The sequence below is a fragment of the Diceros bicornis genome, chromosome 13 (genome assembly GCF_020826845.1).
Source record: "Diceros bicornis minor isolate mBicDic1 chromosome 13, mDicBic1.mat.cur, whole genome shotgun sequence".
In the NCBI taxonomy this organism is placed as follows: Eukaryota; Metazoa; Chordata; class Mammalia; order Perissodactyla; family Rhinocerotidae; genus Diceros; species Diceros bicornis.
In genome coordinates this window covers 50,134,941-50,187,454 of record NC_080752.1, presented here as the reverse complement: position 1 = coordinate 50,187,454, position 52,514 = coordinate 50,134,941, and the positions used below count along the sequence as shown (strand labels likewise).

At 43.8% G+C, this 52,514-nt stretch overlaps 1 protein-coding gene across 4 annotated transcripts; it reads right to left on the bottom strand.

Annotated features, from left to right (window-relative positions):
* Positions 1-1,112: 1,112 nt before the first annotated feature.
* AGO1 (argonaute RISC component 1) lies at positions 1,113-36,686 on the bottom strand. 4 transcript variants are annotated; one of them, XM_058553663.1, is made up of 19 exons: positions 36,507-36,686; positions 31,301-31,484; positions 27,929-28,049; positions 27,300-27,481; positions 26,764-26,900; positions 26,406-26,540; positions 26,168-26,255; positions 25,359-25,506; positions 21,445-21,564; positions 20,951-21,082; positions 20,692-20,825; positions 16,428-16,612; positions 10,754-10,913; positions 10,507-10,597; positions 9,213-9,407; positions 7,356-7,490; positions 6,641-6,742; positions 6,121-6,320; positions 1,113-5,879 (listed from the first exon to the last, which is right to left on the bottom strand). In XM_058553663.1, the coding sequence occupies exons 1-19, from the start codon at positions 36,529-36,531 to the stop codon at positions 5,771-5,773; spliced, it is 2,583 nt and encodes an 860-aa protein (XP_058409646.1). In that variant the 5' UTR covers positions 36,532-36,686; the 3' UTR covers positions 1,113-5,770. The 4 variants fall into 4 exon arrangements, with proteins under 4 accessions (XP_058409646.1, XP_058409647.1, XP_058409648.1 ...); XM_058553664.1 differs by having other exon boundaries at positions 20,960-21,082; positions 36,507-36,685; XM_058553665.1 differs by lacking the exon at positions 6,641-6,742.
* Between the last annotated feature and the right edge of the window lie 15,828 nt (positions 36,687-52,514).

Here is a 52,514-nt window from a genome sequence, read left to right as displayed (position 1 = left end):
GCCATGCTGAGGCCGCATCCCACATACAGCAACTAGAAGGATGTGCAACTATGACATACAACTATCTACTGGGGCTTTGGGGAAAAAAAAGGAGGATTGGCAATAGATGTTAGCTCAGAGCCGGTCTTCCTCATCAAAAAGAGAAGGATTAGCATGGATGTTAGCTCAGGGCTGATCTTCCTCACACAAAAAAATATATATATACAAGGTCTCTACTAGTTATTTGACAGTCATCTTAGGCTCTGCTTCCCCCCCCTCATCCCTTAAATTGTGTTTCCTAGAGCTGTACACTATGTTTCTCTTGCTCTACTCTTTTTCTAAGCCATCTTGTGCATGTCCGTGGATTCCTATGGCTGTAACTACCATCCAAATGAGTAATTCCATATCTATAACTGCAGTTTTGTAGACTTCCTTGAGCACCAAAACGTAAGTGTTTACTGGAAACCTTAACCTCGTTGCCCCATGGGAAGCTCAAAATTCAGTTTATACAAGGCTAATTGTCTTTATTCACAAAATTCATCACCTTCCTTCTAGTTTCCCCTTTCCCTCAATCTTGGTTAGAGGAACATCCCAATATACTCACTTGTTCAAGCAGAAACCTGGGCATTAGCCTCTACTTCTCTCTTCTCCTTCCATCATCCATTGAGTCCTATTAATTTTACCGCCTGAGTGTCTCTCAAATCTGCCCTTTCCTCTCTATCTTCACTGCTATAGCCCTATAGCCTTGTTTCAGTCCCTCATCATCTCTCTCCTATACCAGGGGACCATTTGGCTACTCATATCCCCCACCAAACTTTAAGCTCCTTAAAGAGAGAGACACTGTTTTCCTCGTTTTTGAACCGTGCCTGACCTCTTTCCCCAAATGCTGCTGGACACAGCGCTTTGCATGTTTGTTGAATGAAGAATAAATGGAGGCCCTGTGAGGTTATGATTACATAAAATCCACAGTTTCAACTCTCTGGAATTTGTTTTATCCACTTTCCTTCTTTAGAAGTGATGGTTCTGCTCTTGTAACAATCTACTATTCTAACCTAAAATTTATCAGAGATATAATTAATCCCAACAGTTTGCTTTGCTAATGGGAAAAAAAAAGAGAGAGAGACAGACCGCACTTTAGAAATAGAAGCCACTGTTGTCTTTATAAAACACAGAATTGTGCTGCTGTTGTTGCTTGCTTCAGAAGGAACTGTACATTACAGCTGCTGGGATAATTTTACAATGGACTGGACAAGGTACAGCTCAAAGCAGGACACAAACACAAGTCTCAAAGGGAAACAAATGCAAACAAGTACACAGCTGTGGGGCTCCAGGGACATTTCCCCATCCATGCTGGACTTGAGAGGGATAAAAAGTTTAGAAACTAATGTGAAACCCAGAGTAGTCACACACGCCCACCAGACGGCTGCTAAGTGCCAACATCACACACCAATCAGGTTGGACTGTGTGCACAGGAAAGTCATTTCATTTTTCCTTATTGCTACTACACCAGGGGACTCAGTGCATTCGACACATTGTCTTTACTTGCACAATCCTTGGAGGGTTTCCTATTTTCCTTTTTAAAGAAGGAAATCTGCCTTCCCCACCTTATTCTGGTTTTTTTGTTTTGTTTTTAGCCCATTCCCTCCACTCCCTTTCATGGGCTCCCAAACAGCAGCCAGAGGTTCTAAGTCAGTAGGAGTAGAGTAAGAGGAGAGCACCAACCTAGCCTCCCTCCCTGCCCAGGGAGAAGGCAAGTCCTAATAAATGGGGGGAAAGAGAAAACCAGAGAATCCCTTTACCCCAATCTGCTTAGAAGGCCAAATAGGAAAGAGTGCCCTGCATATCCCTGCCATGATCAGACTTTAAGAAGGAAGGCATCCCAGCTACCATCCTGAATTGGCCTAAGCCCAGTAAATATAAATAAAAATAACTCCCCCCGATGTAGTTTCCAAAACTGCATTTTGGCTAGTTTGAGATGACTTTCTACCCTGAAGGGGAAGGAACTTCCATCCTTCTTTGTTACACATGATGCCAGGTCTAAAACACTGTCCCACCAGCCTTGCAGACGTCCTGTGGGCCAGCTAAGAAGTCAAAGTGTCCCCTTGGCTGCCCATCTTGAGTGCTAGCCTCATTTACAGAATTCTGGATCAGAAAAAGAAGACTATCCAAGAACACTGTTGCTTGGCCAAAGAGGAGGCCACAGAGAAGCTATCTAGTAGGTAGGAACCAGGAGCTTTTTAGGGAGGTTTCACACTTTTAGGTACCTTCTTCTTCAGCATTATTCTAAGCCTAAGTTCCCAGCAACAACAGCCCCAGGCTTATCCCCAGAGGCCAGCAATAGCACCTCAACCCCCAATGGGTCAGGCTGGACTAGAAAAATGATCAATGAGCAGTGCTCTCCTTTCCCACCTTTTATCCAAATTCTCTCCATTTTCTTCCCATCACTCTCTTCTTCCCCCATGTCCATTCTCTAACCCTCCAACCCCGGATACCCAAGTAGCTTAACCCTAGGAAATTCTCAGAGAAGGGAAGCCCCAGGTAGAGAGAAATGGAAAAAGCAATGAGAGGAACCAACTCCAAGGAATGGACAGGTGTGGAAGTTGCCAGAAGCCCCCTGATTTCATGCCATTTGGGTAGGCCTGCTGCTCTACCCTCATGTAAGCTTGAGGGCAGTCCAGCCCAGAAAGGACATCACTGGGCTAGGAGAACAGATTCCTCGTCTTCTGCAGCCAACGAGCTAAGCCTGACCTTGCCAGCTAACAGTAGGATCATTGTAGCCATGCACAGAATTCATCATCATATAGGCAGACAGGCAGGCAGGCCAGCAAGCAAGCTGAGTGAATAGAAAAAAGGAAAAAGAAGCCAGGGAAAGAGAGAAGAGGAAAAGGAAGGCAAAGGAGTGGAATGAAGGGAACAAGAGACCTAAGAGGATGAGGCTGGGGTCTCCCCAGTGTTTCCTCAGAGCTTGGGTAAGAAGCACCAGTTAAACTAAATCCATAAAAGCCTAAGCTTGTTGCCAACACCAGTTATCAATCTGCATGCACCACCTTTCAAACAAGAATAATCCTCAAGGTCAAGGATATTTCTCAAGTCTCAAAGATTAAAAAAAAAAAAGCAGAGTAAGAAGTCATTTTCTTGCCATTGCCCAAGCTGCTTCTCTTGCTTTTATTTCTTGAACGCCATGTGCAATGCCAAAGGGCTAAAAAATGCATTTCAAGCCCCAGCTCAAAACCCAATTGGAGAGAGTGAGGCAAAGAGAGAAAAAGGAGAGAACACAAACTTGTTGCTGAGAGTAGGTGGCTACCACCAGCTCCCTATGGACATTTGCAAATGCTGGTGAATGACTGGACCCTCCAGAAACAGTGCCCTGATCCCAGCCCCAAAATGCACCCAAGAAGAGAGCATGCAGAGCCCACTGTTCCAAAAGAGCTCCCCTCCCCAAAGGGTGACTGAACACGAAGTAGACAGTATATGAAGGCGATGGACAGGGTAGATGGAGTGTTGGCATCACTCTCTTTAGGCACTTGTGTAAGGAATGTAGGCTCTCCAGTGAGCTGCCTCCTCCCAGAGCCCTCCATTCTGTTCTTCAGCTGGGCTGTGCCCATGGGGCACCCCATGCTGTAGCCAGTAGGAAAGAAGTAAAGGAGGAGTTACTCAACAGTCCTGATGCCTTCTCCATAATCAATGTTTGTGCTACGTTTTGTGAAGTCGCTGAACAAAGTAGCCAACCAGAACAGAACCTGGGATAGACTGTTTTGCATAGCAAATCTGGGTCTGTACAAGGGCTGCTGGGGAGGGGAAATGGTAGCTCTAACTGCACAGGCCCGGATTCAGACCGGCCTTCCTCCGGCTGGCCTCTAAGCCTGAGCTAGGTCTAAAGTGTCATGGCTTCATCACCAGACTAGGGCAAACCCAAGCCCAGGCTCCTCAAAAAGAGGAATTTCTGCACTGAAGCTGCAACTCCTCATCCCAAGCAGTGGGACAGGAAAAAATAAACAGTCAAGGAAAGAGGGGGCCTTGCCTCAAGGCCAGCAGACACCAAGCTAGAACCCCCTACTTTTCCAGTTCTGCAAGACAGCCAAACCCCATCTCTATCCAGGGAGACCAAAAAAAGAAAAGAAAAAAAAAGCCCATGCCACCCACTCACATGCCCTAGTGGGAAACCAGGAAAAATTCATTTGTGTAAACAGAAGCAATAGGGAGCAGCAAAATCCCCTAGCCTGTCCCAAGGACATACTGGAATCTGGGATGAGCCAAAGCATCAGAGGATAGTCCAGAAGGGAAGATGTACTTGCAGGAAACAGTGCAGGGAAGTGCAGAGGAGGGAGCCTGTAGCAAGAAAAAGGTATTATCTGCACAGAGGAAGGATGGAGCCTGAGCCCCACCTTGGGGAGATAACTACCCCCCCTACCTAGCCAGGCCAAAGAACAAGTCACGTACATAGTTCCTTCTGATGGCTCAATGTTTCTGGGATGTAAACTCATTGGGCATAGGAAGGATTTCCAGATTTTGGCAATAGACTCAAGTTATGGTATAAAAATAACATTTAGCTTTTGTTCTTTTTTCTTATTTTAGACCTAAGGATTGTTTGTTATAAGATGCCCCAGTTAAGAAATATTGAAACATAAGAGACTTGACCATCAGGGAAAAAAAGAAGCCAGAGTGAGAAATGTTATGAAAGTAACTCCAGACCCAGGTAGGTGGAGAGGTAGGGGGAACAGGGAGAAAAGGAGGCATAAGCGGAAAGGCCATGGGCCAGTCATCTCAGCAGCTCTGGGACTTGTCATGTCTGAAAGTGCAAATGTCAATGGATTTTAACCATCTTGAGGTTATCTTTTTAAAAGCTCAATGAATATGGAAGTCAATTCCTTCAAATGCAAAATAGCTGGCGCTCTGGCTGGAGGCTTGTTGGGTTGGGGATATTTCTTCCCCACCTACCTCCTCTCCCACCCCCACCCCATCCCCCCAAAGAAAGGTACAAAAGGTTGCAGTTCTGCAGCATTACCGTTACAGGGAAGGCACTGGTTACCCACCAGCAGGCGGAAGGAAGACAGGGTCATGTCACTTCAGAGCTAAGTGCCATAGTGCCTTAAGTCTTACTAGGGCTGGATGTCTGTCAAGGAGGAGGTGTAAAGTGGGGTAGAAAAGGTGGAGAGAGAGGAGTAAGGGAAAGGCGGGTGGCAGCTGGGGGAGGAGCAACCAAAACCATTAGCATTAAAAATCTTCCTACAAACTGGATTCTCAACCCATTAAAACACCTAGTATCCTAAAATATTGATCTGGGTCTGGTTTCGTTTTTCTTCTTAAACAAATCTAGACCTTTTCTGATTAAGGCTCCTAAAAAATCCTTCCCTCCTCCCACCCAATTTCTCAAGCCCCTCATTTTCCCATCTAAAGTATCATACCCAAACCTACCAGCTTTTGTCCGCAGGGCTGCAGAGCCGACCTTACCAAGCTGTGAGGCATGAGTCTTTAGCACTGTGAGTCACATGAGACACCTGTGTGTATGGTGGGCACCGGTGCTGCCCCTCTTGGTCCAGTGGGGTCAGGGCCAGATGTGACAAGATGGGGTGAGGAGTGGGGGGCATGAGGTGGATATCAGAGATTTCTGGCTGGTGGTCTGGCTTACTGGCCCTGTTCCCTACCCTTTTGCCCCCAATGTAGAAGGAAACAAGGCCTTCTGCACTCCTCTGTATCCCACCTCCCTCCCTGCTTCTTCTGGATTTGGGCAGCACAGCTCTTGGGGCTTGGAAAGCTTTCTTCTATCCAGTGAGGTAACAGCGTTCTGCCTTCAAGCGAAGTACATGGTGCGCAGAGTATCCTGGTGAACCTGCACGGCTTTGGCCAGGGCCTGGGGGTCCCGCCCATTGCTCTGCCCCGATATGTGGCTCCCCTCTCCACTGAAAAGGAAAAATGAAAGAAATCCTTCCTGGTGAACTGACCTGCTGCTAATCCTTCCCCCCATCCCTAGGGTACCAATTCCCATACCAACTTAAGAGAAAATCCCAACCCGGATTTGGGCAAGTGAGCCCAAGGACACCAAATTGGACAATACCCATTTCCTTCTACCTAAGGAAAGTTGAGAGGATCTGGTACCAGAGGCTGAAGCAAAAAGGAAGCCAGCCTCATTCCAGGCCTCACCTGTCATGTTCCTTGTCCACTAGGTGGTATCGTGCCCGGAAAGCCACCAGGCGGGCATAGTAGGCAGGTGCTGGGATAGAGACGGAGCGTGTGCATCGTACATAAGTGTGGCACAGCTGGTACGTCAAGATCTGGAGCTCATCCGCTGTGAAACGGTTGTCATCCCAAAGGACATAGTAATGGGATGGTCGGCTGGTGCCCTGGGAAGATAGGAAGGTGAGGGGCCCCAGGTTGGGCAGAGGGGATGGCTGATGATAAGGAACAGGATCACTGTTAAGAGTATGGCTGGGCTGGAAGACCCACCCATGAACAGGCAGGCACAAAGCCACCTAAGTCATAAAGCACCCTTCTTAGGGGCAACCTGCCTAAGATGCTCAAAGTACACTTCTGTTCAAGTGCACTAAGGGCTTATTAAGAGAATAATACTGATTTGAATGCCACTCAGCGATATATTCTAGAGGCAGTGGGAATAATCAACTAATCTGTGACCCATTGAAACCCCAGGACATAGCCCAGCTACCTGGATGCCTGCGTGGCTGCACAGATAGAAGTCAAACTCAAATGGGTGGGTGATGTTGGTGTCCACAGTGGTCCCAGCTGGGATGTTACCACTCTTCCCAATCTGTATAGAGACAAAGACAACCAAGATCCCAAGACCTGCCTGGCCCTAACTAAGGGCCCCAACTCAATTCTACTCTGACTCCACCAGAATCCCAAGAGTAAAGGAGAAGTTGCTGTTCCCAGAGGATACCAGGTCTTGAAATAATGGGCTTCTAAAGTCACACGGACCTGTGTTTAAGTGCTGGTTTCACCATTTATTAGTTGTGTGATCTTAGCAAGTCATTTAACCTTTCTGAGGTTAAACTGGAGATAATAATAGTACCTACCTCACAGGGCTGCTGTGAGGAAGACGCCTTGTACAGTGTCTGGCACATAGGAGAAGTTCAATAAATGGTAGTTCCCTTTCCCTTCTCTGGGAGCTGGTCTATATATGGGGTCTATAGGCCAGGGCACTAGGAGGAGGGAGAGGAAGTATAAGGGAAGGAGGGGAGAAGAGGGGAACAAAGGGAAGGAAGTGGTAGAGGAATGACCACAAGAGCTAGGGGGAAGAAAGGGGTCAGGGAGGATGGATAGGGCAAGGACTAAATCCCCTGATTTTATCTCAAGGGCTCCTTCCATATTAAGAGAAAGGAGACAGGATGAGGTATGGGTGGCTTCTTCAGTCCCTTACTCACTCGCTCATTCTTGTCAGCACAAAAAAGGCGGGTGTGATGACGTTTCTGCACCACAATATAAGTGATCCCAGGCTGGTAGTCCTTTTCCAGTTTGATGCAGGCATCACGAATGGCCAGCAGCTCATAGTGGAGGATCTAGGCACAGGGTGAGGAAGAAGACAAAGAGACATACAGCTCCTCCTGAGTTCACAAGTCTTTCTGAACTAAGGGGTTGCCACTTGTAATATGGCTTTTGTTCAGCATCCCTTTATAAGCTGACACCCAACCATTAGAGACGATAGGACCTTCCCACCAAAATCACCCTTATACTCAGTTCACCTGATATGTTCCTATAAAACCTTGTCTGGGAGCCTTGGCATCAGCAGAGAATACTCACCTAGTTCCTATGCATAAAGAGACCTAACATCAAGACACAGAACTAAGGTTCACAGAGAAATCACTAAAATCACAATGCCCAAAGTAAGGTCAATTAAAGGATCAGGAGGATAACGGGAGCTCCCCAGTGAGCTCTAAGAGCAGACAGGGGTGGGACCACCAGAGAAGAGCAGATACAGTTCAGAAACAGGTGCAGAGAAAGTATATGAATTCAGTCTTACAAAGAAGCAGAATTATAAAAAAAAATGGACCAGCTGAAGAAGCAGCCACAGGTAAATAACCATAGGCAATAGGTGCTTTGTGGCCTTGGATGTCAGATGCAGGGAGTCAAAACTGTATGACAGAAGTAGAAAGAATTTGAAATCAATTACAACTAGGTTTAAACCCAAATTTTATCTAGTTGTATTACCTTGAGCAAGTTACTTAACCCCTCTAAGTCTCATTTTCTCCACTTCTACTAAAGTTACTCATAAGACCAGCCTCACAAAGCTGTTGTGAAGACTAAAGCAGACAATTAAGTAAAAGCATAGAAAACCTAGCAGGGGCTTAATAACTGCTGATTGCTTTGCTAAGCAGTTTGAATTTTAACCCAAGGCTATGTGATGCCACTAGACATTTCTGAACAGAGAAGGGACAGGATAAATTTATCTGGTATTTTAGGAAACACTGGATGACTTGAAGAAAACTGAGCATAAAGGTTAAGAGCATGGACTTTGGAATCAGACCAATTTGTCTGAATCCCAGTTCCACCACTTATTAGCTTGGGTGACATTGAAGAAATCATTTAACATTTCCAAGCCTCCATTTCCTCACCCGTCAAATGGAATAAGAATAATTATTTCATAGGGCTATTGTAAGCATTAAATAGAACACATATGAAGTGCTTAGCACAGTTCATGGCACATAAGAGGTACCCAATAAATGGTAGTTTTATTACTATTAAATAGTAGTCAAGAAGACCAGTTTAGTACCCTAAACAACAGAATATGAAGGCTTGGGGCAGGGAGAAAGAGTACGAGAAACATCACGAATGAAGGTCAACAGCAGTGGTTCTCAAAGTGTGGCCTCCGCACCAACAGCATCACCTAGGAACTTGTCAGAATTACAAATTCTAGGGCCCCATCCTAGACTCACTGAATAAGATATTTTAAGGATAAAGCCCTACAAACTGTTTTAACAAGCCCTCCAGGAGATCTTGATGCATGTTGAAGTTTGAGAACCACTGGTCTAAAGAATCAGTCTTCAACACGAATCAACTAGTAAATAGGCACTGAGGGTTTTCTGTTACAAGAAGAAAGGTCTATAGATGCTTATACACGTTATCTCTCAGTTGTGATCTCTGCTCCCAAGCCATTTAGCAAAGCTCCCTAAGAAGTAGCACCTCCCAGTGCCAACAGCTTAGAAAAGGTAGCAGTACTCTCTGCTACCATTAGGCCCTCTGACCTCAATGTGAAGGTTTTCTCCAGCTACTGTGGGCCCTACCTGGGGGAGCTGGCCTTCAGGAACCCCATCTCGGTAGAAGATGATGCGGGTAGGCTTGAAGCGGGTGGACTTGTAGAACTGGATAAGCAGCTCACGCACCATGTAGGATAAATCTTCAATGATCTCTTGCCGTGGTCGCTGAACCCGCACAGTAGCACAGTAACGGCTGGGGTGTGCATCCATACTGCCTACCACCTGACAATCAAAGAGGCAGGATCAACCCCCAGAACCTCCATCCTCCCAACACTGTCCCAGGCTGTGGGTTTGGGGAAAGGCTTCTTAGCAAGAAAACTATGCAATCGAATGAGCAGGGTTTTAAATTCAATGAGCCCTAGTTTCAATCTCTGTTCTACCACTCATGCAAAAGTTACTTAATTCATCTGATCTTCTTTTTCTTCCTCTCAAATGGAAATACTACTACCTGTTTGCAGTGCTGTTGTGGTACACATAGAGCACCCTGCACAGGGCCTAGCCCACAGTAGGTACTCGATAAATTTGATTTTCCTATCCCTTGCAGAACGGCACGTGAAGGTTTAGCACTACTAGCTCAAAGAATGACCTCATCCAGCCACAAGTTTGTCCTTTTTTCAAGTAAAGTGCTAATCTACCCAGGAACTGTGGTGAAGAGCATTCTTGCAGGTGGTGGAAGTAACATCATTTTCAAAGAGGACAGTGGCCAGAGCCTAGGATGGATGGCCACAAGGAAAATAGGGATAGGCACAGTACATGGTTTCCTTGCATTTAGTGAGATAAGCCCGGTCTGCCTAGAGAAATGTGAGGGTTGGGTAAAGAGAAGTGGGAAGGAAGGCCTGATCCCTATAGCAATTTGGAAGCCTCTAGGGGACAGGGAGCAGAGAAGTCAGGAGAGGAACTGGAGACACATCTAATCTACTAGGTAGATCAGGGGTAGGGATGGGGAAGAGGAAAGGACAGTCCCAGCAATGAAGTAACTCCCTTATAAGGGATTTCAGAGAAGAGAGATAGTCACTCCCATATTCCGAAAGGGAGCATGCAGAGAGAAAGAGAGAAACTCCACCACAGAGCAAGAGTGATCAAGACTGGGCCAAGTCTCTGGCCACAGCCTACACTCTCAGTACTTTCTCTGGAAAAAAGACACCATACAGAGTTAGTTTTGTGAAGATACCAAGGGAGTGGCTAATGAGGATAATCAGCTAAAAGGAAAAGATCTTATGAGGGGTCAAGCACCAGAGTTGAGGGAAGGAAATCACACGTAGTCTTGGGGGCTCAGAGCTAAGAGGAGAACCTTATGAGGAAGTTGCAGAGTATCACTCACTGCTGTGATAGAAGGTTTTTTCCCGTCCCCTGCTGGGGGGTGTGTAACATCTGCTCCCAGGAATATTACTGGCTGCTGAAAGACGGCAGAGCTGAATAAGGAAGAGAAAACAAACGGTGAGGAGTTGGGTCTTCTCTTCCTGGCACCATCGAGCACCCACTTTGGTCCTGGTCAGGGTCCTATCTTCTCATCAATCCCCAGCATGGTACCTAGCTTGACAAGGCTAAGAGGGCAATAGAGTTCATACCGCTGGTGTGGGACTAGGATGTTGTTAATGCCACCAAGTTTAACATTGATCTTCAGGCAGAGGTTGGACAGAGTCTGAGGTGAGGTCTTGACCACGTTCTTCACTTGCACACACTGTGTAGCCATTCCCAAGAGTGTATCTCCAACACGTTTCACCTCAGCTACGAGCAGGGAGAAAACTGGTTAGTGCATTCAACAAATACTTACTGAATTCCTACTAGATGCCAGGTAGTATACGAGGTGCTAGGGAACACAATGGTGACCAGAAACACATAGGGTCCCTACTCTTGTAGTGTTTACTATCTAGCACTAATTTTAAAAATTATGAAAAGTACAACAATGATAAATGCTACAACAGAAAACTTCACAGAGCTATGAGAGCATATAACAGGGGGCAAGAACCTAGCCAGGAAAGGATTGAGTAAGTAATGATTGAACTGAAATCTAAAGGTAGAAAAGGACTTAGAAGAGAAGGAGTTTGGGAGAGAGCATTCCAGGCAGAGGGAACAGCATGCAAAAATGCACTCTGATAGGAGATAGCAGCATATATTTGAGAAACTGAAGGGCCAAAGTAACTAAAAACAAGAGCAAAGGAAGCATGGTGTGACAGAAAGAATGTGGTCATTAGACTGATTTAGGGAAGAAATCAGAGTAGCTTATATTAAGAAGGCAGTTGTCAAGATGGAGAGCAACAAACAGATTCAAAAAATATTTAAGAGACTCAGAGGCTATATATGTGAGTAAGGGAAAAGAACTTTTATGGATAACTTCTGAGTTTCTAACTTTCATAACAGAATTAGATAGATTACAAATCCTTTTTTTGAGACATTTTGAGTTTGAAGTGCTTTTTGGTCATCCCAGTGAGGATATCAACAAGGAAACTGGGTACAGTAGTTGGAAGCTCAAGAGTAGTCTGAAATGGAGATACACATTTGTGAGATATTTAAGTACAGGGAGTAACTAAAGGCGTGATCTTGATGAGATCACCAAGGAAAAGAACAGAGTGAAAAGAAAGAGAAGAGAGCTTAGACCTGAATCTTGAGGAACTCCCAATACTTGCAGAACAGGAAGATCAGTCTGCAAAGCAGAAAAATCCAAAGAACTAGGAGGAAGATCAAGACATTGTTGTATTATGAATGTCAAGAGAAGAATGAGAGTGTTTCAAGAAAATGCAAGTGTTCAACAAAGTCAAATGCTGCTAAGAAATCAGGTAAAATGAGAAATCAGAAATGTCCTTTGGATTTAGTGATATCAAGGCAAAAAATAAATGCATAGAGGCAAAAACTATTTTGATGATATAAAGTACCAAGAAGGAGATGTAGGATCAATGAAGGGTTTGGTATGTTTTCAATGGGAGAAGCTTGAGCATGTCTAAAAAGCTAACGGGATCACTTCCACCTCCAAGAAAGACAGAGTAATTAGTGGCAAATCAGTACTTCTGCAGAGAACATTCAGAAAAGCAAGATAAAATAGACAAATCATCTTTTTGAAGGCTGCAGAGAGGTGCTGAGACAACAGGAACTGGAGGGGCTAAAACTCCAGAGAGGGAGAGAATCTCACAGAGGTAAGCTATCTTCTGCAGCTGCTTTTACCCTGGGTACATCTGGTGATTCTAGGTGTGGGCAGGAGGCTGAGATTCTAGGCTTTGCACCAGCAGAGGAACTACTGCCAGGGAAGAGAAAAGAACAGAGTTTCTGGTAGAGCCAGACTAGTTCTAAATGTGAAAGGTTTAAAAAAAAAAAAACATTTAAAAGAAAACATAGACTGGTATCTTCATGACCTTGGGACTTCTTAAATAGGACACAGAAAGTACTAACCATAAAGGAAAAATATTGAGAGGCCAGCCCGGTGGCGTAGTGGTTAGGTTGGTGCGCTCCACTTTGGTGGCCCAGGGTTCGCAGGTTCAGATCCTGGGCATGGACCTACGCACCACTTATCAAGCCATGCTGTGGCAGGCATCCCACATTTAAAGTAGAGGAAGATGGGCATGGATGTTAGCCCAGGGCCAATCTTCCTCAGAAAAAGAGGAGGATTGCCAACAGATGTTAGCTCAGGGCTAATCTTCCTCAAAAAAAAAAAGAAAGAAAGAAAGAAAAGAAAAAAGAAAAAACAAAAGGAAAAATATTGATAAACTGGACTACATTAAAATTTAAAATTTCTGTTCAACAAAAGACCCCATTAAGAAAGCAAAAAGGCAGAGAGGATATGTGTAATACACATACATATTAAATGAAGGAATTATAAAGAACACCTATAAATCAATAAGAAATAAGTAGTTAAGTCAATAAAAAAAGGAAGAGACTTGATTAGGCACTTTATAAGAGGTTAGTGAAATAGCCAATAGACATAAAAAGATACTCAACTTTATCAATCATCAGAGAAATCAAATTAAAAACACAACACAATATCACTAAACACCCACAAGAATGACTAAAATGAAAGAGACAATACCAAGTTTGGTAAGGATGTAAAGTACCTAGAACTGTCATACACTGCTGGCGGAAGTGTAAATTTGTACACTTAAAATCCCTCCTAGATACACACCCAATAGAAATAGGTATATATGTTCAAAGGACATGTACAAGAATATTCACTGAAGCATTATTTATAGTACTAAAAACTGGAAACAACCCAAATATGTCCATTAACAGTAGAATGGATAAATACATATAAATTGTGTTATATTCATATAATGGAAAAACCATAACTACAACTACACAAATATGGATGAATCTCACAAACACAATGTTGAGTGAAAGAAGCCAGACACCAAAAAAAGTACATAATATATGATTCCATTCATACAAAGTTCAAAGACAGGTGAAACTAATCTATGGTGCTAGAAGCCAGAATAATAGTGATTACCATTAATGGGAAGTTGTAGTGACTGGTAGCCTGGGGCTATGGTAATGTTCTGCTACTAGAACTGGGTGCTGGTTACCCTGCTGTGACACTTTGTGAAAATTCATTGAACTGAATGCATAGGATTTCTATATGTACATTATACTTTAATAAAAAGTTTACACTAAAAAAAAGATGATAGTATTGATTTAGTATAGACAAAGGAGTTAAAAATACTAAAGACAGGACGAGGTATGGTACCAGATCACAACTGGGCAAATGTGACAATGTCCTTCTATACTCTCAGGGCAACCACAATGCATCTGGACCTTGCTTTAATCATCACTTGGCCTCCCAGGAGGGAGAGTGAAGTGTCTTTAGAAGAAAATGACTGCTCCTCTTTTCTGCTGGCTTAATTCCTAGGCAGATGGCCCCACTGTCCAAGTGGTATAATCAAGGAACGGCATGTAAGTCAAAGAAACCCAAGGTCTTAATCAAGGTATGAGACTGGAGAGAGGTATAACATTACTGAGTCCAGGGAACTAAAAATCCTCTGAGTAAGCACTGCCTTCTCCAAGCATGCTACATTATACTCCCAGGCAAGCCAAAACATTGGATTCTACCTTTAATGGAGGGAACCAGAAACATGGATAATTACTCAAGGCAGTTCTCCTAAAAAGCATCCTTATTTGGGGTTATCAATTTAAGGCCCAAGACAGACATGGAATGGAGGTCAACCAACCTCCCTCTGTAAGTTATTATTGAGTACCATGTTAGTGGAGGGCTCTCCCTTAGGTGTATATGTGCAGAGGGAAGAAGCTTTCAGAGCAGATTCAGATCTACTCCATGCTCCAAAAATATCAAGCAAGGTAGTAAGTGATCAGCAGCCTGATAAAATTTCTAGAGGAATCCAGAAAGAGACAAGTTCTTCCTCTAGGTGGGATGACAAGAGAAGGCTTCCAGGAATAAGTACACTTAAACTGGGACTTTAAAGGATGGCGAGAATTTTAAGGGCAAGGTGGGGGATGAGTACTTAGATATTCCAGGCAAAGGCAAACAATGTAAGCAAAACCAGAGACTGCAAAGCACAGACAAGGAATGAGGATTCAGAGTATCTACCATGTGCCAAGTGCTGTGTTAGATGCTGCTTTTTATATAATTAATTCATGAGGCTCAGAAAGGTTAGGTAATTTACCTAAACCAGTAAACTGGCATAGCCAGGATTAAAACCCAGTTCAATCTAATTCCAGAACAAGTGATCTTTCCATGTATAGCAAAGGGAACAATACAAGATAAAGCTGAAAAGGTTTAACTAAGATCAGGGCCCTTAAAAATTTTTATTTTGTGAATGGTGACCAATGAAGGTTTTTTGGGGAGTACAGACACAAAAGATCTCATCCAGTAACCTATTAAAAAAAGACTTAAAAAGAAATGTTAGAACTAAGTTGAGAAGTGTGCGTGGAGAGCCCAAAATATATCTTAAGACTATAAAAAAGAACACTGGAGGTAAAGCAAAGAGAAGACACACTGCCTCCAAAGTTTGGATGAAGGTATCCAAAAGCAACTGTGATGCCAAAGAAAGAAAGAAGTAAAGAAAAGGGCTTATGGTAGACAGAGGAGAAGATGACAAGTTACTAAAGAGATGGTCCACCAAAACACTTTATAAGGGCAGAGACTACATCTGTTTTATTCACCAATGTATTCAGGATCTAGCACAGTGTTTCACACATAGTAAGTAATCAGTAAACTCTTGTAGAAGTAAGGGAGAGAGGTCAAAGGGACAGACAGGAGCTGCAGAGAGGTCAAGGGTTGGATCAAGATTTTAATAATACGTTATAACACACGATAACAGTAGTTGATGACTAAAGCAACTGAAATGGATGAGAATTTCACTAGAACGTAAAGACAGAAAAAGGGCAGAGTACAGAAATATGGAAGATACCAGGCATTCTTGGTAATGACACAAATAATTAAGGAGACAGGAGAAAACAGCAAGAAGTCAAAAGAAGAGAACTGAGAAAGCTCGCTGGTAACCCTCTGCAGAGGAAGTTTAGGAGAAAGGTAGAGGTAAGACAGATGAAAGGGGCAAAGGAGTAAGCGGCTGGTAAGGAAGTGGATATGGAAAATGCAGAAAACTCACTCAAAAAGTCTGATCAAGAAAAACAAGAAAATAAGAAGACAAAAGCTAAAGGTGGTAATGTGCTCTAATGTGGGGAATCTGAAGATGTTTGAGGGTTAAAGGGTATGAAGACCCAAAGGTAGTAGGATGGGACAGGAACAAGAGCACACACAGGCTGAGCAAGGTAAGGGGAGGGACACCTCTTCCTTTGAAGCAGGAGAGGTGGAGAGGAAAAAGAGAGTAAGAGAAAAGTAGTGAGCCAGAGATGTATAGAATCATTCCTATTCTGAAAATAGAGGGAGAGAGAGAAAACTTCTTGAAAAGTCCAAGTCATTCCCAGGCGATAGAACACCAATAGAACCGCTACAAACTCTGCTTGGGTGTGCTGCATAATGTGCTGATAGACAACACAAACCTAAGCATAGGAATCTGGACTGACCCATCTCTGTATCTGGCCCAGCTCAGCCTGACATAAAGACTAGCACACAAAGGACTCCAGTAAATGTTACTGAGAGGGAGTGTGAGCAGGTAAGCAGGACCTGGCATGACTCAATGGCTCATACAGGCTGATATGTCTCCAGTAAGAGGAGCACTGACATTAAGAAACAGCTCTGGCTAAAACCAAGAATCCACACCGAGTCCTCCCTAGGAGCCTCCAGGGAGCTACCCTGAGACGAGTCCTATCATCATTATCACTGTCCCAAGAGAACTGTACCATACACTGGCGTCTTCCCTGGCAGGATGACGATAATGAGCTGCAGCCCTGAGTAGGTGTTCTTGAGATGCCGGAACATGGGCTCCACGCTGTCTGCCCCCTGTGCATATTTGCAGAAGCAAGGCTGGCCCTGGATGGGCATCCCTGCATCCTTGGAAATCTTCCGCAGCTGGTCTGTGAAGTTCCTGCAGCACAAGTATGGTCATGACAGGAGGCAGTAAGTCCCACAATAACACCTCTGACCAAATGCCTCCATCTTAGGTGCCTAGCACTATGACAGGCAATGAGAGATTCTAAGATGAATAAGATATGATCAAAGCTAGTGAAAAAAACACATTTATAGTTGAATAGGACAAGACAGAGCTTGCTAAGGTCCAATGGTACAAGCAGAGAGCTGAGGGAGCCCAAAGAAGTTGGACCTGTGGGAAGCTCAGAGTTCCCACCTTGTCCCACTCAAGCAGCTGATTCCTGTGCTTTAAGTCCATAGCAATAGGCAGATGCCCAAGAGGAAGGGCTCTTTGCTCAGATTAAAATAAATAAGGTTCTAACAGTGATAGGAGCACAGGAGATGCTCAGTAAAAATGAGCTCCCTCCTCCCCTACTAGTTCTTTGAGGCCTGAGAGCAAATAATTAAACAAGCTTCTTTCCTTTGGCTTTAGGGCTTTATCCTAGGAAAGGAAGACAAAGTTGGAAGAGGGCACACATACAGATTAAAAAAAATCAAGCTACATAAATATAATGACAGACTGAAATGAGCAGCAGGAAATCTAATTTGTGAAAATCCTGCATTCAGATTAAAAGCAATAATGTACAAATAAAGAATAAAAGCAATTGTTTAGGGGATGTCATTATATAGCATATAAATATCGATAAGATACAAAAGCCTATGTAGTAAGAAAATAAGTACTTTTTTCACATATTTAGTAAAAAAAACACAAGAAAGATAAAAACGGTATGACACTGTTACATAAAATTTAAAATCATTTATATACATATAGGTGCATAAAATATATAAAGTGGATAGGAAAGTTATAATAATTCATGAAAGTGGCTGCATCAGAAGGGAGGAATGGGACTAGGATGGAGGATATAAGGAACAACAACTTTACCTGTAATATTTTATTTACTTTTTAAAAAAGAATAAAATAAATATGACAAAACTGTGGATGATGGATACATGGGTGTTTGCCATATTACTCTATTTAATTTTTCAAAATAAATGTTAAAATAAAAAACTACAATCTAACCATTATTTTTGTGTGTGTGTGAGGAAGATCAGCCCTGAGCTAACATCCATGCTAATCCTCCTCTTTTTGCTGAGGAAGACTGGCTCTGAGCTAACATCTATTGCCAATCCTCCTCCTTTGTTCTCCCCAAAGCCCCAGTAGATAGTTGTATGTCGTAGTTGCGCATCCTTCTAGTTGCTGTATGTGGGACGTGGCCTCAGCATGGCCGGAGAAGCGGTGCGTCGGTGCGCGACCGGATCCGAACCCGGGCCGCCAGTAGCGGAGCACGCACACTTAACCGCTAAGCCACGGGGCCGGCCCTAACCATTATTTCATGTACATCAAAGCCAGGGTTCTGATGGACTACTAACAGTATTTCTTCCATTTCTCTACCTTGTATACAACTGTAGTGTAGCTACTAAAAAAGCCAATGTATTACTAGATTCCATTAATAAGTGGGTCTCTACTTCAAGGAAAATGGTATTCCCAATCTTTTCTTTTTTTTTTTTTAATTTTTAATTTTATTTTTTTGTGAGGAAGATCAGCCCTGAGCTAACATCCATGCCAATCCTCCTCTTTTTGCTGAGGAAGATGGGCCCTGAGGCCAACCTCCATGTCCATCTTCCTCTACCTTATATGGGACGCCACCACAGCATGGCCTGACAAGTGGTGCATCGGTGCGCACCCAGGATCCGAAACCAGGCCGCCAGCAGTGAAGCGCGTGCACTTAACCGCTATGCCACGGGGCCAGCCCCCCAATCTTTTCTCTACTACCAGATCACACTTGGGCTATTGTGTCAGTGCTGGGGGCCACAAAATGTTGAGAGAAGTCGAGGATGGGGAAGGTCTTGAAATCCTGTCCTAAAAGTGATACAGCTGAGGTAACAGGGCCTCTTTAGCAAGAAGAAAAATTCTGAGGGTTGACCCTAGGACTCCCTCATCCATCCCGTTACCAATTTCTCCACCCCCACAGCCCCCTTCATCCTTCCCACTCTGTCCCAGTGGAAAGGATGCCTTTTCCTGTGCTCTGGATCCCATCCCCTCATACACACTTAGGAACTTTGCTCTATTTCCTCTCTAGTTTCTCGGAGTTCTACTGTCAGCCTCTGTTCACTACGCACATTCTCCCTGGACAATCTCATCTACTGCCATAGCTGAAGACTCCCAAATCATCTTTAGCCCAGAACCACACATCCAACTGGGTAGCACTGGCCCAGGTATACAAGTCACATTCTTACCCCTTACAGCTAGGTATTATTGGGAGAAGGCGATGTCTGATGAACTAACTCCTTCCAACTCTGAGAATCTAGGTTTATCAGTTTCTGTACTCCAAAATATCCAAAAAAATGAACTGTTTCTCAAAAGAACTGGACAGGAGAGGACATGGGAATAAAAGAGAAGCACACAGAGAATAGAGCTACCAACAAGGTGACACAGAGGCAGAGAGTTGGGAATCTTTCCAATATTGCTAAGGGCCAGCCCCGCAGTACTAGGCCAAGGCTAGGAGCAGCCTGGCCTAAATGGGGCTAAAATCCCAAGAACCCAGGAAAGGAGACAAGAGGAACCCATTTAAGAGAAAATGTAATCGTGTTGGCGGTAGTTGTGTATCTGTGAAGGGAGAGGAGAGGAAGAGGGCAGGGCAGCTAGAGTCTCCACATTCATCAGGGGCTGCTGTAACTAATTGTTATGAAAACCCCAAGACTAGCTGAACCTAGCAGGGCACACCTCTCTAATATCCTCGCCACTGCCCAAAGCAGTCAGCTCCACCCACTCTTCCTCAGCCCCAGAGTGTAGTGACCCTATTCTAGACGCACAGAAAATTAGAAGCCACCACTTCAAAGAACTGCAGGAACTACCAAGCAGTACATTTTATTTATTTATTTATTTATTTTCAATAGTTAATTTTATTTTTTTTGTGAGGAAGATCAGCCCTGAGCTAACATCTGTGCTAATCCTCCTCTTTTTGCTGAGAAAGACCGGCTCTGAGCTAACATCTATTGCCACTCCTCCTCCTCTTTTTTTCCCCCCAAAGCCCCAGTAGATAGTTGCATGCCATAGTTGCACATCCTTCTAGTTGCTGTATGTGGGACGCGGCCTCAGCATGGCCGGAGAAGCGGTGCGTCGGTGCGCGACCGGGAGGCGAACCCGGGCCGCCGGTAGCGGAGTACGCGCACTTAACCGCTAAGCCACGGGGCCGGCCCATCAGTACACTTTAAATGGGTGAATTTTGTGGTATTTCAAATATATCTCAATAAAGCTGTTAAAAAAAAAAAAAAGACTACAGGGGAAGGGTTGGTGATTTCTTCACTTACTCATTCACTCACTCAAAACCATTACTCCCCTAACCTGTTCCTTTAAACCATTTGGCTATATCACGTTCTTCAATGCTGTCATCTACTCCCAGCCTCTCAGCCACGGTAGCTCAGAGGCCCTTACAACTCATGTTCACCTAATTCAGGTCACTTGGACCCAAGTGTACAAATTCTGTGCATATGAGAAGACAGATCAGAGAACCAGCTGAACTTCTGTTTCCAATTAGGAATACAAGCTTTGAAACCTCAGGCCTGATTCAATCCCAATTCTGACACTTTCTTGATATGCAAACCTTGCACAAATTACTTAGCCTCTTTGAGCCTCAGTCTCCTGAAAATGGAAATACCACCAACTACTCACTGTGAAGATGAAATGAGAGAACATAAAATTAGGTATAATATTGGCATAAACATTATAGTCATCATGACTACTATTTACTATCAATGTTAATAATTATAACAAGAAAATAATTCAGGCCTCCCTTAGGAGATTCATTCTCTGAAATCATTCTCTCTGACACAGATATGGCTCCTTATCAAGACTCCTGACCACAGATGGACAGAGAAGGAACAGGCAGAAGTTTGAGCCAGATAGCATAAGGAGGGCAGAGTCAAGAGTCACAAAGAGCAGACTACAGATCAAATCTTGGCCCCTTGAGCGTAAGGGAAGGTAGGCAGCTCTAGGGTCCTTCCCACCCTTTCACCCACACATCCAACCCTCCTTACTTGAGCACCTCTTCTCGACACTGTTTTTGGGGTGCGAAGCAGGCGATGGCCCAGACTTTGATCTCAATCCCATTGTAGAACTGTTTCCCCCGCATGTCCCAGACACCCTGATTGGGTGTGGCAATGGCCCGGTTCTGCGGATAGGCAGAGGGGTGCCCAGGTGAGCCTCAGTAGAGCCAGGTGGGTAGGGGGCAAAAGCCCCGGGCTATACAACCCAACCTCCGACCCATATGCCCCAGAGATATTGTCTGGCCCTGACCCTGCTCACCCGGCCGCCGTACTGCAAGATCGGTGCCGGCAGCACTCGCCCTGTCACCTCCGTCATGTCATCCTTTACTTTGATCCCAAATTCCTGGATGTAGGGATCTAGGTTGTAGCTGGCATTCTTCATCTGCAAGACAAAAGAGGAGCTCAAGAGAGCAGCAGCTTGGCAATACTGCTTACCCTCTGGGTCCCAAGGAGAAAGCCCTGAAGAGCAGCTGGGGCTGGCAAGGAATAGCCCTGAAAAAGCGGGGAAAGTGGAAGATGAGGTAAGGGGGAGTGGATAACACAGGGAAGTAATACAGAAAGGAAAAAAGAGATAGGAAGCAAAGTACTACAGAGTCAAGAAGCAAGAGCATTCCTATGAGTTCCAGGCAGCAAATTCAGACTTGTGTTCTCCTGAGGGTCCTACCAAGGCAGAAAAGCATCTATGCTACCAGGGGACCCCATGACTGAGCAACCAAGCATACATTTCTCTGCAGCCCCACTGACCAGGCGGCTGATCTCCTCCTGTCTGTCTGGGGCCGACCTCGCTGTAGCCTTTATCATGGTCGAAGTCTGGTTGTCGGTCAGCTTCTTAATGCAGCGCTGCCCAGCCACAATGTTACAGACCTGAGGAAACGAGAAGGACAGGTAGCTCTGGCTTGAGTACAGTCCACCCTGTACATAGAGCCCCACAGTAAGTAAGGGAAGAGACTTTGGCTGTCAGCCCTGGGAAGGAGACTGCAAAATCTCTTGTGTATAGACAGGTAAGTTAGAAAACATCCATGTGCGGGCCGGCCCTGTGGCTTGGTGGTTAAGTGCGCGCGCTGCGACGCTGGTGGCCCGGGTTCAGATCCCGGGTGCGCATCGAGGCACCACTTCTCCGTCCATCCTGAGGCTGAGTCCCACATACAGCAACTAGAAGGATGTGCAGCTATGACATACAACTATCTACTGGGGCTTTGGGGGGAAAAAAATAAAATAAATAAAATCTTAAAAAAAAAAAAAAAAAAGAAAACATCCATGTGCAATACAACAGGCAATACAGCCACTGTGTGATTAAGAGCTTGGGATCCAGAGCCAGACCTGGGCTCAGGTCTCATATGTTAAATGGGGAGAACATTAACAATCTCATAGGTTTGGTTGGGGACTAAATAAAGCACTTTAAGGACTGAGTACAGTTCCGGAACACGGTAAACACTCAACAAATTGTAGCATAAATTATTATTTACCAAAGGACCCAGTATAGAGCTCTTCTGAATACTAAAAAACTCAATATACACAAACTGGACTCCTAACATAGTAGGCAGCTCTCCAGCGGTGACAGGCAGTAAGCTGCTCCATCCTGCAATCCACCAGAACTAGAGATGGCTCTTAACTCTTGAGCGCTAGCCTACAGGTGATCACTGAACTGGACTACAGAAATCACTGTCTCTCTTGGCTGACTGTGTCCTCTGTTGGTGTGAGGAACATCCTGCCATGTGGTTCCTCTATTTTGGGCCCAACAGAACACAATGGAGATCAGAAAAGACTTTCTGGTGATATACAGGACTTCCATTCCCCAACATACTATAGTCAGTATGCCACGAACAAGAAGCCTTTTGGCAGAGCAGAGAGCGAGTAGATTTGGAAGACTTGACTTTGAAGCCCAGCTTTGCCATTTCTGGGTGATGTTATCTTGGGCAGATCTCTTAACTACTCTGAGACTCTGCTTCTTCAATTTCAGTCACAGTAAAAAATACTAGCTGTCTCATGAAGTTGTAGTGAGTATTTAGACAAAATGAAATGTATAACTTGCTCCCATAGGTCCAACACTCTGTACGTACTGGTTCTCTTCCTAATTTCCAGAGTTCATGCTGAACAATGGTAGGGAAAACCAGGACAAGGTCACCTGCCCTTGAAGTCCATATCCCAAAGAAGATACAAATTAGTGAATTCACTTAATGAAAATCCAGAATTGCTAAAATTTGTGAGGTTGCTCTCTTGAAGGCACCTTAAAGTTGCAGCACACTCTACAGATGATTTCAGCTACAGAATCAACACCAGGAAAAAGACTAAAGCAGGATGTGGAGAAATTGGAACCCTTGTGCATTGCTGGTAGGAATGTAAAATGGTACAGCTGCTGTGGAAAACAGTATGGTGATTCCCCAAAAAATTAAACACAGAATTACCATATGGTCCAGTAATTCCAGTTCTGGGTATGTACTAAAAAAAAGTGAAAGCAGGGACTAGAACAAATATTTGTACACCTGTATTCATAGAAGCATTACTCATAACAGCTAAAAGGTGGAAGCAACCCAAATGTCCGTCAATGAATGAATGGATAAACAAAATGTGGTATATACACACAACAGAATATTATTCAGCCTTAAAAAGGAAGGATATGCTGACATATTCTACAATATAAATGAACGTTGAAGATATTAAGCTAAGTGAAACAGGCCAGTTAAAAAAGGCCACATATTATATAATTTCATTTATATGAAATGTCCAGAATAGATAAATCCATAGAGACAGAAGCACATTAATGGTTACTAGGGTCTGGTGGCAGAGTAGGGGGGAAGAAGGAATGGTAAGTGACTGCTAATGGACATGGGCTTTCTTCTGTGGGTGATGAAAACGTTTTAGAATCAGATGGTGGTGATGGTTGCACAACTCTTTGAATATACTAAAACCCACAGAATTGTACATTTTAAGAGAGTGAATTTTATGGTATGTGAATTACATCTCGATAAAGCTATTCTAAAAAAAAATAAAATAAAATCCCACCTGGCTATAACAGCCTACATAATTTGACCCTGCACCTCTCTCCAAAATCATCTCCTGCTATTTTGCCCCTCATACACTACAGGCCAGCCACTATGGCCTTCTGTCTATCTCTCAAAAAGATCCAAGCTCCCTGCTGCTTGAAAGCCTTTGTACTTGCTATTTACTTCCTACCTAGAAGGCTCTTCCCTCAAGTTGCTACAAGGTTGGTTCTATCTCATAATTTGGGACTCAGCCCAAACGTCTCCTAAAAGAGAACTTCCCTGAGCACAATAACTAGAGCTCTCCAACTCCCTCAACCCTTTCTATCCCCTTAACCTGTTTTATTATTCATAGAGCACTTACCACCATCTGAAACTATCTTTATTTATCAATTTATTGTCTATCTCCCCCTTCTAGAATGTAAGCTCCGTGACAGCAGGGACCTTTTGTCTGTCTTGTTAATCTCTACATTCCCAGCACCTAAAAGAGTAGTATATGACACAATAGGAGCTCAATAAATATTTGTTAAATAAACAAACGACAGTAAAAATCAAATAGAAGTCATTATATAAATTATTCACCTTGGCAATTACTGTTTAAACAGAAGTAATGTTAATTTACTAACAAATCTCAGCTTGCAGTAGATATTACCTAAAGCCTATTTACTTAGCTGAGACTGTCCCTAAAGACTTCTGTTCACACCTGAGAGAACACATTGCCTTCATCCCACTTTCTGTGCATCAGCAGCTACTAAGTTCCGTCAGAATTCTTCAGCCTAATTCCCTCTGGTTAGTTCTGAAATTCCGGAAGCTTACAGAAGGCTTGAGCTTTGGTCCCAGCTATCTGACTCCTGCTGCTAAAACACAGTAAGACGGTCTACGCTAGTGCTTCTCCAACTTTAGTGTTCATATGAATCCTCTTTGGATTCTGTTAAAAGACAGATTCTAATTCAGTAGGTCTAGGTGGAACCTGAGATTCTGCATTTCAAACAAGCTCCTATGGCTATGTTGTTGGTCTACTGACCACACTTTGAGTAGCACTAGACTAGACAATGAAACAGTCAGAAGCAGTTTCTCATTAGACATTTTGGGTAATGTATACCAAACCAAATGCAGCTCAATGGTTCTGCATTTGTATTCGATGACTTAAATAGCATTAGTATTCCTTCTTTAATTGCAGGATATCAAAGGTCTGCTGAAGCATAAAAATATGATATATCTTGGGGCTAAAACTTTTTCAAAGAAAACACATTGATTATTGGGGAAATAGGGAATTCACGTTATAGATAACATTCATCTCCATTTTCTGTAAAATAAAGTACACTTGTATCTCTAGGTCATTTAGGATCGCCAGCTCCAGATAGGGAAAGAGAAATTAAGAGGACATGAGTATGGGTATCTGAAGTCTCTGTTCTAAACAAACTAATGACTTATCAAACAGTAAATACAGCTTTCACCTCTGCCTGGCAGTCCTGAAAGAACATGAAAGCAGGATGGGGGATAAGGAAAAAACTTAGTAGGTAAGAATGAGGCCTACATTTCACATAATGACCTCATACCTCTCAGAATGTCAATTCAAAATGAGGATGAGACTACGAATGGAAGAACAGACCTCTGATGGTCAGTGTGCAGATACAATGCTTGTTCCCCATCCCGGCTATTACTAGGCAGCCTCACCTCCAGGGGCAGGTAGGTATGCTTTTGTTCCTGGCCAACTTGCAGGCAGGGCAGGTGGGGATACTTGAGCTGTAGGTTATATTTCTGCTTGAAATACTGTGCCACTGTGCACTCCACAGTCTGTCCACTCTCCAGCTGCAAGGGAAACCTGTTTGGGGGAAGAGAAAGAGGTGTCAAAGCCCAGCATTCAACCTCATCTCTCTAGACCCACAATCATGGGAAGCCCAGACTTGGCTTCATCCCTATCCAGCCTCTTTGAGCACTGCCACTCTTGGGAAAGCAGGAAATACAGGGCTCCGAGAGTGAAGCCAAAGATTCGTGAGGCAAGTTCCACAACAGTCAGGACCATAGCTGACTCATCTCTATTTCTAGTGTTGAGCATAAAGCCTTACACACAGTAGGCATTCATAGTCCAGTACAGTCTGAGGTCAAGAAGGCAGATGGAATCAGTGACAACTTCCCCAAGGTCTAGACCAGGAGCCCGGCTTTCTTTTTCAGGAGAAAGAATAAGTTGAGAGGGATTCTAACATCTACAGAACCAAGACAGGAGTCAAAGGAAGATGCCTGCTCTATAGCAAAGGCCCAAGGAAGAAAGGTAGAGACTAAGAAGGTAAAAATGGTAGGGAGAATATCAATGGATCTAGGAAAGTTGAGGGAGGGATGCCAAATTCCCACAGCTTGTCTTTGAAAATAGGGCTCATCCTCAGGGCCAGTGTTGGGGGGAGGTTGAGAGTAGGGGGTAAAGGGAGTATGTTGAAATATCAGCCCTCTTTCACCAGTGGTATGTCTCAGCAGCTCTGTTAACTTACGTCTGATGGCTGGCAGGGCGGCGGGTAACATTACACACGCGGTATTTCCTCTTCATCTGTCCACAGTGGGTCACTTCCACCTTCAGGCCTGGGATACACACACTGCTTGTCAGGGTTGGAAAAGGTTGCTCATGTGCCCAGGCTTGGCCTCTTCCCTGAATATGTCCCAAGGGGATTTCCTTTTAGGACTAAAGAGAAAGTAGTGCTGTTTCCCTTCCCCGCCTGGTTGGGTCCTCACCCTTGATCTCCTTGGTGAAGCGCACACGCTGAGAGTCCGTGAGGGGTTTGGGCTGCTCATCTATGTTCCTGATGTCCAGCACCTCACACATGAACTCGATCACCGGCTGCGCCTTGTAGAAGGCAGTGGCTGAGACTGTGGGGACAGGGTAGGTAAAGCTCAGCTCAGGTTCTGTCTTCCAGAATAAATGGAGGCACTGCTCCTTACACCCTCTTCCTTATAGGGTAATGGGATGGGGGAGGGGTCCCAGGGCTATAAGGATTAGACTAGGAATGTGGTTAAGAGCTGGGAGGGATGAGGCTGGGAATGTGGTCACTGGACTCAGGGTGCCCCTGGCTCCATAGCTCTCCCCACTCACCATCAATGTTGAGCATCATCTTCCACATGGCAGGGCGCACAGACTGGTGAAAGCCGAACCAGACCTCGCGCCCACCCCCCAGCGGGTGGTAGTAGCCCTCAGGCGGTGAGAAGAAGGAGCGGCCCACGGGGGTGTACCTGGCAGGGACAGGCAGAGAACTGGTCCCTCGGGCACAGGCCCCCACCCTGTGAGGCATCCTGGGCACGGAGGAGCCCTGGCCTGGAAGGCAGGACACCAGGGCTTTAATTCCAGCTCTGATCCTTTACTAGTTGTGTGACTGACCTTGTGCAAGTCTCTACCCTTTCGCTGCCCTGCAGGGACAGATGGGGTGACGTCCAAAGATATCTAAAAGGGACAGCGCCAAGGCTTTCAACTATCTAAATGTATATGCACACTTGCCTGGCATATGGTAGGGCTTCAAAGAATTTTTTATTTGAAAAGCACATGGTGGAACCTTACTACATGCTCATACCCCTCCTCCCCCACACAGCAGTTCTGCCACCACTAGTAGCCCAGATACTAACTACACCCAGTACCTCATGGACGCCAGGTGCCTCATGGCCACATCCAGGGCTTGTACAGACTCCAGGGGAACAGGGATCTGGCCACTGACCAGGGCCTCATGCAGCATGCGCCAGCTCACAATGGCTAGCCACTTGATGGAGACCTTGAAGATTCGATCCTTCCCTTCCCCAGGGATTGTCACCTCAAAGTCAACCTTCAGGAGAGAGAAAGGAGTGAAGGACTACCAATGCTTTTCCACAGTCCAACATTCTTTGCCCTGCCCCAACTGTCCCTCCTCTCCCACACAGATTTGCCAAGAATCTGCTCCTTAAGTTGACAGGGGCTTATAATGAAGCCTTCAGAGAAAATCCAGCCCCTTAGTCTCCAGCCACCTTGGTTCAGTGCTTCTGTCTCTCTCAACCACACCTAGGAGGAAATCCTTTAGGTCTATTTTAAGTCTAATCTCAGTCTGTTTGGGACAGGGACAGACATACAATAGGCTGAATAAACATCAGCACCTACCCATCCCTCACCCTAAAACACACTTTCCCAGCACAAAAGATGAAAGGGATCTCTGAACTGCCAGACTCTAAGCAGGCTTACATGAGTTCTGTCCCAACCCAGACCCCTGACACAGGTCTAGCCTGACTCCCAGCCTTACCCGTTCGTTGCCAATGGGCAGTGCTGTGACAGTGTAAATGTTCTTCTTTCCATCATACACGGGCTTGCGATCACCAAAGATCTGAGGCTTGAAATGCTGGACCATGTATTCCACCACTTCCCTGTGGGGGATAGGAGTGGCCTGTCGAAGCTGAGAGACTACCACTTCAAGCTTTTGGAAGTAACTCAAAGTCCAGGCAATGTCCCACCTACTACATTCTGTCCTAGCAGCTACTCTAATCTCATCTGCTCTATGGTAGTGCTTCTCAAACTTCAACATTCATATGAATCACTTGGAGATCTCATTAAAATGCAGATTCTGATTCAGTCAGACTAGAACAAAGCCTGAAATTCTACATTTCCAACACGCTCCCAGGTGATGCTTCTGGTCCTCAGATCACCAAGGCTCTAAAGAACATGAAACAGTGGGTATGAGTGCCTTCTGAGCAGAGGGGGAAGCTGAGGGGAGAAGGGCTTAATCCCAAGGTCTATCCAGAATCAGAAACAGAATCCAGGCTGCTCCAATCCCCAAGGTGATAAGCAAAAAAAAGGCAGATGGGGAGGAGATCTGAATTGGAATAGGAATAAACTGTGGAAGAAGAACCTCACCTCTTCCATCTCTCTTCATGAAGCCCTTAGTCCCACCACCCCATTTTCTCTCCATCTTTTTTTTTTTTTTTTGGTGAAGAAGATTGGCCCTGAGCTAAAAGCTGTGCCAATCTTCCTCTATTTCATATGTGGGATGCTGCCACAGCAGGGCTTGATGAGCGGTGTGTAGGTCCACACCTAGGATCCAAACCCCTGAACCTTGGGCCATCAAAGCGGAGTGTGCGAACTTAACCACTACACCAGCAGGCCGGCCCCTATCATCTCTTTCTTTTTTTAATTTTATTTATTTATTTTTTCCCCCAAAGCCCCAGTAGATAGTTGTATGCCATAGCTGCACATCCTTCCAGTCACTGTACGTGGGACGCAGCCTCAGCATGGCCATAGAAGCGGCGTGTCGGTGCGCACCCAGGATCTGAACCCGAGCCGCCAGCAGCGGAGTGCGCGCACTTAACCGCTAAGCCATGGGGCCGGCCCCTATCATCTCTTTCTTGATTTCACTTCCTGTCCTCTGCCACTTAGATCTCAGAGTGTCCATTTATCCTTCAAAATTCCAGCCCATCCAACCATCTGACCTCTTCACTTTTTAAACCAAAGCTCTTGAATACTACTAGATAAAAAGACTCAAAATGTACACTGGAAGCAACTGTAAACACATGGTTTCAATCCCAATTAGGTTTCAGTGCTGCTTAGCAATCTTTTCAATGTCCCTGATCCCTTTCATCCCTCATAGCCTGTGTCAACCTTCTCAACTACCCTCTAACTCCAGAACCTATTCCTACTTCTATAATGTTATTTATTTATTTATTTTCCCCCAAAGCCCCAGTAGATAGTTGCATGTCATAGCTGCACATCCTTCTAGTTGCTGTATGTGGGACGCGGCCTCAGCATGGCCGGAGAAGCGATGCATCGGTGCGTGCCTGGGATCCAAACCCGGGCCACCAGCAGCGGAGCACACGCACTTAACCGCTAAGCCATGGGGCCGGCCCCCTACTTCTTATCAAAAATCAACTCTAATAACTCTGAAAAGAGTAAAGCAGAGTAGGCAACACCACCCAAGTTCACAAACATATTTGTATACACACATCTCTTTTCTTCTTTCTTTCTTCTCAAACTTGAAATGTCCTTTCCATATATAATTTTTAAACATATGAAAACACGTTTAACTTCACTCATTAGAGAAACACAATTTAAAATCAGACCAAGAGGGCCAGCCTGGCGGCGTCCTGGTTAAGTTCGCGCGCTCTGCTTCGGCTGCCTGGGGTTCGCAGGTTTGGATCCCAGGTGCAGACCGACGCACCACTTATTAAGCCATGCTGTGGCGGCGTCCCACATAAAGTAGAGAAAGATGGGCATGGATGTTAGCCCAGGGCCAATCTTCCTCAGCAAAAAGAGGAGGACTGGCATTGGATGTTAGCTCAGGGCTAATCTTCCTCACCAAAGAAAAAAAAATTAGACCAAGATATAATTTACTATTTATCAGAATGCCAAAGATCAAAAAATCCAATATATTGGATTGGTGCAGATATGGGGAAGAGAGACTCTCACACTTGGCTGACGGGAGTATAAAGTGGTACAACTTACCTTAAAAAAATATGGCAATATCTCAAAATTTTTAAATGTATTATGCCAGCAATGCCACTCCTAGGAATTTATCCTACAGATACACTCATATTTGAGTGCAAAAATGTATCTATATTTAATAATATTCAACACAGTTTCATTTTTGTAGCAAAAGTTTAGACTCAACCTAAATGTTCCTCAATAGATTTACTAAATAAGCTATACTATATTCATTTGATGGAATATCTACGGAGTTATGCAAAAGACTGAGGCAAGTAAGTATGTACTTGATATGTATTATTTTCCAAAATATATTCTTCAGTGGAAAAAAGCAAGGTGCAGAATAAGGTATATAGGATTCTATATTCTGTGTGTTTTAAGAATGTTCTATACACAGATACGCTTGCATATGCATAGAAAAATATCTGGAAGCATACTCAAGAACAGTAACAATGAATGCCTCTGGGGAAAGGGACTATGGGACTGTAGATCAAGGTAATAAGAGACATTTTTCCTGCTACTCTTTTTGTAATATTTTAATTTTTTTACATTGTACATATATAGTTTTCAAATAATAAATTAATTTTAAAAAGAAATATTGCTTCTTCTAAGGCTAATCCCTCCAGCTGTGTATCCTGTAATGTCCTCCTGCCTTTGCAAGGACATCCCATTCATTCCTCTCCTCTCTGTCCTGTATCTTTAACCTCTCCTTCTCCACTACCTCCTTCTCCTCAGTTTTTAAATACATCCATGTCTCATTCTTAAAAACTTTTCATTCATTCATTTCAACAAATATTGAAATATACTAGGCACTGTACTTGACCCCGATAATCCTCTCTAGCCAACACATTCCCTCTTTCCCTGCACTTCACTGTCAAGCTATCTGGAAAAAAAGTATCTGCTCTCACTATCCCTACCACATTACCTTCCACTTACTCCGTAACTCACTGTAGTCAGATTACTAGCCCAACTACTCTACTGAAACTGCCCTGGCAAAAGGCACCAATTATCTCCTAATAACCAAATCCAATGATATTTTCCAACATTTACCTTAACTGGAATATCCTCCCCAAAAACCTTCTTGAATCTGGTGATACCATCTTCTACTAGTTTTCCTTTTACCTCTCTGGATCCTCCTTCAGGGTTCTGAGACTCAGGAAAGTGAAGACTCCTGGACTTGGTGGCTTAGATATGCACCACTTACCGGTTGACTCTGCGGGGACACTTATCCGGCTTGATATCCACCTCGTAGTGGTAGACGTCAATCTTAGGGATGTCCACCTCAAAGTAATTGGCCAGGAGCTTGATTGGTTTCCCCACAGTGCCAATGCCAGGCCGGCGAGGTGCCTGGAACACCTGCTGCAGGGGGGGCAGGTAGGCGCCCGCAGCTAAAAGACAAAGAGGCTGGTGAGGGTCCAGTCTGGCAATCTCCTTACTACTCTGATCAGAGAAGGCACAAGGCCTTCCAGAACAGGAGCAGGAGAGTGTAGGGGAAGCCTCTTTCCTGCCTACCCAACCTAACCGAGGGCTTCCACTGGCTCAGGCAACCAGGCTCATTTTTTTTTTCTCTCTCTCCAGTTAGGAAAATTCCCCTTGTTATCTATCTTAAATCCATCAAGTGACTATGTAATAAGTTCCTATTACATGTTAAGTAGAGGGGCTAACTCTGGCTCCCAGTAACAAAACTCTTTCTTCCTTCTACTAGATTAAGACAGCTGCCTCCACCAGGTATCTAGCAGACCAAGAATGCCCTATTCTCCGCCAGCCAGACGCTCACTTCAATCATCACCATCCTGAACATAAAATAGCATCATCCTAATGCTCCTCTGCAATGTAGGTAGGAAGAAGATCCAAAGAAGGCCAGGTGGGGGGAGACGGTGGGGGGACGGGGAATGTTTGGGAAAGGATTAAGGCAACTGAATGGCTGAGGCTAGAGAGACAAAAAAGGGAAAAAAGCTAAAGGGACAGAGTTTGGAGACTAACGAAAGGAGAGAGGCTGAAGTAGAGAGCTGGTGAAGAGCCCGGAGCCGGAGGCTACAGCAGAAAAAGGCTTAAATTGGGAAGGAGGAAAGACTGGAGTTAGGGACTGGGGCAGGGCAGGTTAGTGTTAGGAGCTTGGGAAAGAAGGCTGCGATTGGGGAGACAATAAAGAAAAAGTTCAAAAGAAGAAAAACCTAGGGAATGAAGACAGGCTGAATACGGGAGACTGAGGCAGGAGTGGGCTAAAATAGGGACTTGGGAAGGAGAGGTAGCCATTAGCATGCTGGAGGAGGAAGAGATACTGGCTCTGGGAAGGAGAACACAAGATTCTCTCCAGGGCCCACAGCTCCTTCCACACAGAGGGCCCAGATGGTAGCAGAAAGGATCAATTTCAAGACAGAGGGGGCCCTTGGGAAAGGGCTAGGGCAGGGCCTGCTCCCACTACTTTCTCCTCTCTTGCCACCAGCCTGATTGCTGCCCCTAGTTTTATTTTTCTAGCTTGAAGGGAAAGAGAGGAAAAAGGGAAACTGCCTAAGAGAAGCCTTTGTCCACAGCTACTATTGTCCTTGCCAGTAGAGGACCGGCCCAGGTGGGAGGAGAGAGGGATAAACCAGCACAGAACCTCCCATCACCAGAGCTCTGCTTTCACCGTCTGCCAGGCTGGGGGGATGGGGCATATCCTCAACTAGGGGGGTCAGGAAGAGGTCAGAACCATTCAAGGGAGGGGCACGCTTCCCAGAGCTAAGCTGCTGTGTCTCCTAACCACCTGTCAAACCCAGCCCCACTGGGCAGACAGGGAAATGGAGGCCCAGCCTGGGGGAAAAAGCCTTCAGGACTAAGCTACATGGGGAACTAAAAGCCGAACTACTAGCACCTGGCAGCCTACTCCAGAAAGAGCTAGACAAAAACTGCACACAAGCCATAGACAGACACACACACATAGTGGGACACATTCCTATCATACACATCCAAACATACACTTAGACCTAGACAGTGTATCTTTATACACATACCCCTCACCACCCTAGATTGATGTTCTTCAAAGGCAGGCACTGTTATCTGCCTTGGTCACTGCTGAATCTCCAATGCCCAGCATACAGGAGGTGTTCAATATACAGATATTAAAACAGATCCACAGACACACCACAAAGAACACACAAGCATACACAGCACACAAACACACGAAGACCTGCAAACTGCTCAGGAACAAGTATAAACCCTGCAGCACAGGACAAACATGCACCCTGGTGGATTTTGCTGGTAAGAGACACCCTTCCCCTCCCCAAGTTCTTGCATTCCATTCACCTCCTTAGTCTCCCAGGCTGAATAATCATTTGGAGCCTTGGGAGAAAGACATCCCCTAGAGCTGGGGGCTGGGTAGAAATGACGGGGGATGGGACCGACACTCTAGCCTCAAAGCCTTCTCTTCCCCAGAAACAGGACTACACACCAGACTTAGCCTTAGGCACCCTCCACTCCAAGAAGGCTTTGGGAAAACAGAAGAACCCCCACCCTCCCCTTCATCCCCAAACTAAGGAAGGTAGGAGGAAGGGAGAACCTCTCTACCACCCCATCCCCCTGCAAGTCTTAGAGCTGTACAAAGTCCCCCTTTACTCCACCCTGCCCCCAGCTTTTAGTCTGAGAAAGGGAGACACTTCCCTTCAGACCCAGACAGGGACAGACGGCCACTTTGTGATGCAGATGAGGGCCCCAGCACAGAGGACAAAGCTTGGGCCTTGGGGGAAAGGGGCGGGGCCCTTCCATCCAGACAAAAGCAAGGAGGGAGGGGCCATGACAAGGACACTCCCCCTCCCCCATCCCCTACCAGCCCTGAGAAGGAAAAGTAAGAGCTGAATGGCCTGGCTCAGGGATTCCTTCCCTGCAGTTCTGAGGCCCACATGCCTCCCAAGGAGCCAGGCTGCCTATTCAAAAGACAAACTCAAGGCTGGGTTAGCTGTCCAGTAAGCAAAGACTAAGGCCAATCTCTCCAAAAAGAATTTGTCCACATATGAGTATACACAAATTATTCAATATCAACGTATGTGCTTAACCATTTACGTTCACATTCCCGTTTACGTTCACACTAGAATGTGATTCAATTCCATTAATAAACACGTACCTTGAGTCAGGGCCTAAACACTCGCTGGTTCCAGAAATAATCAGACACTACCTCTACCCTCCGGCAGCTCCGAGTCCAGTATATGTGCTTGGAACACACCTGAGCACAGAAGGAACACCCCACCCAGTGAAGCCAGCAACAATACCTTAGTTTTGTATATTTCGTCCTCCAACTTCCAAGAGAACAGTCTCAGCCTAGGAAGGAGGCAGTTATGGGGTTCCTCCATTCACAGCTTCCAGAATGAATTTCAGTTACGCCCCTTGATGAGGCAAAGCCTGTCCCACTGGGCTACAGTCAAACTCCAGATACCAGGCTCTAGTCCCTTCCCTAGAAGCTTATTTCTTGCAGCAAACAAAAAAGTCAATTTTTCCATCACTCCAGAGCCCATTAGGAATTCATCAGAATAAAATCATTAGCAGTCTGGTACGGGTACCAGCTCCCAGCAATCCATCTGGACCTCTGTGACCTAATGCTACACTAGTCCACAGGTTGTTGCAAATACTCTCCAGCCCAGAAACCCAGGAGAGTTCCTGGAATGGAGAGAGGGGCCTCAGGGAAGAAGGGAGTAGTTTTCTGAAGTCAGTTGCTCCCTGCACTCCACCTTAAGACTTACACAGCCTTTACAAGGTTGTTTTCGTTTTGGGGAAAGTAGTCACTAAGTACTTATAGATCACTGAATGGATGACTTGATGAGTTGGTAGGAGCTATTTCCTTAAGGGGCTTAGATCTGGTATAAAAAACAAAGATCCTTCTACCAGAAATGAAATTCATGTCCCAAATGAAATGAAATGAAATTCATGTCCCAAATGGAAATCCTATTCCCACCCCCAGACCAAACGGAAGAAGGTGGTGAGACAAGACCTAAAGAATTCCCAGGTCCAGACTGCTCCTCCCATCAAAGGGTAAGAGACCTGACACAAGAGGTGCCACCACCCACAGCCCATCCTGGGCACTCCGGTCTTCTTGGGGCAGCCCTGCCTCAGTTTCTCCTCTGTTCTTATCTCTTTTTCTCCTGATTGCCTGTGAATAAGAATCTAAGGCTATTACCTGGGACTCACCAGAGTGAAGGCTAAAAACTACCCCCTACCCCAAACAATTTATTTGTGACAAAAGGCTAGTTTGGCGACCTTGGGTCTAACGACATAGCCCTGACAGTTTCTGGGGAATAGAGAGAGGAAAAAGAAAAGATACCGAAGAAGGGGATAGAAGCCAAAAAAATTAAAGTATAGAAAGAGATTAGGCTGTCACTTCAGGAGACATTTCAATGGAAAGGTCATTATCCTTGGATTAAAAGATTCCATCTCTACTCAGTACTATTGGAGCAGAAACGTGTAAACCAGGCAGACAACCCCTTCCAGGTAAACCTGGTCCTGGCCTTGGTCCCTCAGTAATCAACATCTTTTCTAAGGCCTATCTTCAGGGAGGAACCGCCCCCAAGAACATTGCCTCGGTCCCAGTCTTTCCTCATCCCAGCGGCAGAATAAGGCGCTTTGGCAGTTTCCCTCAACCCATTCTTGGCAAATTGTGACCGAGGGTTTTCAGGGCCAAGTGTAAGAGTCCCCAAGATGGGGAAGGGGGCCATTTCCATTTACGCTCTGCCAGCATAACCTTAGAGAATGCACCCCATCAGCGCGCTCCTTTTTCCAAGCCAAACCGGGCGGTGTGGGGGTTGGGGGGGATTCGGGCAGCCACGCCCCCACGACATCGGGCAGCCCCTTCCAGCTGCCACCTCCGCGCATGCTCGGGCGCCTCCGCTCCAGCTCCCCAGACTCACGGGGGGGAATCCCGGGGCTGGATCCCCACCCACCGCCCCCTGACCCTCGCCCCCGCGTCAGGCCTGGCTGGGGCGGAGCTCAGAGACCAGCTCTAGCGCCTTCTCCCAAGAGACACTACTAGCCCAGCCCAGCCCGGCTGAGCCCCCGCCCCCAGCATGCAGCAACTCTGGGCCCATTTGTGTCGACCCCCTCCTCTCCTGGACACCTGGAGCCCGCCCCCTGCCACCTGCCGGGCCTTTCCCTAGGCCTCCTGAGATCTCCGGGAATCCTTATGTGCGTTCAGGCCCTTCTCCCAGATTACTTCCCACCTCCAGGAGTGCATATATGATCCTTTGATAAACGGCCCCCGTCTCAAGGCTCCCTTCACAAGGTTTCCCCCGGAACTGCACACAGCCCCCTTCAAACTGGGCCCCCCTTCCTATAAGAGCCCCTCTCCTCACTTAGGAAACCTTCCCTCACTAGGAAATCTTGCTTTTCACGCGGGAGCCCCCTGGTCCTTGGAGCACGCACCGTCTCCCACTCCCGAGAACCCTTACCTGCTCCCGAGGGTCCCGCTTCCATCCCATATACCCGTGCGGAGGTCAGGCGGCCCGGAGACTGTGGAATCCAGCGTGAGGGGCCTAGGTACCCCGCACTCTAGTTGCTCGGGCTCCCGGGCCGGGCTCGGCTCCCCCCCCAAGCCCGGCCGCTCGCGCTGCCGCCCCCGCAGCCTCCGTTGCCGCCGCCGCCGCCGCCGCCGCGGAGCCTGCAGCAGCTCCCCCTGCCAGCGCCCGGCCAGCTGCCAGTGCGCAGGCGCGACCGCCAGGCCCAGGGGGCGGACGGGAACGAGTCAAGCGGGGCGCTCCGACGGCAACAAAGGCCAATGGAGAGGGGCGGGGGCACCGGGGACCCGAGGCAGCGGCCCCTGGCGGTCATCTGTCGCCATGCAGCCCGGCGGGAGGGCTCCGACAGAGGTGCCGCGGAACCGCGCAGTGGCCTAAGTGGAGTGGAGTGGGGCGGGGCGGGGCGGGGGGACACCCCCCGCAGCAGCCTCCGGCCCTGTCTTTTCCCCAAACAGGTCCCTCCAAGCTTACACACAGCCTCCTCACTTCGCACAGAGCCACGCGCACATTACAGGAACCCCACCTCATTCCCAGGCCCCCTGACACACTCCGAACACCCCATCACCCAGGGGCCCTGCCTCCCACCTCTCCTCCCAATCACCCTCATCCTTCAAGCCTTGGCTGCAAAGCGACTGCCTCCGCGAAGCCTTTCTCCGTCCCTGTCACTGAACTCACTGACGCCACCCTCTCTTCCAGGCCCGAGTGCTGGGCGCTGAGAACACCGATATGAAAGAGACCCTGCCTACCCTGAAAGATGTCACGGTCTCAACTTAAGTGCTGCTACAGACCACTATCTGTGGGACCTGGGAAGCACCTGCCTCCACTTTCTCATCTACAGCCCACGCCTGAACTCAGTCAATCTGCTTCTGCCCTCACCACGTCACTTAAAATACTTTTTGTGTCGAAATTCAAAGGATAATTTTCAGTTCTTATTTCTCTGCATCATCTGACACTGCCTCTCCTTCCTTTTTGAGCCTTCTACTTGGCTTCAGCATTTTCTGAGGTCTCCTATTGCCTAAGTCCTTTTCTGTCTTCTTCAAGGGCCCTCTCTTGCTTTTGCCGCATTAAATAACAGTGTTCGCCCCATTAAATAACAGTGTTCGCTGTTTCAAACCCAACTTTCTTCTCATTCCACTCTCCACTTTCCCCTTGAAGGTCTCATCCATTCTTATGGCTCAACTACCCTTCCAAATCTCTATTTCCAGCCATGTCTCAGACTCATATTTCCAAGTGTCTGCTGGACAGCTCCACCTGGATCTCCTACCAGCACTTCAAATTTAAAGAGTCCAAAACCAAACTCTTTATCTTTCTGCTACAAACATTCTTGTCCTATGCCTCCTGTCTCTGCGAATAGCACCTTCATCCCAGAAATAAGTTTCTCTCTCTCCCTTGCTTCTTCCCTTCAATCAGCTCTTCACCAAGTTCTGACATGTTTACTTCCTGAACTGCTCTCATATGATCCCCCTGCAGGTGCTCTGTGGCTCCCTGTGCAGGTGCAGACCCTTATCATACCTTGCCAAAAGTATCACAACCACTTCCTTGCTAGTCTCATGGTTTCTGGGAACATTCCTCCCATTTGGTTGGCTGCAGTTGATAGGTGGTAAGAGACACAGCTCAAACATCAATTTCCCATATATTCATTCATATGTATTCATCCATATGTATTTTCTGATGCCTACTTTACACTAGATGTTGTGCAGAGAGCTAGGAACTTAAGAGACAGACCATACCCAATCCCTACCCACGGAGAGACTAATTTCTAAAACTTATCATAGTATATGCCTTGCTTCTCCCTAGCAGAGGTTCTCAAACAGCTGGCATCAGAATCGCCTGGAGGGCTTGTTAAAACAATGATTGCTGAGCCTCGCCTCCAGAGTTTGTGATTCAGTAGGTCTGTGGTGGGACCCAAGAATGTGCATTTCTATTAAGTTTCCAAGTGAGGCTGATGCTGCTGATCCGGGGACCACACTTTAAGAACTACTGCTCTACAGTATAAAGTAAAGAACAAAGATTCTAGAGCCAGACTGCTTTGGTTTCAATCCCGGTGCTGCCATTTACTAGCTGTGTACCACTGGGCAAATTACTTCTCCGTGTCTCAATTTCCTCTCCTCCACTTTAGAGGGTGAAAATAGTACCTACCACCTCACTGGGCTGTTGTTAATACATATAAACACCTTAGAAAAGTACCTAAAAGAATGAAGGCAATGGATTAGCTGCTATCATTAGCATTGTCTGCCTCTTGCACTATATTCTAAGTTCTTTAAGAACAGGGACCATATATATGCATTTCTGTCCCCCTTTAGTGCCTGGCACAAGCTGTGCCTAGAATGATAGTAAATTTGGGTTGATCTGAATCAAACAGATGGCATCAAAACATCCTCAGACATAGCAAAAGCTTTGCCTTGGTATACCTAAACTGGAAGCTCAGCATTCTATAAGAAGAGTTTGAATCCCCTGTTTGAAATACCAAGCCTCACACTTTGTGGAAAGGCACTGGTCACTATTCTGACCCATCTCCAAAGTGGCTAGTGGAGTCAACCTGGCCTTGGCCTCTCAAGGTCTTTCTGCAGAGTGTCTCCATCATCAAGGATTTTACTCTTGGCTAGACAAAGTGGTAGAGTATACAGGAAATGCAGATAGCATTTTGCTTTTTTTATATGGACAAACTTCTTCTAGTAACTCTTATAATTTTATTTATTTATTTATTTTTTTCCCCCAAAGCCCCAGTAGATAGTTGTATGTCATAGTTGCACATCCTTCTAGTTGCTGTATGTGGGACGCGGCCTCAGCATGGCCGGAGAAGTGGTACGTCGGTGCACGCCCGGGTCGAACCCAGGCCGCCAGCAGCGGAGCGTGCGCACTTAACCGCTAAGCCACCGGGCCAGCCCCTTCTAGTAACTCTTTTTTATTATTATTATTTTTTTTTTTCCCCAAAGCCCCAGTAGATAGTTGTATGTCATAGGTGCACATCCTTCTACTTGCCATATGTGGGACACGGCCTCACCAAGGCCGGAGAAGCGGTGTGTCGGTGCACACCCGGGATCCAAACCCGGGCCGCCAGCAGCGGAGCACCCGCACTTAACCACTAAGCCACGGGGCCGGCCTCCCCTTCTAGTAACTCTTAATGTACCTTCCCAGAAAGCTGTTGGCTTCTGTTTCCAGTTCAATCCTTATATCTCAGTCCATAGCTCAGGCCTCTGCTGTGTGGGCCAGAGCCCAGGTCTTTCCACTTGTACACCTTTTCTATACCCAGAGTTTCCCGGCCCAAAACACAAGAATGGCCTGAAAAAAAATTTACACCTCCATCTATATTTTCCTCTTTTCAATATTTAAAAAACAGCCTGGGGACAATGAAATCAAGGTAGTATAACAGACATAAAACAAATCGTATACCCTACTCTTAGGAAATGAATCACCAACAGCTCCTGCATTCACTATCTCTTTTTATCTATAATAAAATGTATTTCTTATATATTTCAGGGGATAATTTTAAAAGTCAGAAATCATGAACAATGGAATTAATAAATGTCAGCTGGTACTTTGAAAAGATTTATAAAATTGGTAGAATTTTTTAAATTACCTTTTTTAAGTTGAGGTATAATTGACATACAATAAACTGCACATATATAAAGTATACAATTTAATCAATTCTAATATATGTATCAACCTGTGAAACTATCACCACAATCAAGACAGTGAACGTATCTATCACTCTCAAATTTTAAAACTCATCACAGAAATTATATTATATACATATTACATGGGAATTTTTTTATATAACTATAGACTAATGAATTTGAAACTCTGAGTAAAATTTTAAATTACATATATATTTTTTCTTTAAAAAATGCAAAACAGGGCCGGCCCCATGGCCTAGCGCTTAAGTGTGCGTGCTCTGCTACTGGCGGCCCGGGTTCGGACCCCGGGCACGCACTGACGCACCGCTTCTCCGGCCATGCTGAGGCCGTGTCCCACATACAGCAACTAGAAGGATGTGCAACTATGACATACAACTATCTACTGGGGCTTTGGGAAAAAAAGGAGGCAGATTGGCAATAGATGTTAGCTCAGAGCCGGTCTTCCTCAGCAAAAAGAGGAGGATTAGCATGGATGTTAGCTCAGGGCTGATCTTCCTCACAAAAAAAAAAAAAATGCAAAACAAAGACTCAAAAGCAAGAATTGAGCAACAATTAAGGAGGACACTGAGAAAGTTATCAAAAATGACCAAAGAACATCTGACCCAGAAGGTTCACTATTTAATACTTCCAACCCCTCCTGAAAGAGATAATTCTGTTCCATGTTATATGAATGGTTCTAGAATATGGCAGAAAGGAGAATTTTCCTAATTCATTTACAATAGCAGATAAAGATCTGCATCTCTTATCAGATGATGATATCACAAAAAGAGATATCAGGAATATGGGTGCAAAATCCCAAGTCAAATACTAACATATAGAATTCTATAAGAGATTAATTAAAATTATGATAATTATAATAGCTAACATTATTAAGTGTCTACTTAATATTAAGTGTCAGGCACTGTTCCAACACTTCACATATGTTAACTCACATAATCCTCACAAAAATCCTGGTGCATCATAGAACAGATAGGTGGGCTTGGGCTGAGAGGCCATAGGTAAATAACTGGCACAGACAGGTACTATTATTAAAAATGGAGAGAGAGAGAGGATAAGTAACTTGCCCAAGATCACACAGCTTGCTACTTGCAGAGACAGAACTTGAACCTAGGCTGGATGGTTCCAGAGTCAACAATCTTAACCACAAAACTATATGACATTATTATTAAAAGAACAGCATATCACAAACAAAACGATAATTCATCACTGGTTCAAAAATAAAGAAATATCTTAACATAATATATCATACATATAGATTAATAAAAAAACAAACATGATAATTGTAACAGATAAGAATATTTGATAAATTTTAATAACCCATTCTTAGTAAAATAATTAAAATCACTCATACTTAACAGTATAATAGAATATCTATTTTTAGCTAGTGGAGAAGCAGTAGATACTTTCCCTTTAAAAATAGGAATAAACAAGATCACTCTTCACTAATACTATTTTAATACTGGTTTGGTTATTCTGGATATTCTAGCCAGAGGAGAGAGGCAGAGACAGAAGAAAAGAGAGAGAGAAATAAACTTAAGTATATAAGAAAATATCTTTGTTGTAGTTGATGCAATTATACAATAAGAAAATACAGTTTTAAAATTAGTAAGACTAAGTAAGTGGAAAGATTCAAGAAAATAAGCAAAAATCTGTAGCATTCACTGCTGGTACAAGTAATAACTAATTAGAAACTATAATGATAAAATATCCAATTCAAAATACTTAAAAATAAACTTAATGAGAGATGTTTGTGATCTATGAGGAAATCTATAAGAATTAGTAAGAAGACATATAAAACAGCCTGAGTTAAGTAGAGAGAGAGGCCAAGTTCCTGGATAGAAAAATCAAATAATGTAATAATGTCTTTTGGACCCTTGCTATTCTAGCCCCAAGTTCTGAGGACTAGCATCAGGTATCTCCACCCATCCCCATGTATTGTGCTCCAGAAATACAAAGGCAAGGATGGATTCAAGCCAGTCCCTACCCCTAAGAAAAAACAAATATATAGATCAGTGCTACCTAACAGAAATATTATGTGAGATACATATGTAATTTTAGATTTTGTAGTAGCCACATTATAAGAAGTAAAAAGGAAACAGGTGAAATTAATTTTAATATTTTAACACCAAATTATTATTTCAACATGTCATCAATATAAAAAGTTATTAACATTTTACATTTTTTATATAAATCTTTGAAATCTGTTGTGCTTTTTACACTCATAGCACATCTCAATTCAGACTAGCCACATTTCAAGTGCTTAATACATGTGGCTAGTGGCTACTGTTCCGGACAGCACAGATGATCATTTCAATGCAATTTTGAGTATATTGACAGAGGCAAGCATGGGTGCCATGGGAACTAAGAGGAGATATGTCTAACCTAGTCTGGGGTAATCAGAGTAGGTTTCCTAGAAGAGATACCTACTTCAATAGGCCTGGGAGGATGAGCAGGAATTAGCTAGGCAAAGGAAGGATGGCAGAAAGGCATACTAAGCAGTATTAGCAGAGAGCATGAAGGTGAGAAACAGCACGTTTGCCAGGAACTATCAGTAGTAATATTCTAGCATAAAAAAGGAAGCAAGAAACAGAAGAGGCTAGAGAAGTACACCATGCCCAAATCTGCCCACTCTCTCCCCAGCCCAAGCCAGGGGAGGGGCAGCAGGGGGAGGGACAGAGGGAGCTGTCCCTGGTTCTGACATCCAAGGCAGATTCACAGTGTAGTTCCACCCAGATTCACAGTTCAGTTCCACCCAGGCTGGATCAAGCCTATTTCCCAGGGTCTTCTGCAGCACACACAGACACTCCCAAACCCTAAAGTCGGCCTGGCAGAACAGGAGAGCCCTTTGGACAGGCTCGCCCTGAGTGGGTTGCAGAATCTTAGGAATACCCAAATCTAGGAACAGAACTCTAGGATATTGAAATTTAGGGTCAGATACGGCCAGGAAAGGCATTCTCTTTAAATAAAAGCAGATGTAGATCTACCTTACCAGATGAACCCCAAAGATGGTAGTCAACATGTATCTTGACCCCTCAAAGAACGTAAACTAACAACTCAATTTTCAATCCAAAATCTGTCTGAGTAGACATTACCAAGCTGCTGATCAGTGGAAAGGATAGGGGCAGAATTAACTCCTTTCATCTTCCTTCACCTCCATTAACCCACAGTGGGGCTCAATGGGAAAAAACTTACAATAAATATGGCTTCAGTATACAATGGGCCAAGAAAAAGGATAGTCTGCACAAGTAGGACTACATAATTGCCATTAATTCATAAGAAAGTCAATATAGAATAATAATTCTCTATCCATTAATTTTAAAATGTTTATTACATATTCAATGATCAAGATATTGTGATGGAACTGATACACTGGCATTTTATACCAGCAAGTATGATCCTTTGGAAAGCAATTTGGCTATATTTATCAACAGCCATAATGATGTTTCTGCTCCTTGACTTATAATCCCACCCAGTATATACTGAAACACCTGGAATCAGACAAACCTGGGTCTAATCTAAACTCTACCGCACATGGGCATGTGACCTTGAGCAAGCCACAGTCCCATTATTAATTGTATTTCCTCATTCATAAAAATCTCACAGAGTAGTGGGAGGATTAAATTAGTTAATGAATGGCAAAGGCCAAGCACAGAGCTTAGCACTTACAGGTGCTGAATACACGATAATTCCCATGGCCCTCTGCTCTGCTCCTGGGGCAGCTCCTTGTTTTCTTTTCTTTCTACATCATCTCAATCATTCTCATGGCTTTACTCCTTTAATCTTTTAAAAATAGTAAATAAAAATAGGAAATAAAGGGGCCAGACCAGTGGCGCAGTGGTTAAGTATGCACGCTCCACTTCAGCGGCCCAGGATCTGCAGGTTCGGATCCCGAGCGTGCACTGATGCGCCACTTGTCAAGCCATGCTGTGGCAGCGGCCCACATAAAGCAGAGGAAGATGGGCACGGATGTTAGCCCAGGGCCGATCTTCCTCAGCAAAAAAAAAAAAAAAAGGAAATAAAGAGGAAAGCAAATTAGTTACACCCTTTAAAGGGCAGATACTTATATTCCTATCCCCTCCTAGGCTGGGCTCCAAGAGCCACCCCCTAATAGGTTTCTGGCTTAAGCAACTAGTGGTGGTGCCATATCCTGAGATTGAAAAAACACTAGAGGAGAGGCCAGCCTGGCGGCATAGCCGTTAAGTGCACATGCTCTACTTTGGGGGCCCAGGGTTCACGGGTTCGGATCCCGGGCATGCACTAATGCACTGCTTGTCAAGCCATGTTGTGCCAGCGTCCCATATAAAGTGGAGGGAGATGGTCACAGATGTTAGCCCAGGGCCAATCTTCCTCAGCAAAAAGAGGAGGATTGGCATCGGATGTTAGCTCAGGGCTAATCTTCCTCACACACACACACAAAAAAACACTAGAAGAGGAGCAGGTTTAGCAAGAAAGATAATGAGCATGGTTTTGAGATATTGAGCTTGGGATGCCTGCAAGATATTCTAGTACAGATGTCCCATATGTGGTTGACTATATAGTGTGGAACCCAAAAAACATGTAACAAAGATCCGTATTGGAGAGTTACAACCACATAGACAGCAACAGTAGCCATAGGCATTAATGAGAACTCTCAAAGAGGGTGTGTTGCATGAAGAGAGAATAGAGCAAAGACAAAACCCTAAAAAACACTACTTAACTCATGCCCTTATATCGAAATAGTAATAGAATCCTGTGGATTCTACCTCCTAATATCTTTCAATCCTCTCTACTTTTCTTTTTTTTTTTTTTTTTCCTCTTGTAGGGAAGATCAGCCCTGAGCCAACATCTGTGCCAATCCTTCTCTTCTTGCCGAGGAAGACCAGTCCTGGGCCAACATCCATGCCCATCTTCCTCCACTCTACATGGGACGCCACCAAGAATGGCTTGACAAGCAGCACATTGGTGCATGCCCGGGATCCGAACCCATGAACCCTCGAGCCGCCGAAGCGGAGCACGAGCAACTAACAGCTGCGCCACCGGGCCGGCCCCCTCTCTACTTTTCTATAGCCTTACTGCTATTATCCAAGTCCAGGCCACCACTAACTCTTGCCTGGATAAGGGCAACAGCCTCCTAGTTCCCTGCGTCTAGTCTCGCAGCCTCAGATCCTTTTCCAATTGCATCCAGGGTGATCTTTCCAAAATACAAATATATATCCATTTATTCAACAAACATTTACTTTATGCCTACCAGTTAGTGAACAAAGCAGACAGGTTCCTTCTCCTCATGAAGATTACAGTGACACAGACAATAAACAAGTAAAAAAAAATACATACATATATATTTCAACATAAGTTCTTTGAAGGAAAAGAATAGGTTACTGTAAGACAGAATAAGAGAATAATTGGAGATGGTGATTATTTGATATCAGTTGTCAAGAAAGATGGAGGTATTTCTTTAATACTAGTCATGGCATGTAAGTTGGGAGGCGAGGTGATCAGAGTTAAAGTGTTCTAAAGGTCCTTGTACTGTTTAGGACAAGGGTGAAGGTGTTGATTCACTTTAGACTTTGGTAAGCACACATGGTAAAACTTCAAAAAAAGGTATTAAAAAAATAGAAATAGAATGGAATAGAAATAGAACTTACAAACCATTAGCTAAATACCTCTAGAATGATTAAAGAAATTGAGTCAGTAGTTAAAAATCTTCCCACAAAATAAAAATATATCAAATGGTTTTACAAGAAACTTCTGCCAAACATTGAAAGAATAACAGATTATTTCAATCTCATACAAACTTTTCCAGAGACAACAAGATAGAACACTCCCCAAGTCAGTATAATCTTAATACCAACACCAACAAGGACTGTATTAGAAAGGAGTATTACAGGCTAGTCTCTCCCATGAACAGAATGTAAAAATCCTCAACAAAATAACAGGAAACCAAATCTAGTGATGTATTAATATATATACACACACACACACATATATAAATGTGTATATGTAATGACGAAATTGTACTTATCCCAAGAACGCAAGGTGGTTCAACATTACAAAATCTGTAAACCTCAGATTAAAGGAGAAAAACAATAGAGGCAGCCTATAGATGCAGAAAGATCACTTAATAAAATTCAACACCTATTCATTCATGATGTTTTTTAAAAAAACCTCTTAGCAAACTAAGAAAAAGAAAGTTTCTTAAATTCTTAAAAGGTATCCACCAAATCCCGGTAGCAAACACTGTTTAAAGTAATATTATATTGTGAAAATGTTCAAACCTACACCAAATTAGAGTGACTGGCATAATGAACTCTCATGTACTCATCATCATATACTCATCATCTCATCCAGATATAACAATTACAAAACACAAACTTCATTCTTAATAGTAAAACATCAGAAGTATTCTCCTTAAAATTGGGAACAAGACAAACAGGCCCTTACTTCTTTCAGCATTGTACTGGAGGTCCAGCCAGCACAGCGGGGCCAAAAGAAAAAAAAGTTAGGAGACTAGAAAGGAATAAATAAAACTGTTATTATTCACAGATGATATGATTATCTACAAAGAAAACTGAAATAATATATAGACAAATTATTATATAAGAAATAAGAGGGTTTAGCAAGACTGATGAATATGAGATTAATATTCTTAAAAATCCATTGCATTAAAAAGATAATAATTAACAATAGCAGCAGAAATAAGAAGGCACCAAGGAATAAATCTGACAAAAGCTGTGTAAGACCTATATAGAGAAAACTGTAAAAATTTTATTGAAAAATATTTAAAAAGACCTAAGTAAATGGAGAGGAAAAACTCTGCTCCTAGATAGGAAGCTCATTACTATAGCCTCAAATTCATCTACAGATTCAGTGCAATTATAATAAAGGTTCCATCAGGTTTGTGTGTATGTAACTTGATAAGCTTACTTTAAAATTTATATAGGTGAACAGAGGCCCAAAGAATAGCAAAGACATAGATGGCAGGAAAAAAAGTCCATTGTTATTATTGATGCTATTTTCTTGTTTGCCCTTGTTATTGTTTTCAGGAGTGGAGAAGTAATCCTGGACTTAGAATCTCTCAGCTTTTCTATATACATAACGCTCACCCTACATCCTACATTAACCAGTGCCATCTTATTAGGGAGGCTCAGAAGGGTAAGTACACCATGTTTTCTTCCATGGGTGGTCAAATCTTCCAACATTTGCCAATATGACAAGTGGGCAACGGTATTATTTTTGCTTTAATTTCATTGGACTGGCCCTTCGTTTTCCTTTACGGCGAACTGTCTGAGCATTTTACCATTTCTATTCTGGACTGTTTACTTTTTTCTTATCAATTGTAGCAGCTATTAGTACCAATTAGATTTAATAGTCATTTATCTGTAACAGGTATTATAAAAATTTTCCAGGGCAAAAAAAAAAAAAGAATAGCAAAGACACTTACAAAGAAAAATATTAAGGTGGAGAATTTGTCCTACCAGATACCAAATCTTATCAAACAACTATGGTAATTAAGACAGTGAGGTAGTGGCCTAGAGTTAGATAAATTGGTTCGTATAACAGAATACTACAGAGTCTGGAAACAGACCCATGCATGTATGGCAAGAATACTGGTATGACAGAGGTGGCACTGCAGACCACTAGCCAAAAAACAAACTAACCAATAACTGAACTGGGACAACTGATTATCTGTTTGGAAAAATATAAAATTGGAGACCTACCTCGCTCCATACACAAAAATCAACTCCTGTGAAAGGCAAGTCTTGAAAAATGTGTAGAAAAAAGTATAAGCAACTTGAGACGGGGAAGAATTTCTTAAGCATAACATACTAACCAAAAACATAATAACTGTTAAAAAAAAAAAAGACTATGAATTCCATTAGATTAAAATTAAGAACTTAAATTCATCAAAAGACATCATAAAGAAAGTGAAGACAAGGCAAAAACAAATATTTACAATACACATAACCATTGAATTATAAGTATCCAATATATATTAAGAACTACAAATCAATAAGAAAAACAGACAATTATATTTTTAAAAAGGCAAAAGTCATGAACAGCTATTTCACAGAAGAAGAAACACGAAAAATGAAAGTTCAATCTCATTATTTATTACAAAAATACAAAGTAAGATCACAGTGAGGTATCAATTTCACCCACTAAATTGGGTAAAACTTAAGGATGTAGACTAATGCGAACTCAGATACTGCTAGTGAGGGTGTAAATTGGTACAATCAACACACTATTTTGTAAAGTTGAAAATGTGCATACTCTATGACCCAGCAATTTTGGTCCAGAGAAACTTCTGCTTTTGCCAACAGGAGATACACATAAGAATGTTCTTAGTAGCACTGTTTATAATAGCAAAATATTGAAAACAACACTAACTGCACCCATAATAGAACAGACAAATAAATTGTGATACACATAAATTTTAGAAACGTGATATTGAGTGACAAAACAACAAGTTGCAGAAGAATGCATATGGTATGACTCTATATAAAATTTAAAAATATGAAAAAGTAAACTATATGGTTTAAGGATACAAACACATATATTAAACAATACAGAAAAAGCAAGTGAATGATAAACCCGAATTTCAAGATGGTAGTTACATCTGAGAGGGGAAGAAATGGGACTGGATTTTGAAAGGACATACCTCAAAAGGTAAAGGTAAAAAAAAAAAAAAGTAAAAGTAATACTCTCTTTTTCTCTGGTAAACTGAGTGGTGGGTAATAGGTGTTTGTTACAGCATTCTTCTTTATACTATACGTATGTCATAAAAATAATTTTTTTAACTATCCGTGTGATCTTAGGCAACTAACTTTGTCTCACTGTGCCTCAGTTTTCTCATCTATAAATCATGAAAAACAATAATACTCGCCTCTATACATCTGTTGGGAGAATTAAATTGTTTAATAGATTTAAAGCTTAGAACTGTGCCTCAACTTAGTGTGTAAACATTCACTTACTGCCTGTTTTCAGAGTGGTAATTACACTTAACGTATCCCAGACTAAAACTGTTTTAACCTCTCCAGAGAGTCCACCTTTAGTCTTCTATCAGGTTGGATAGAGCAGAGATGGGCAGTCATCTGACCGCTGTGAAGTTGGAGAGGATCTGGGAGTCTTAACAGATTTTTACCATTCTTTCAACCTATCTTCCTGTTTTCAGCCTCCCCTTCATCCCCATGTCCAGAGGTTCTTGGTGCCCATAATTCCTAACCTGTGTGTCTGTGGGTGAGAAAGAGCTTGGGAGAGAGAAAAAAGGCGATCTGCAGGGAAAATTGGTTTGCCTTTGGGCTTCTCGCACATCACTTTAGGATTTAGCTTTCTAGGATGCGCAAAATCAGTTACCACTGGTCCACAGGATTTCTAACTTCCAAAAATTTGTTTCTGTTTTCTCCTCTCCTTTGCTCTGTCTTGATGAGTTTGTACCTTTTTAAAAAAATCCATTTATTATTGTTTTTGTGGGGTTAGTGGGGGAAAACAGGTAAATATGGGTGTGTAATCCAACATATTTAACTAGATGCCAGGTTTCACTCTTAAATATGAGGCAATATAGAATAGTAGTTAAGAACACAAGCCCTAGACTGCCTTGGTTAATATCTTGGTTCCACCACTTTGAAACTGTGTGACTCTTGTTAAACTACTCACCCTCTCATTTCCTTCATTTCAGCATTTATAAACTGAAGGTTGTAGCACCGAACTTCATTAGTTGTTAGGAGTATTAAATAAATTAATATTTGTAAGAGCTAAGAACTTTCCCCATAACACTGTAAGTGCTCAATAAATGTTAGCTAACATTACTATTTGAAGAAATTCCCCAGCACGCAAGTCAGAGAACAAAACAAACAGTAAACACAACTCAAAGGAAACAGAGACCACCCAAAGGGAATACAAGAAAACTCCTCTCCCAAAACTGCATTTTATATTCTCAGAAAGATAAAAGAAGATGCTGCATTCATTAAACAAGAGGAAACTATAACAACAGGAACAATTTAAAGGAAAATAGTAAAAATTTAAAATTCATACATGAAAGATAAAATTGAGAAAAGTACCCCAGAAAGTAGAACAAAAAACAGAGATATAAAATAGAAGAGAAAAAAAAGAAAATTAGAAGAGCGATTCATTAGGTCCCACATCTGAAGAATACAAGATTCAATTCAGGAGAGAGGAGAAAAAATGGAGAAGAAATTATCAAAGATCTAATACAAAAAAACTTTCTCAGAACTAAAGGGCACGAGTTCCCAGAAAGGGAGCATTCTGTGCTCAGCAAACTAAGAGAAAAAAACTCACAGAAGAGCAGATCACGGTAAAATTTCAAAATTTCAGGGGAAAAAAAAAGATCTGACAGCTTCCTATCATAGCACTCATCACTTTTTTGTTATTTATTATTCTGTCTGTTTATGCGAGGGCAGGGACGATGTCCACCCTCCCCACTGATACACCAGCGCCAAACGCAGTGCCTGTAAGGAAGGAGGCGCACAACCTCTGTTGAATCGATCTTGCATAATTTTTAAAAATACACAAATCCCTCCAGACACCCTCGGAAATCCCTCGCTATTTATGGCGGGCATTTTAGGGCTGGCAAAGTCATTGCACGGATTAGACTGATGAATCCCAAAATGAATCCCAACTATTTTGCAATTGGCATTACGCTTTGAAGGAAGGACCTCAGGGTTTGGAGCCAAAAAGCGCGCGATTTGAATGTGGCTCTTACAAGCTGTGTGACCAGAGATTACTCAACCCCTTCAACGAAAACGTACTGACCACCAGCCACGGGCAGGGGTGCAGGCAGGGAAGGGGCACTTTGGTCATAAGTACGAAATATTCCTTTCCCTCCAGAGTTCAAGGCTGAAGGGGAAGACCAAGAGGGGAAAAAAACAATGACCACAGCCTGCCTACGGGTCGTTCCCCACCCTCTCGTGCCCATTTTCCACACAGCTTCAAAATATTGTTTCCAACCGAACACCGGCTTAAGTTACTTGCCTCATTAGAGTCCTTCCAGGGCTGCCCCATGCCCTCAGGATAAAAGGCCACCGAGTTCTGGGAAGGCCTCTCGCATCCCTGACACGCGCGCTTCGTGGGTAGCCCTCTCCCCATGGCGTCCTCTCCGGTCTGCAGACGCCAGGTCGCCCAACAGGGATCTGATTGGTGAGCGTGGAGGAAGGACTGAGGGTGCGCAACCTAGCTCCTCCCTCCCCTAACTTCAGGTCCTCTGGTCTGCAGAAAGCTTCCATTCTTGCAACCTTCTTCCAATTCTATTGAGGTTTAATTGACATTCAATAAACTGCACATATTTAAAGTGTGCAATCTGATGAGTTCCGACATAAGCATACACGCGTGAACCCATCCTCACAATGGAGATAATGAACATATCCATCACCTTCAAAAGTTTCCTCCTGCCCCTTTGTAATCCTGCCTCTTGTCCCTCCTTGCCTTCTCCGTTGCAACCACTGATCTGCTTTCTGTCGCCATAGATTACTTTTCATTTTCTAGTATTTTATATAACAGGAGTAAGTTCTTTTTTTGGCTTCTTTCACTCACCATAATTTTTTTGAGATTCACCCATGTTGTGTGTATCAATAGTTCTTTGCTTTTTAATGCTGAATAGTATTCCACTATATGGATATATGACAATTTATTTATTCATTCACATGTTGATGGGAATTTGGGTTGTTTTCAGTTTGAGGCCATTACAAATAAAACTGCTATGAGCATTTGTCTACAAGTATTTTGGACATTTGCTTGGGTAAACACCTAGGAGTGGATTGACTGAGACTTACAGTAGCTGCATACCTTTTAACGAAGAACTTAAAGAACTTTTTAAAAAGCAGCCAAACTGTTTTCCAAAGTGATTGCATCATTTTACATTCTCACCAGAAGTGCATGAGAATTCCAGTTGGTCCACATCCTTCTGAACATTTGGTATGCTCAGTCTTTTTAATTTTAGTCCTTCCGGTAGGAGTATGATGGTATCTCACTGTGGTTTCAATTTACACTCTACTAATGACAAATTATGTTGAGCATCTTTCAAGTGTTTATTTGCCATTTGTATATTTTCTTTTTTTTTCCCAGAGTGAAGATCGTACTTTATTTATTTATTTATTTTTGTTACCAGAAGCTCACGCTTTATTTTTTTTTAATTTTATTATTTTTGGTACAATTTTTTTAAATTTATTTTTTTATTGAGGTCATATTGGTTTATAACTGTGTAATTTCAGGTGTACATTATTATATATCAGTTTCTGTATAGACTGCATCGCACTCACCACCAATAGTCTAGTTTTTATGTGTCGCCATATATATATGTGCCCCTTTACCC

Bases quoted from the DNA above. Each gene is read 5' to 3' on its own strand.
- AGO1 (XM_058553663.1), bottom strand. From the start codon at position 36,531: ATGGAAGCGGGACCCTCGGGAGCAG. The intron at 10,598-10,753 runs GTATGAACTCTA...TTCCTTATTCAG, and splicing joins ATCCTAGTCCCACACCAGCG to CTCTGCCGTCTTTCAGCAGC. The intron at 6,321-6,640 runs GTAGCTGGGCTA...CTATCTTCCCAG, and splicing joins GCAGCCACGCAGGCATCCAG to GGCACCAGCCGACCATCCCA.